At 37.8% G+C, this 72,089-nt stretch overlaps 1 protein-coding gene and 1 long non-coding RNA gene across 3 annotated transcripts; both read left to right on the top strand.

The window, feature by feature from the left end:
• Positions 1–15,303: 15,303 nt before the first annotated feature.
• Positions 15,304–18,763, top strand: LOC149173328 (putative leucine-rich repeat receptor-like serine/threonine-protein kinase At2g24130). The gene is made up of 2 exons (XM_089427914.1): positions 15,304–15,650; positions 18,148–18,763. Exons 1-2 carry the CDS (start codon positions 15,359–15,361, stop codon positions 18,597–18,599), a joined length of 744 nt encoding a protein of 247 aa, XP_089284040.1. The 5' UTR covers positions 15,304–15,358; the 3' UTR covers positions 18,600–18,763.
• A 2,400-nt stretch (positions 18,764–21,163) lies between these two features.
• Positions 21,164–22,070, top strand: LOC149173329 (uncharacterized). Of its 2 annotated transcripts, none has more exons than XR_016259668.1 (2): positions 21,164–21,923; positions 22,011–22,070. It is a non-coding gene; the product is annotated as an uncharacterized LOC149173329 (long non-coding RNA). The 2 variants fall into 2 exon arrangements; XR_016259669.1 differs by having other exon boundaries at positions 22,020–22,070.
• Positions 22,071–72,089: the final 50,019 nt, after the last annotated feature.

Consider the following 72,089-nt stretch of genomic DNA (forward strand, 5'->3'; position numbering starts at 1 on the left):
TAATCAAAATCCCAGAAGCTGACTCACCCCCCTGCAAATATCTATAAATGGATCCCTCATCCCAGAGATCCAAAGGTTGGAATTTGGTAATTTGCAAAGAGGTGCTGCTGGTTTCTCTTTGAAGACATTGTTGGGTGATCTTGCTTTGTATGAGGTGAAGAGGGATTTCAAGCTGGGAGGATGGCGCTGGGTCAGACCAAGTGGTTGTAATCCTCTCTTCTACTACTTTTATCAATAAAGCTATTTGAGTTTTCCTCCGTATTCTTGTGTATCTCTGAACATTGTGTTGATATATGTGTTTGTATGGTCAATATATATCTGATCCTATATTGTTTACACTGATAGATATATATGCTTTGATGGAATTATGCTGCTGTGACTCTACAGGTGCGCTTTGAAGCGGGACAAGTAAGGAAGCAGTGGCAGGATTCTGTCAAAGGGGAAAGGAAACAAGCAAGGAGCCAAGCGAAAGACTGAGGTTGGTACTCTTTGCTTCTTTCTCATCTCTCTCTCGTAAAGGAAAAAACAAGTGACTTTAATCTGTTTGTTTCTAAGATAGCTACCTGTCTTAGTGGGACTAGCAGTTCTGAATAGACACTAGATTTCCTGGTAACACCAGCCCACATGGCTGTCCCTCAAGCGGGCGGCCCCAAATTAATACAAAACCCATAAAAACCGTGCTCATATATATATAACGGTTATGTCAAATGTTACAAAATGGTTCAATAAAATAAACCGTGTGCCAATTTTGGGAGAGGCAAGATTTGATCCCCCGACCTCTCCACCTCCATTCTTCCACCTAACCACCACACCACGGGTGGAAAATTTATAAAGTCCGTCACCCTACCACCATATAAACGTGCCCTCAATGCAACGCCAAAAGGAGGAGCGGATTTGAGAGCAGAGAAGCCAGCGGAAATCGATATATTAATATTTTATTGTAGATCCATGAGCGATGGAACCAGGAGCGGAACCCTGACATGCTTTTCGAGACAATTTTTTAATGAATTGCAGGTGGAACCATGAGCGTGGAACAGAGGCAGGCAAAACCATGATTGAGCCCAACTTTTAGGAGGGCGAAATTTTTCCAGTGTCCAAATTGGACAAACTTTATGTCAATCCTACACTTCTCAGCGACACGAACCTGATGGTGCAGAAAAAATTCTGATCTGAGCAACAGATCTTCAAATGACCCAGAGGAGGGAATCTTTGAGGAATCTAGGAGGAATTCAAAAGATCCCTGTAGCTTCGATTTTCACTTTGTCAGAATTCAAAAATTTGGCAGTCGATTTTACATTATTCGACGCCACGAATTTGATGGTGTAATTAGATTTTCCATTTGATCATTCCATTTTTTGGCCACTTTTCAAAGTGGAATGCAAGTGTCAGCATTCAATGTGCGAGTAGTAATTTCCATGATATTTGATGCCACAAGATTGATGGTACATCCAGACACAGTAGTTTATCATCCTCTTCTTCAGATAACTCCTTGATGTGAGGTATATGCAGTGTGATCATGTACTTCTTTGTCTTTTTTCTTGAGATGCATTGTGTTGTATAGATCCTTGTTTGATGTTTGATGTGGGATCTTGTTTTGTTCTTGATGTGAGATGTACTTATTGTCATGTTTTGATTGAGATCCTTTTGTCGCCATGTTGACGGGATACTCATGTGTCTCCATGTATATTTGAATTGAGATCCTTTGATGCCATGTTGGCGGGATGCTCATTATTATCATACGTGAAATTATGTCATACTGATAGGAGTCCTTTTGTGAATGAGAGTTCCTGCAGTGGAACATCTCGTGGAGCCACAATTGTGTGAGGGAATATTCCTTGCATGATAGAGAAAACATAGTCATGTACATCATCACTCTTTCCAGCACTTAATGCAGCGGCTTACACCATCTTGACACTGGGCCCTGGAGACGTAGTCCCTCCTCGATGAACTCCGTTATCAACGTCTTGTGTTTTATGTTGCTAATTCTTGTCATGTTCCATCTTTTTTACAACATGCATATATGTTCCTTTACGCTCTTTTAAATTCAATTCTAACAACATCACGGAAGTAAAAGATCTTGGTTAAATCCGGGAGTTGAGTCAACTCGGATCTAGTTTGGTATCAGAGCGGTCTTTGCGTGAATGTGAATTGCGAGCATGAACAATGGAACATGCAGCGATGGAGGATGAAAAAGTGATGTACAAGACCATGCTCAGAGTGTCCAAACAGGTGGAAATAATGTATGAAGCTCTATAAGAAGAGACAGAGGAAAAGTAGCATTTGTAGCTTCAGTTGCGAACCACGGAAGAGGCCCTAGAAGAACTGAAGCACAACAACCAGAGTCTCCATGCAGATAATGTTGAATTGAAGATGCTTCTACAAGAAGAGAAAAAGGAGAAACATAGTTTGCTACGACAAGTGCAAGCTAAGGAAGAGGCCTTGGAAAAGTTGTAGCGTGACCTATGTGAGGTAAAAAGTAATTCTTCGTCTTCATGTATGTTTCTTGATGATGATTTCATTGTTTTTGAAAATCATACTACAGGAATTGGCTCCAAACTGTTGAAGAAAATGGGGTATGAAGGAAAAGGCTTGGGCATTAATGGCCAAGGCATTGTCAACCCCATCAAAGTAGAGGAATTACCCTATTGAACAAGACTTGGATATGTCAGAAAGGAAGTTGGGGAATGTGTCAGGACAGACAACGAACCACCGACAACAAATAATGAGAAGCCCTCATCAGTTCTTTCCAACTCAGAAATGGACGTAAAAGATGTTGATTTCCCTTCATTTTCATCTTCACATAGTATAATTTTTGTTGGAAATGTGGAGATACCAATTACAGGGACAAACATGAGGCTCCTTACCAGGATGAGGAACAAGGAGGAAAAACTTGGTGTTAATAGCCAAGGCATAACTTAACCATTGGAGGATGTGCAGAGACCTTGATATGCAAGCTTGGGATGCACCGAAGGAGAATGCTCGAAGGTGTTAGATGCTTTCGAGACATTGTTGAAATCGTAGAAATTGGGCAGAGCAGCAGAGGAGAAATCCAGTGATATATGTAAGTATGTGGATTATGATGAGTATTTATAATAGAGAAAGTTTGGGCAGATGGGAGGAGGTGAAGTGTAATTAATTGTAGATGACGCACTGTCACTTCGTGTCTTGTACGAATGGTGGAGCCCTTAAAAGCCTGATTTCATTTCATATCATAATTGAGAGCATATGAAGTTAATGGCGTAGGGATAATTTTTATGAAGAAGATGTGTAACAACAATACTTAACTTGCATGTTAATTACATTTCAAATTGAGAATGACTCACTCACTTATTTGTACTTTCACAATCACGCAGTCATTTTATTTTTTCTAATTTTTATTTATTGCACTTTTCTAATTTTATGTTTTAGTAGTTGATTGTATAGTGTAGATACTCTTTATTTAAATTTTGATTTTATATTTTTAGTTGATTGTAATATTGTAATTACTCTTTATTTAAATTTAAATTTTCGTTAATATTTAAATTTTGATTTAATTAATTTATAACATATGTATAAAGTTTAGTTTGGTATTAAAAAAGATTAATTTATAACATATGTATAAAGTCTAGTTTGATATTAAAAGAAAGTTAATTTATAACATAGGTATAAAGTCTAGTTTGGTATTAAAAAACAAAAATTTATAACATATGTATAAAGTCTAGTTTGTATAAAAAAAGTCATATTCTTTATTAAAAAAACTTATTTCAAAGTTAATATTCAGGTTAAATAAACCATTTCTTCTATTTCAATTTCCTTACTTATATTTGAGTGCTTATTTTAGTTTCAAAAGATTTACAACTCAATTTTTAAATTAATATTTTATAAAATAATTATTATATTTATTTTTTTCTAATTTTTTATTTTTATTTTTTAAATAATAATGTATTATTAAAAAAAAATTTAAATAATAATGTATTATTAAAAAATAAAAAGTTATATATATTAATATTATATTTTACATTAAGAAAGGTATTTTATAACCAAATATAAGGGTGATTTGTGATTTAATTCATGCTCAAGGTATGATTGATACTGCCTCTTTTAAATAAAATATTTTCTAAATAAAAAGAGAATATAATTAATATATTAGTTAGTTTTAATTAAAAGTATTATAAAACATCTATAATCTCACTCTTATTGTGTTGTCTTTATTATTAATTATTAATATTTCAACCTGGTTAAGAGGAGACATGATAAAGATATTTCTCTCACACTCAACCATAAATAAAATATTTAGATGTCTATAAAAAATAACATAATCTTATATCAACTTTAAAAAGAGATCAAATAATTAAAAGTAAAAAAAGAAAATTATATCTTTACTTTTTAATATGAGAGGAAGATGTACAATTTTAATATTTTTAAAGATACCTTAATACAAGATATAAATTATTTGAATATTCATATTAATTAAAATTATTTGAATACCCATATTAATTAATTTATTTCAATATCAACTTTATATGTGTGTACCACAATAAAATATTTCAATATCTTAGATAAAATAATATTTCAATGTCAACCCCATATATATATATACACACACTAAAAAATTAAATTCTTATTTCTAGTCTTATTATTTTATATTTTGGTTATTTCTCATGTATATATTTCAATGGGTGGTTGGTGGTGTGTGTGTAGAACCAGTATAGATTAATCTCAATCATGGATCTAGCAAGAATTAAGAGGGATATAATCTCTCAATGTGCAAGAAATGGTTTGCACCTCAAAAGATTTGATCCCTCTCGAGACTTGCTAGATTTATGATTGAGATGGATGAAAACTAGTTTATAACAATTTTATATACTCATAAATATTGATTATTATTTTTTTGGTGTTTCCAATTTTCTATTATGAAAGGTGAATATATATATATATATATATATATATATATATCTATATATATATATATATATATATATATATATATATATATATATATGCCTTTCAAAATTAATTAAGTTTTGATGAGCTAAAAGGAACTTAGGAAGGTTAATTTTATGACAATATTTTTAAATTATGATTTATTTTGGGTATATAAAGAACATTTTAAGACAAATTATTTCACATCTTTAATTCTTTTAGTGTCACAAAGATGTCAAATTCTTTTGTGCAAATTGAATCATTGGTGATTTTGGCTAGAATTTGAAGCGGTTTTAGAGGGCTTTGTCATCCATGACATTTATTTTATTCACTTTAGGAACCTAATTATAATTGTTTCTTCAATAGGGTTGAAGACTTATTATACGAGGAGAATAAAATAAGGTGTATTTCTTACAATTTTGAAATTATAAATTATAAAATTATTTTGCATTTGCTTTATCTTTCTCTAAAATTTTATAGTGATACTACGTCCCAAACTTTACCTCCATATAAGGGAATTGAAATGAGTAAAGTTTTAATTTTTCTTAATCCCAAAGCCAAAATTATGCTAATTTACCATTGTTTTCAATCCCATAATAAACTTTCCACACTCTATTTATCCTTTTCCCAATATTATAGTTTCAATTAAACACATAATGAATACATATAAAATTAATAATAATTTTAACCTAACACATAAATATGCATCTAATACTACAAAATAACCAATATATTATTTAAATATTTAATATTTTTTTTAATAATTTTATTTATTTAAATAACCAATATATTATTTAAATATTTAATAATTTTATTTATTTAAAAAATTATAATTTTTAAGGATTAATAATAATAATAAATAAATAAATAAAAATCACCTTTATTTTAATCTTCAATTTAAAATAATTTAAATTTAAAATTATATTTTTCAATCTAAAATTTAAATATAAATATTTAATAAAACTTTATATATAATACAATGCTTTATATAAAAATTTGAAAAATTCTTAAATATTTATTACAAATAGATAATTATAGTTTTTTTTGGTATTTCCAATTTTCTATTTTTCCTGTGTATGTTTATATTAAAATATAACTAACACGTTATTAGTGTTAGAAAAATGTAGAAGAAATATTTGTCGGAAAAATATCTCTAAAACAGGTCTCAACCACTGGTAGCATTAGGGAAAGTAGAGGTGATATCCCCTCGTTTGCTTGTCTTAGTGTTCATTGGATGCTACATGTATGGGTTTTTTTTGAAACGTTAGGTCCTATGAGTGACATCACTTCTTGAAGCTTTGAGCTTTGTTTCTCTACCTATGACTATGTGAGATCCTATGTGATCCTAAGTTATGACTATTCTTCCTGGTTTCCAACTTTGAGTTGGTAACCTTAGTGGTTGTTCCTAGGATTTCTCGTGGGTAACTGTGAAGTGATAATGACACTTAAGGTAAATGCATAATCACCATTACAACTCCCCTAGACGGTGCCTATCTTCGCGAGGTTACTTGCACCTTGGGTGATTGTTATAATGATGTTACCATAATTATCTCTTATTCCTTCGTTATCTACACTTGGCCCTAATTACCAAGCCAAATACCAGGAGGTCTTATTGATAAAATCTTCGCTACCTCAAATTCAGGTCATAACGTCCCTATGATAAGCTTTGAAGGGTAATTAGGATGTTGATTCTTCTTAGGTCTTTTGTAATTGTGTTTTTTCCTATTTATTTAGTTATCATTAGGTTTCCTGAGTCTTTGATCATAAGACTTTCTCATGAAATAGAGAAGGCTTCCTGAGTCTTGCTACTGAGGTTTCCTAATTACTCATGAAATTTACTAAATCACAAGACTTGAAGCTACTCTATCCATCTGTGGAAAGCAAATAACGATTGAGAACACAAATCATTAACATGCATCGAGATTCATCACATATACACAAAGATTGATCTAGGGGAAAGCAACTGCTCAAAAACCCTTACTATCTATATTGCATTAGTCAAAGAATAGAAAAGAAATGCAATGCTTTCTCAAGCCTTCGCAACCCTTGCACTAGTATAATCTATCTCACTGCCTCATAGACTAACTCAAGCCAATACTTAGCAAATTTCTCAACCTGCGAAGGTCCTATTTCCTTGCGATGTTTGATGAGGAATTATACCCCTGTTAATTAAGGAAATTACTCATTGAGAATCGCACAATTCTTTTAGGCCTTTCTTTGACTCCATGCACCACCTATACAACTTGGAAAATTTTACAACTAATAGTACACTACCCTTCAACTCCAATCTCAACTGGGTAACTTGAATTCTCTGCATGCATGAGTTAAGTTAGGCTGATTGATCAATTTAATTGGATGATCACTCAAATTAACTAAAATAGATTGTTACAAATTATCAATCAATCATGTAGCACTGAACTCAAGTGTCTCCAAATCGAATTTACTAAGTTAACTGAGTGACAAGAACCATGTCACCTCATTTAATTACCTCCAAGTATTCTGCTGAAATTGAAATTCGAATGTATCCTAGTTTAATCAAGCAAAATTAAATTAGGATTTTCTTGCTGCATTTTCAACACTCCCTCTCAACAAGAAAGGGATTATCAACCACCCTTATCCTGAACATGTGGAATGTACTGCATGCTACTACTGCAACATTTGCAACTGAGAAGCATCCAAAAAATAAAATGAATAAACTGTGCCTGCAACTGTGTACTAGGAAAACTATGATGTTGTTGACTCTACTACTAAGCCTCCTTCTCTGCTGCCAACACTCCTCTGCACTCCTCAGTATCTAATTGACACTGATCCTCCTTCTACTGAATATTGTGGGCCCCTGTAACAAGGTAATGATCCATGAGACAAACAAACCTCAATTGACCCTTCCCAAATTTCTGCAACTCTTGGACTTAGAATCTACATCACTCCACGTCACTCTTGGAGGTATAGCTGCATGTGCTCTCTTTGCCCACTTGGCTCAAACTCTCCCCCTGTTGCCTTGTTGGGGCCTAACCCAGGTTCAAAGGTGATTTAGCCAAACAAATCCTGGTACTATTGGCCCTTTTGGCAACAGTTCGTAGAGCGCGGACTGAGGTCTCACCCGAAGTAGTATGGGAGGGTGCTAGAACCAAGTTTCCACACCCTGGGGATGTCTGATGGATTCCAAGTGGTTCGTGGTTCGACCCTGCACGCAAGTCACTACGCGCACTTACCTGTACCTCGCAGCCTGGGATGCTGCCTTCGCGCAGCCTTACTCGGGGGCCGAACAATGTTATTACCCAAGTCCTTACTAGTAATCCTATCAGATTTGATTAACTTAGCTTATTTGTATGCTTTTAGTTATACTTAACAATATTCACAATTCATACAAGTGCGCACAGTGAATAAGCAGTATAGTTGCAATTCATATCCAATAGATAATAACCCAAGACAGATACACGTAATTCAAATAAAACTTCTCTTTATTATTCTTTCTCTTTGGTTACAGACTCTATTCTACCCCGCGCACTCAGCTACAGAGCCTCTTCCTACTACTACGACCCAAGACACACATAGACACTTGCTTTATGCTTCACTCTTCCTTTTCCTTTTTCTTCGCTAACTTTTACACTTAGAGCTAGACTCTATTTATACAATCCCATGGTCTGTGGACCATGGGTAGGCCGACATTACATTCAAAACTTAGGGCGAACAACCCTATGACTCTAACATATAATTCGCGCTCTGCACCTGCAATTCGTGGAGTTTTTACAATAATATTACTCAACACTTGGGTTTTGAGCCCCAAAACATGTTGCGGGGGGATTCCATGCCCAACAGGACCCCAACACAAACATTGTGACTCGCCCTCGAGTCACTTGCTCGGTGTGGAGTCCCTCCAACTGCTCTCAAACGGTACTGATGTCAACAACGCACTCAGCTGTTGCTTGCTGAACCTGATGCATCCATTCTTTTGAGACCTCTTTTTCCGGCGTGCTGCCTTATATCTGCGCATGCATCCCCTGAATGTGCATGATCTTCCCTTCAATATTCACCATGATTGTGAAGGCCTCGTCAATCCATGGTTGAACGCGTGATTTAAGAACTGCTTCCTTATGGCGCACCACGTCCACCTTCTTCTTTAGTGCCTTGGCTTGTTGCATTCTTGCAAACTGCTGAGTAAGGACTACTGTCGACGCAGTCCCCCTAATGATGTCGTATTGTTGCTGAAGTTGGCGTGCCTCTGTCTCCAGCCGCTGGATGTTGGGGCACTCTTGTAACATCGTGAGGACCTCAAGCACCTGTTCCAACATGTTGGTATAGTTGCGCACTATACCTCCAATCTCTTCCAACCCTACTGTAATAGCGTTGGCGCGTTGTTCTTTGATTTTCGGAGGAGTGGAAGGCTACGCCTTCAATTGTAGCTCAGCAATCTGAAGATTTAGGTCTAGCTGAACCTTCTTTGTCTCTTCTCTCGCATCGTGGACTCCACTTACCAAACTGTGGATCCGCACTTCTACCGATAGATTTGCTACGATGGCCAACTCCGGAACGTGTTGGCAAGCGTCATCTACTGTCTGCACCAACTGTTGATTCTGCGACACTAATTCATCGCACTGCAAGCTAAGTTGTTCTATGTTAATTTTCTGCTCGCTAAGAACCTGGATCGCGCGGCTCTCCCTGACCCGCAGTTCTATCGTTATCCCATCCTATAATTGGTACATTGTTTCCTAGGGAAGGGCAGCCAGATTAAGGCCAATACCTTTCCTCATGCTAATCGACAATCGATTCATTGCATTTGACGATGGTAGAGCTCCCTCCAGCAACACTATTGTGTTTGCCATCCTTGTGCGCAACATCTGCTCTGCTGCTGAAGTTCCTGCTGCGACATGTGTTGACAAGGTACCTTCCTGAGGGGTCTGTACCTGTAACTCTTGCAGCTGCGCCGTGAGGGCCCCCAACACAGTTTGATGCTCCTGCATGAACTCCTGAAGCACTTCACCTGTGACATCGCGGACCGTCTCGCCGATGTCATGGAGATCACCTTCGGTTAAGGTGATCAAGTCAATGGCCAACCTTGAGGCCTTAACCTTCTTCCTTGGGCCCAATATTTCGGCGATGCATGGGAACTTTAACTGAGTGGACGCGGCCCCCAGGTCCGCGCTCCCTTCTGTTGTTTCTGGTTCCTCTGCCTCCTGTCCTGAGGATGTTGCTTGGCCCTTGTCTGCCTATGCTATTGTTGCCTCTGCTGCCTTCACTGTTGTTGCTACTTCTACGGCTTCCTGCACTGCCTTTTCCTAAGTTGCTGCTTTTTCGTTCTGCCTTTTCTCTGCTAGCTGAGTGACACGCAACTTAGCATCATCTTTTTTCTTCTAGGTTGCCGCCTTCTCGAGTTCTGCTAGCTCCGGAGTGCGCCATTCAGGAGGCCATGTCTCCAAGACAGTAAAAATCGTGTTGTCAGTGGCTACAAATAGTAGCTTCGTCCACTACTTCACTGGAACCTTTCGCGCCATGATATAATGTTGTGCATATCAGCTTTAACTGTGCAAAATTGTTCATACTATTGTACACTGTAGGTGATAAGCGCAACCTCCTATTGATCCACATCCAGATGCTCGCCTCCATGAGCACCCAGAAAATTTTGATGTCGCGAATCCATTTCGCGTCCTTGGTGGCCCAGAGCGAAGCATACTTCGCAACCTCTGGTAACTCTCTATCAATGTGGGGGAACTAACTATCCTCCGGCAATTCTCCCGCTACCAGCAATATGGATAAGAGCAACCACGTGTAGTGGAAGGTCTTACCCTGTTCCTGGGCTTTGCGACCGTTTATAAAAAATTCTTCGCAGAGGAATTCGGCCCAGTTGAACTGAACCCCCTCCATGCACTGCTCGGCCAGTGTGACCACCGACGTCGGTACCTCATCGGTGCGACACTTCCTCATCACTTTGTCGGCCAAGAGTTGGGTTGCTACGTGCACCCCTTTTTCCTTGATGCTGGAGATGACGTATCCCCTCTTCTTCTTCTCTAACTTATATTTCGCCTTCATGGCTTTTGCGAGAGCCAAATCGCTACCTTTTCCGGCTATAGTCATAGGGTCTGTTCCTTTATAGGGAAGCCAAGAAATCTAGTGAATGAGGTCTGCCGTGATGGGAATAGGCTCCTCCAGCCATAAATACCCATCATGCACCAGGCACAATAGCTGCCTGATGATAAAAATGGTGATAGGCGCACGGTAGAAATGCGGTATCCATAACAAGTGCAGCAACCCGACCTTTTCCACACGCACAACCATTTTCACAGCTCTAACGTTATCACCGCCCCCTTGGTGTTCTGCTTCATCAAATTCCTGGTCTCTAGGTGCGGAAACTTCTCGCTGTCAGCGAGGTCCCAGTCTTCAAATTTCATGGTTGGCACACGGCCTAGGTGCGCGCCCTCAAATATAATGCCATTGGGGAGGAGCAGGGTCTGGATCAAGCTTTACATTTCGTCCAGGTTCTTCAGCACCTTGGTTTTCCCTTTCCACAGAGGGACATATGCTGACAGTTTTGTTGCAGAGCGCAATGGTTGGATGTCCTCTTCCACGTCTTCTTCTTCTTTTACAGCGATAATCAGGGCCTGCAAATATTCCTCATCCTCATCTGTTTCAATCATGACTACCTTCCCTTTTTCTTCCATTGATAACTTGTTGTGCCGCGGATTCCTTAGGGACATGCGTACTAGTCCCATTGCCTGCTTATCCTTCTTTGTTCTCAGCCTCCGCAGTGATTTGGGGATTTCTGTTACAACCTCAGCGCCTTAGGGAACATCTTGCACCATGGGGGTCTATGCGGCCTCGCCGACTCTTCCTTCCTCAATTCCCAACCCATCCTTAGTGGTCATCTTCATCTCTACACAGTGTTTTGTCTCTCGCGAACTCAGGGGCTCTATTATCGCTCGGCTCTCAATACTCTGTGCTCTTCTCAATGCTCAAATGACCAAGTGTTGTCCACTGGCTAGCCCTTTGAGTTTTATAGTTCCTTTTGAATTCAAATTCGACCACTCCCCCCATTTCGGGCCATTAATGCTTCCTTGGCAGCAGATTTTCCCAAATCTTGCCCATAACTTTCGCCTTAAATGCCCATCACCCACTCCATTTGGCCTCAAGTCAGACATCTCGTCATGAACAGTGACACCAACGGTCACTTTCCAGCCAACCCACGCGACAGTGTAGCCCTCCGTGCACGGTCGCGAACCCTGTGACGTCCTGCTCCTGCGTGCATTTCTTATATTGTGTAGCCCCCAGGCAGAATATTTTATAGTCCCACGCTCCCTTTCAACTACCTGGAGTGCTAAGACTATCCTTCCTACGACTAGTTAGGTGGGTGCACCACCCATGTGGGGCTTCATCTCGTCCCCCACCATGGTTCGCAAAGAATCCCCATCTTCCCTTGTAGTGATCGACATTGCGCACTCTACGATTTGCATTGCGTTTCCTTGGTCACTATGTTTGGCGAGACGCGGTCTCAGCCATGGTAGCAGACTAACCAATTCACGAAGATAGCTTTCCAATTTGTCAGTATGATTATATGTACCTTGCCTTGCCATCCTCGATTTCTCGACGAGAAATGCTTCCTTTATTTCGTTTTCCAGCTTCTTGACCTCTGCGTCCATTAAACCGCTTTTCTCCCTTAGCCGTACCCGGTCTTTTTCAAGTTCGTGAAGTCTAAAGTTTCCCTGTTGTATTTCTTCCTCAAGTCTTATATGTTCTGTTTCACGCACCTGTGTGATTTCTTCGTTCCGGTTGACATGGACCATCATATCTATGGGTGTTGTTATGCACGGACTCATCTTCGCATGCTCCACAGGGACTACAACGCCTGCTTCATACTTCAGCTTCAGAAGCGCTTGCGTGGTCAGAGTTTTGCACATGGTCCTATAAGCCCATACAAGTGCTGGTACGTGTAGGTCCCAGTTGGTGCATCTCACATGGTGGACCCTATTTAGAGCTTCTCACACCTTGTCAAAGGCTTCCCCGTGTATGATTTTTGGCATGCTAGGTTGTATCATACTTCGCCATTCGCGCACTTGTCCTGCCTGCTTTTGCTTGTTGTTCCTATTTCCTATCATGAGAGCGGTGTGCATTCGTGCAGGTTGTGTACCATATGCCTGTACCCATCTGGGCAGGTGGGCACACAAGATGTTTCGTCCCTCATAACTGGCTCTCATCCATAGCTGAGGTTTTCAAAATCTTATAAGCATCCCCCTTCTCCATTCATGCTAGCTCTCAATATTTCTCTAATGAGTACCCCACCACCTTACGGGTGTCACACGTAGTGCCCATTTCAGAGCATCGAACCGCTGCTCATCTGGCACTGTGCTTTCAAATTTGTTCAAGAATTCATCCACCGTTGTCAACCCGTCATACACAGGTAGATTTCTTAACTATGTTGTCACGCAGCGTAGTGATCTTACCATCATGTTGCAATTGAGTGTGGTTACCTCGTGTAACCGATTCTGCCATCGTTTTGTTTCCTCATTCGAATCTGATGTGCAGGAGCTTTCACGCTCCCACGAAATATGGCCATCCGCTGTAGGATTAACTTCTTAGATACTCAACTTTTCATCTCATAGTCAAATGATGTTAACCATGTTTGTGATCCCTACCTATATAGAAAGAACCTAAAAGTAAACATTCCATCAAGGAATTTTGAATCCATCACTTCCATATATATTCCTAGAAGTGCAAATCAATTTGTAGACAACATTACAAATGAAACTTTAGAAAAACAATTATCACATTAAAACATTATTTTTCACAATTAATCCCATCAGTGTATGCATCTTTTTATTTTATCATCATAATTACATAAATAATGAAAAATAATGCAGATATCACAAATGCATCCATTACATCATCACATGAACATAGTGAATAGTCATACAAAGTTTGTGTGTATGTGTGTGCACGTACAAACAGTTACAAAAATGCATACACCAATATATCCAATTAACCTTCACCATGGCCATACCATCAAAATATGTGTTCTATGCACAAAAAGTATGTGGGCCTCACCCATGTACAATATGCCATATACAAAAATATGTAGGTCATGCCCTTATGCAAAAGACATCATATCTATGTCATGTCCACTATGGTTGATAAATATGTAAATATCTCCTAGTTGGGTTTTCTATAAAATTATAATTGAAAAAAAAATGTTTTTTGAAAATATTTGATAGGAAAAATAATTTTTTCTTCCAAACCCAAGAAAGGAAAATATGTTTTTGGGATAGCATAAAAAAGGGTTAAAAAGTTTGTTGATAAAAAAAAAGGTCCTTTTGATAGTTTCACAACTTTTTGACTCTAAATCAACCCTGGCCGGAAACTGGTATTGTTTCAAGTGACTTTGCTGCTTGAACGGCGTCTTTAGGTAGTAATAAGTTTATGTCTTGAAACAACCCTTGCCTTTGCACCTTATTATTAGGTTATCTATCAACTGTTTATGGAATTTAGGGTAACTGCCTATGCTGCTAGTGGCAGGACCCGTGCTTTCTGCATTACTTGTTGTGCTTTATGCTTAGACACCCTTATACCATTGGAAATGTCTCATTGGGATCTACAACTTTGTATCTATATCTTTCCATGATTTTACATTATTTTCTTTAGAATTTTGGAATTAAAGTATAGTATAGAAATCTTTCATGGTATATTCACAAATACATTTGATTTGATCTCAATTTTTGGAATGTGTTGTATCAGAAAAACATTTATAATTGAACCATAAAGCCCAATGAAAAATTGTAAGACCATTATTTTACACTAAATAAGAAAGAGCATCAATAAACTTATTTTTTATATTAATCCTTATTATTAAGTATTAAGAATTTAAACCTTACCGCATATATGACACCCCACAAAGATACACATTGATTTGAGTTTTTTTCCATTCATATAACTTACCCCTCCTAAAACGTGTCATTTGCATGATTGATAAATATTTAACAACTCCTTATTGAAGCTAATCTACTTTGATGATAAACACAAATTTGTTTTAAAAAGAAAAAAACAAATGAAAATGTTCAAAAGAGTGGTGACCGGAGTCAAAAATAACATAATGAGGAGATTATACTTTTAACATTGAGGAGATTATATTTTATTTTACTATTCAAATGCACCAGAACTCAAGGGAAAACTGTGGATATAGGCATCACAAGCATGAGCATGACGTCAATGGTTGATTGAGTATTCTGGTGAATAACTTTCACTATTATTGAATCGTTCATTTTGTCTATTCACTTCGTTAACATTATTATTAAACTCTCCATCGTTGTCGTTAAACCAAATACAGTATCGATTACATTTTATGTATCAATTACGTGTTTATAACTCTCTTCTATTTAAGTAAACCAATGCATTCATTTTTAGTTGAGAAACGTTCGTTCACTTTTCTTCTTACTGTTATACTTCCTTCACAAACGTTCTCTACCTGTAGGAGATGGAGATCTGTCACGTTCCTTCACTTCTCTTCTTCCTTTATTTCATTCTCTCTCTCACTCCTCACCTATTTTCCGCCGTTCAATTACCTCATCATGGGCATCGTCATCTCAGCAATGCTTCTGATCAACAGGCTCTGCTTGGATTCATGTCTGCTATCACATATGATCCATACCAGTCATTGCCCACTTCTTGGAAACCAAATGTTTCCTTCTGCGAGTGGACCGGCGTCAAATGCAGTCGGCGCAGACAGAGAGTGGTTTCCCTCAATGTTTCAGGCATGGGATTACAAGGTACAATCTCCCCCTTCTCGGCAATCTCTCCTTTCTTAGAATACTCGACCTTAGCAATAACACTTTTCATGGTCTCATTCCCTATCAATTGGGAAATTTGTTTCGCTTAAAGGATCTTTACCTGTCTCAGAATCACCTCTACGGTTCTATTCCGCCCACTCTGAGTAGGTGCCATCGTTTAGAGATCATCTCTATGAAAAGAAACAATCTCACAGGTACAATCCCGGCCTGGCTGGGAAACATATCCTCTTTGCACAAGATATCCTTGTCTACCAATCACCTTCACGGGAGTGTTCCATCCGAATTGGGCATGCTAAGCCAGTTGAGAGTAATAAGTTTGGGCATTAATAATCTCACAGGACCAATTCCATCTCCCTTGGCTAACTGCACCAGTCTTCGAGTATTGAGTATTCCCGATAACCAGTTTACTGGTAACATTCCCGTCGAGCTGTGTACCAAGAGCACCCAGTTGAGGATACTCTTCATGGGCGCTAATCATTTGAGTGGCAGCATTCCTGCTTCCCTCTTCAACTGTACCAACCTTCAATATTTAGACGTATCGTACAACCAGCTCAGCGGAGTAGTGCCCATGGAGTTCGGTAAACTGACGCAGCTCAGAGGGCTTAACTTAGGCGATAATAGATTGGCTAGCGGCAGCACCACCAGCTTGCTCATTCTTACTGCTCTTACTAACTGCTCCTCCTTAGAAATCCTTTATTTATTTCGTAACTATTTAAACGGCCGTTTGCCCTTTTCTATAGGCCATCTCCCAACTAAATTATACTACCTAAACTTGGAATTGAATGAATTAATGGGAGAAATACCTCCGCAGATTGGAAACTTAACTAGTTTAACTGAGCTTATTTTAGACACCAATAATTTTACAGGGCCTGTACCTTTTGCACTTAATACTCTTCAAAACTTGCAAGTGTTAGATATGGCAGTCAACAATTTACAAGGAAACATCCCTTTCAATATTGGGCAACTCAAAAGTTTAGGGGCTCTAGATCTCTCTGAAAATAATTTTGATGGCAGAATCCCTGATTCTATTGCCAACCTCCAACAGTTAAGATATATATATCTTTCTTATAATCAGTTATCAGGTAATATACCTCCAAATCTAGGGAAATGTGTGAACTTATTACTGCTAGACCTATCATTCAACAGGCTCACTGGGAAAATACCTCCAGAAGTTGCAGGGCTTAAAAATTTAGCTTTGTATTTCAACCTTTCAAACAATTTATTTAATGGACCTGTGCCTTTAGGACTAAGCAAGATGACTATGCTTCAAGCTATAGATATTTCTGCAAATCAATTAACTGGCCACATTCCAAGTACACTCCAAAGCTGCAAAGAACTAGAGTACCTCAATCTTTCCATAAATGCACTTGAAGGTCCAATTCCAATTACGCTCAATGAACTTCAAAGTCTTGAGGACATGGATTTATCCTACAACAATCTATCTGGTGGAATACCCTTGTCATTGGAAAAGCTCAAAATGCTCGTTCATTGTAATTTTTCTTTCAACAAGTTGTCAGGAGAAGTCCCTAAAGCAGGAATTTTCAAAAAGCTTGGTGCCATGGCTTTCATGGGAAATCCTGACCTCTGTGGACCTTGGGTAAGTCTGCCACCATGCTATGCTCAGAAACATCAAAATATTTGGCATACAAAAAGAGTTATCATACCTATGGTTATTGCAGCAGTGATCGTTGTATCGTGTTTGTTTTTGGGAATCTTGCGGATTCAAAATCGCAAGAAACATACTGATACAGAGGTCGAGACATCCTTCACTATGGGCCATCGAAGAATTTCATATGGAGAGATCATGACTGCAACAAATCAATTTAGTGATGCCAACTTGCTAGGAGTTGGTAGTTTTGGAAAAGTGTACAAAGGGGTTCTAAATGATGGCACAATTGTTGCTATCAAGCTTCTCAATTTGGAAAATGAGGGGGCCAACAAGAGTTTTGACAAGGAATGCAAAGTTTTGGGTAAAGTTAGGCACCGGAATTTGATTAGAATCATAACATGTTATTCAAACCTTCAAATGAAAGCTTTGATATTTCCATTAATGCAAAATGGAAGCTTAGAGAAGTGGTTATATCCTAATGGCCAAGAAGAAAGTAATTTGAGCTTGTTTCAAAAGTTGAATATAGCAATAGATATTGCACAAGGAATGGCATATCTCCATCACCATTGTTTTGTGCAAGTGCTCCATTGTGATCTAAAACCTAGCAATGTGCTTCTCGATGAAGATATGACAGCGCAGATTTTGGTATTGCTAGTATATGTTTTGCAAATTCGAAGGATGCAGAGATCACTTCAACACATGCACTCAAAGGGTCAATAGGCTACATTCCTCCAGGTATTATGTGAAATAGATATCATGTCAAACAAATTTTAGATATTTTATAGCATACTAAGCAATGTTTGCAATTTCCTATTTTTATTAAAATATGTATATTATAAATCTTCTAATGAGAATGTCTCAATGTAGAATATGGATTGGGTGGTCGTGCAACGACAAAAGGTGATGTTTATAGCTACGGAATAGTGTTATTGGAGATGTTGACTAGAAAGAAGCCCACACACAACATCTTTGTGGAAGGAATGAACTTACATAAATGGGTGGATAGTGGGTTTCTTAATGGAATAAAAGACGTGGTCGATGGGAGTCTATTGAGGAGGACAACCATGAGCACTATAGAAGACAAGGAGCTCAATTGCCTCAACCAACTCATAAAGGTGGGTTTGCTATGCACAACAGAATCTCCTGAAGGACGGCCTGGTATGATGGACATTGTGGGTACATTGCAAAGCATCAAAGAGACTTTTTTGGGAGCTACAAAGATTCCAAAGTTCCAATCAGAAATATCACATTTAATGGGTAGTACAAGTACTACTCATAACAACATTGGTGAAGGCCAAAGTTCTTCTAGTTTATTGTAAGGGAGTAGTGGTTTTATAATTGAATCATGAAATAATTTGATCCAATAGTTGTATAATTGAACCATGAAATAATTTAATCCATTGTTAGTTGTTTCACTAAACCATGATGTAATTTGAATCTTTTGACATTAGTTCCATCTAATTCAAGTCTTATTCTTCTCTTATTCCCTATACAACATATTTGTAGTTGTATTCCCCTTCTCCTCTATGTGGCATGTCTACTGTAACTTGTTGGATGCACCAACGTGAAGAATAAAGTGACATTGAAATATGTCATAAATGGCGCCTTTCAAATGTTTTTACAACTATAAAGTCCCCTATCTTCATTTTAGAAATTTTTTATGTATATCAATCTTATTGTTCAATATTCATTTACATCTATAATAAAATGCAATGCAATTTAGTTTTATTTGTGTTGTTCCGGGTAGATAAATATACCAAGGGCTTTCTATTTGTTTTAAAAAAGCAGCCACAAGCATTCATGAAACATGAACATGTTGACAAAAATGAAGCTTACACTTTTTTTTTAATGTTCCTCCTTTACGCCAGCACTATGAAGCCACAGTTGTATCAGAAGATCAATCTGTAACAGACAAGGTTCTACCTTATTACCAGAACAGTTAGGAATTAGGTTGGACACCTAATTTTCATTAGAGGTAGCTGTAGGGTGAAATCTGTAGCACAATTATTATAAGTAGTTTAAGATTTGGACTTGAATTATGTTTTAGAATATTATTGTGGCATCGGTTTTAAATAGCCTGTTATCTCTGACTGGTCATGAAGGTAACTTTTGTGATTTTCAACAGAAGATATGATCTACAACAAGATACTATGGATTTTAGATGGATTTGGGGGTTCATAGAGAACATTCTGGTCTGTTTGTTTATCAGCACGAACTCTTACAGACATGAACACTGAATAATCCATTTCAGAAATATTCATTTGTTAATATGGAACAAAAGTGCTGAGAATATACACAGGTGAATCAGATTTCTGTTTATATCCATAGATCGGACGCCAGTAATGTGCCCTTCATTAGGAGTATTGTATTTGACAATTGGGAGATATGTCATGACATGAATTTCCAGTATTTCACTAAGGCTAATCTTGTCTCTACTGTGACAAACACTTGGACTCACTAGTCTCCACACAATATCCCTGTACCTAGACAAACATAATTGGAATACTTTTGAGAAGTGATTTTAGCATGATTTGAGAAGTGATTGTCACTCCTGTTGGAAAGTTTGCAGGAAACTTTGATCTTCAGTTTGCAGGAAACTATGCAAATTGTGTGCCGAGCTTGGAGATATTTTCTCATTACATGCACGAGTCCTTCAAAAATTCAAATTTCTACCAGTGTATGATCGAACAAAACATCTACCCTTCCAAGTTGCCATTTTCAACTTGCAGTACTCTGCACCAATATTCACAATCTGACAGTCCTCTCCAATGAATGTTTTTTCTTACTAATTTTATGACAATTCCTGTACAATACCAGCTGGAAAGTGAGTGGAAACAAGAGATTTGAACCGGAGAGGATCGAACGAAATCACTTCGTAGCCACTTGAATTTAAAACCTGCATGGTTGAATTTAAAACCTGCATGGTGAAGTCCATAGTCATAAATCACTTCATGCCCACTTGAGGTAACCACTTGAAATCACTTCGTACACACTTGCATTTAAAACCAGGATGGTGAATGGTGAATGGTGAAGTACTCACTTTTAAATAATGGAGTCTGTAGTCATAAATAATTTACGCAGAATAATTATAATACAAAGACTTTGAAAGGAATATTGATCCTCCATCTACTTTTACAGATAAGAGTAGAGAGTCATTGACGAGGCAACGCCTATTTCCACCCGTATAGATCTATTAAGAGACTCTAAGGACAGTCTTGGAGACGGGTTCTGACATCGGCTTTGGCTGTCAACCCGTGTGCATCATTTTTCCGGCTAACGGATTCCGTTTAACCATGGCTTATGTCGATGGCACATGATCCACTATGTGCATGATACATGATCCACTATGCGCATGATAGATCCCAGGAATTGCGTTGACAGTATGCCATGCGTTTGGAGGTTATGGCATGGAGCATACATGAGGTTGTGCGCGGCGAATAAAATTCAAATTTGAAATGGCGTTGCCAGCGATGGAAGACGTATGGTCGAATGCGCGGATCCAGTTAGAAGGGAGACTCCATCAGATAAACTCACAGAGGTAAGCAAAATTTATTATGCTAGTTTGCTTGGAAAGCTAAGTGGTAGGGGATCGATGAAATAGAGCACAATTTCTTCGGTTAATCCTCTGTTAAGACCAATCCCCTCCCCAAAGGGTGGTCTGATCTGAAAATGTATTGGGGAAATAAGGCCGCAAGTGATGAAATGGATCGGAGAGACGAAGGCTTACGCCAAGAAATTGAACAAGCCCTCTGATGCCGATTGAGCAGAGACTGGTGATATGAGGTTTTGTGGAAAATGGATCGTAGAGATAAGGGCTTCGGCCAAGAAATTGAATAAGCCCTCTGCTGCCGATTGAGCAGCGAGTGCTGATATGAGGGTTATTTTCTTTATAAATTAGTATTGCTCTGTATTTGCCGGGATGAAAACGGGACCAATATTTGGTTAAATACACCAATCGCTTCTGCTTAGTTTTCGAGCAAAGTTCTTTAACTACCTTACTCATCCGATGGGGTCGCAACATCTCTGAAATTTGGGTATAAATTCATTTAAGGAACTTGACAGCCTGTATTTCGTATCGTTGATTTTCTACTGATAGCTAGACCCTCGTCGCTGATTCTGTGCCCGTGTTCATATTATTATTTCTTGTCAATTAAAGCTTTGGGCAGAGGATTTCGGTATCGGTTGCGAGGCAAAACAAATCACGCTCCTGCCGAGAAATTCAATGATCAAGACTTCAGTGACACCATGTTTTGTTTTCCCTCTGCAATTGATACTCACAAGTCCTGCCGAGGAGCACCAGCAAGGATTCATTGGCACGACGCTGAGGCATAGCAGAGCACCGCATCGTGTTTTCTCCATTTTCATTCAATACATTTTATATTTTCCCCGTTTCCATTTTTTTCCTATTTGTTGAGCGATATAGATAGTGTTTTAACTTGTATAGCTGCACAGAGCATGAAAGCCGCACCAAGGTAGGTATTATGGGAGAACGTGAAGGAGAACAACTCTTTCCTTGTAAAGCCGAACAACTACAGGAGCACCAAGATCTTTTCTTGTGCAGCCGAACAGCTACAGGAGCACCAAGATCCAGTTCAGCGAAGACACCTATAATCTCTGCAACTTGCATTCATTCAAGTTTTCAGGTATGGCTTCTCTTTTCCCTTTCTGTTGAAGTTTGTTGGTATATTTTGAACTGCTTATTTGCATATTACGGTCAGTTTTTTTTGAAGTCCCAACAGAGACAAGAAGAAAGCATGTAGATGCATTGAAATGGAGATTACAGACTCCAAGGGAAGAACTGCGTGACTTGGACCTTGATTCTCCATAAGCTTATAAGTTTATTTTCCGTGTAGGAATTTATATTTAGCTGCAAATTTTCAATAAAATGCAAAATTGTGCAAATTTATATTTTGAACTGCATATTTGCATATTACCGTCAGTTTTTTTTGAAGTCCCACCAGAGACAAGAAGAAAGCATGTAGATGCATTGAAATGGAGATTACAGACTCCAAGGGAAGAACTGCGTGCCTTGGACCTTGATTCTCCATAAGCTTATAAGGTTATTTTCCGTGCAGAAATTTATATTTAGCTGCAATTTTTCAATAAAATGCAAAATTCTTGCACTTTTTGTTCATAAAGGTGCTTGTTATGACCTGTAAAGCTGAATACAGGTATAGATAACTCTGGCAATGTTGCGGTTTTCCTCTGCTATATGTGTTTTAGGGATCGATTCCATTAACTCATGATTTGATCTTTGGCTGGCTAACCCTATAACGCTCTTCTTCCTCCTTGTTCTTAGGCAGGCTAGCCATTTGTAAGTTTCTTCCTCCTGTCTGAAAGAAGTACTAGTTCCTAACATGCTATAGGACAAGTAATGGGAAAGTTCCGAAGATGAAAAGCAAGGAACCTTTGAGGTAAATTACCTTTCCTTTAATCCACCTTACATACAAACCAAATGCTTCGTTTGGGGACACTCCAGAGAAGTTGATTGCTTCATTGGGTTTTCTCTGTAACTGGGAACAACTATGACACGTGTTTGTTGAAAGCAATGTGCAAGAGTATGTAGGAAATTCCCAGAGATTTGTGGGAATTACCGTGGTGATTCCTTTGTCTCAAAGTTCAAAATAAATTACTTACGTTGTAACATTTTTGAAAAAACATTTGCATGGTCTCAAAGTTTGAAATAAACTTCTTTCATTATAACATTTCAAAAAAAGCATTTGCTCTGCATCATTCAATGCCATACATATGATATTCAAAGGTTTTATATTCTGGTTTTGCTTTTCACAAATAATCAGTGTTCCACGGGGACTCGCCCCCTAGGGGTCTAGTTTTCTGGCTCCCCGCGCTCCGGGGACTTGGGGACGAGTAGGGGACGTTTCCCCACGCTCCCAAAATGGAGGAAACTCGGGGGGACGTGCTAGGGAAATGTTTCCCTTTCCTGAGGGGACGTTTCCCCACGCTCCCAAAAAAAAGGCCTTGCTTACAGTTTATGATTTAAAGACCTAAAGTGGTACAAAGCTACTCATGTTCTATATGGAGATAACTTCTTGTGCTGTCTTTTGGTTTCAACAAGCGTTAGGGAGATAACTGGAGTGACAGGCAAAGAATATGAGACATTCAGTTTGTGTTTTTAATTTGCATGACATTTGACATACAAACTATGGAAGCAGCACCTATGTCATGTGGGAAATAATTGGGTGGACTATAGACTAACATGCGTTTACTGCAAGCATGACAAAATACTATGGGCAACAAGAAATCTCAGGAACTGTCGTTATATATGAATTTATACAGTTACAAAATTTACACAGAGCACAGTGGCTCAGCTTGAATTCTCAGGTCTGAAAATTATTTTCACCCCTGAAATACACTGCTAGTTTGAAGTTTGAACTGCATGGCATTGCTCTAATAAGGTAGACAAATTATCCATGCCATCGTTGGTCACCCAAATTGGTTTGCAGATGGTCATCCTGCAGTCAATGTCATTTGATAGTAAATTGTCAGAAACTCTTTCATGTGATCTTCTCATCTCTCTTGGAACTAAAACTCTTCTTTCAGCATATGGTGTACTGTCTATATTATATATAATATAACAAACTTTTTCGTTGTTGGATCCAATACAGCTGGACAACCCATTGTAGTTGCCCCTTCTACTGCCAATGCAGTGTTCCTGATCTGTTCATTTACCTTTTCACAGAATTCAGTGGCTACCTTATCAAGTTGAAGCTCTCCCTCTGTCTGACCAAAATCTAAATTAGAATTTGACCAAGCTGAATTAGAATTTTAAATTTATTATTTTATATGATATTATAAATTTGGATAATGTCAAATGATATTCATATCAATGACGATGACCCCCACGCTATGGAGATGTTTGAACGATATTTGTAACGGCTATGCCGTAAAAAATTCTGCTGGCTTCGGCTATATAGATTATAAAAATCTGCGGGCTTCGGCCATATGATGATTTCTCTTTGAAAAAATCAATGATCATGCTTTGCAGCTTTTCAATTCAAACCAAATTGTCACAATGGACTCAATTAATAAATTATATTTTATATTTATAAATTTTTAAGACCCTGACGCTTCCCCATATTTCCTAAAAAATGATAGGAAGCTTTTGCATAGGCCGCTCCTGCGCCCCCTTGTCAGAACGTTGGTAAAACATTGCAAATAATTCTCTTGATTCGTGCCAATGCAGACTCCATAATACACGTAAACATTGCAGACTCCATATACTTTGACTCGTACACAATTTTGCAGAAGCTATATATTATTTGTGGTCATTGCCAATCATAGGCAGTGACCAGATTCTAAAAATGATATATTATTTGTGGTCATTACCAATCATAGGCAGCGACCAGATTCTAAAAATGATTGGAATTATGGCATTCCATTAATTTTATTATAATATGAATCATAAAACCATATTGGTGTTATGGCATTCCATTATTTTTCTGAATCATAAAAACATGTATGCAATCATCTGTACTTGTTCAAATGGTAAGCGGAGCATTAAGCTTCGTTCAGGTTTTTTCAATTAAATTTCAGATGGAAGTTGTGTAACACATTCGTGTTGAGGGGAGAGTCAGCCAATTGTAATTTCATTTATCGTTGATTTATAATGAAATGAACTTGTTAATAAATTAAACAGAGTTATCGTTGATTTATAATGAAATGAACTTGTTAATAAATTAAACAGAAATGAAATGAACTTGTTAATAAATTAAACAGAGTTATCGTTGATTTATAATGAAATGAACTTGTTAATAAATTAAACAGAGTTTTGAATGTGATTTAAGATTTGGAAGCTTTGGATGGTCACCTATAAAGGATGATTGACACTTTATTATTGTTTACCTAAATTAGGATTTATTATTACTTTATGAAAGATATTTTATAAAAGAAATATAAATTTATGGTTGTGTGAAGAAATGAATATGATTTTAAACTTCATCAAAAATATTTTAGGAAGAAAATTTCACTTTGTAATTTAATTTTTTAGGAAAATAGATTAAAATTTAGTTTTTCTATGGTCCCTTAATATGGAAATTCATATAATTGGGTTTGTTTTAAATATTTTTTATTATGGAAATATTTTTAAGCTGCTAGTTGAAGAAATTCATATAAATAATATATATGAAAATATATGCAGACACCTTTTTTTATGGAATAAATAAAAATACCTTATTGATGTGAAATTAATTATATTGTGTATACATAATATATTTGAAAAGATTCAGCTTACTCATTGTGAAATAAATTATATTATGTATAAAGATTTAGTTTACTAATTATGAAATAATTAGTAATAAATTATATTATGTATAAAGATTTAACTTACTAATTGTGAAATAAATTATATTATGTATAGATATTATATGTGAGAAGACTTAATACTAATCAATTAGATTTAGTCTTTAAATTATTGTTCATGGGATTTAGCATTTAAATTATTTTTTAGGAGATTGTAAGTTCTCAATTTTATGTTTTGGTTTGACATGTTTTTTAATGGAAAATAACATCTATTTTTGAAATATTAAATCAATTCAAAATAATAATTTTGAAATATTAAATTAATTGAAAATAGTAATTTTGAAACTTGTATATTTTTATGTTAGTTTAAGATAAATTGATTATTGATTTTGTAAAGTTTTAAGAAATAAGAATTGAAATTCTAGAATATATAAAAATAATGTAGTTTTTTCTAAATAAAATAATAGAGGTTTAATTTTGTATATACTAAATTAAAAATATGAAATGAAATTATATATATATATATATATATATATATATATATATATATATATATAGAAGTGGACTTGAGTTAGGGGCTACCTGATCACAGTGAACTATAATAATACACTGAAGACACAACCACTTGACTATGAAAATACAACATTCAGATGTCGTAGATGCATGCAAACAGGGCATCTCCAAAACACTTGTCCACTGGCCAGGAAGGACCCCAAAGGGAATAAGAAACAACAAAAAAAGGCCAACGGATGGTAGCACACCGACTGGCGGGAAAAAGAGGACATGTAGACAGAACCTACAGGAAACCAATTAGAATCTGACACACAAATGGAACAAAAATACACACAGGAAGAAAATGCCCCAGAGACATTTGGGGCCTGAAAATATGAAACAGCAACAAGAAATTCAGCTAGAGGTAAGCGGCATCAAACGAACTCATGGATCTGAGGATCGGAATCTGATAAGGAACAACTAATAAACACAACGGAAAACCAGCTTGCTATCACTGCACCCACCACTTCCAACTCTGAAGGTTGGCTAAGGGTGGAGAAAAAGAAGGTCAGGAAAGTATAGGCCAGCAGGAAATTATTTTTTTCTATATTGTAATCTCTGTTCGCTTGTGAATACAGTGACAGCCATTTGCATATGCTTAAGCATCTACAAAATGTAATTTTTTCATATGAATAAAATTACGATTTTTTCTACGGGAATATATATATATATATATATAGAAAGAGAGAGAAAGAGAGAGAGAGAGAGAGATAAGTCAATATATGTCTCATCTTGTCTATACATTATACATTAGGCATATGAAATTAAAAATAATACCCTTTTTTTGAGATAGAATAATATATATATCATCTTATCATACAAAATTGGATATATGAAATTAAGTGTTTCAAATGATAATCATGGAGCACATAAAATTTTGATTTTTACTATTTCAAATTCTATAATTTTAAACTAAGGAATCTCGCATGTTAATATGTACAAAGAAGATGACATTGTTTGGTCTTCTTGATAGAGATGCCATAAGGGACTTGAAGATATTTGATGATTGTTTTTTGATTAACCTTTGTAGTGGTTTGGAAATTGAGCATGAATTTGTAGGATTTTCCTTCATAGCGATCTATGAGAGAAAAGCGAGATGGGAAAATGTGAAAATATGGTGTACATGAATGCTTTCTCAATAGCCCTGGAAACAAAAGCTTACTATTAAGCTTCAACTTAACATTATTGATATATCGACATTCTACAAACATTTAGATAAAAACCTATATCATAAAAATACAATGGTTGAAGATATTTTTGAACTAAAATATTGTGATATTTATATCTCATAAAAGAGTTTTGAGATAAGAGTAATTTAAGTCTCATTTTGTCTATACAAAATTGGATTTAAAAATGTGTGTGGATGCAACAAATACATCAAAAGATGGGTAAATTCCATTTGTTGATTTACATCCCCCTATCTACCCTTGGAATGCCCACTATGCCAAATGTTTTGAGTTCTTTTATGTCCAAGCTACTATTCTTGTATGCATGTACATACCAAAAAAACATACAGAATTTGACAACATGAGTAGACTAACATGTTAGGTATCTCAAAGAGGAATGTCATCACCCAACCTTGATTCCCCCTTTTGGGGGAACATTGTTACATCAAGATAAGGTAAATTTTGTGTAGCTATACTAATGTCATCACTGGAGAAAGATGGATTTGAGGTTCACATCTCAATAAGAAACTGAATGCCTTCAATTTGCTAACGGAGATTAGAGAGCTCATCATCATTTATGTGCATTAAGGTTCTATGTTCAACTAATAGGTCCACTGATCCGTACTTAATGAAGAATGCAACAAATTACAATGTAATCATAAACACAGAGACACAGTAGAAAAACACTTCATCTCATTAATAGAAAAATATTTAACTATGCTTAGAAACAGAATGGAAATAAACTAGCTCGGGCGATGGTAGCTTATCTCTAAGAAGAGATGTGGTGGCTACATGCCTCTGAACTGTGTTATAATGAGGCTCAAAGGCCTATTTATTATTAAGAAACAAGATAAAACCCTAAACAACCAAAACCCTAACCCTAGGGATGTAACGCCAAGAGTTTGTGGGCTTCGTTGGGGTTAGTTGGGCAGCCAAATTCTCGCGGTCATAACTTGGTCATATTATATCTGTTTGGCACGTACGATACCTTGTTGGAAAGGTCTCTCTGAGTACTACAAGATTTGCGGTATACATGGGCTCGCAACGGACCTAAAAAAAAAAACACCATTTAGGGCGTCAAAATTGCTCTAGAAGTTCAAGACCCGAAAAATTGCTAAAAATAGTAAATGTTGAAATAAACAAGGAAACAGATGAAATTGGCTGGAGGTCTAGGTGCAATAGGCAGGTGGCCACCAATATCCACCTGGATCATCCACAACAATGGTCACATCGGACACCAATTGATTATGGCGCAACGAGACAATTTCTTCTTGAAGCTGATTAATTTTCTCCATTAACTGTTTAAATTCCACATTGGAGGGTCATGGCATAATGTTGACAACTTTGCACCCATTGGTTTTGAACAAAGGTATATAACTGATCTTTGCCGATAGGAAAATCCCAACAAAATGTTGAGCACTGATGTGAGTTAACTTGCATTGTTGAGTGCTTGAATTTCCAATTAGATTGGAGGCCTTGTCACTCTTGAGGAGATTAAAGAGTTTTTAAAACAATTCGGCAAAGATAAAAGTCATGGCCCTGATGGCTAGACAATTGAACTATTCCTTTCTTTCTTTAATGTTATGGGTCCAATCTTCTCTTAATGGTGGAGGAATCTAGAGAAACAGGGAAAGTCTCAACAACCATCAACGCTACTTATATTTTTCTGATTCCAAAATGTTCAAAGCCAAAAACCTCCTTGACTAATCTGGTGTATAAATTAATTACAAAGATCATTGCTAACTGATCAAGCATCCACTAGTTGAGAAGATGTCTCCAAATCAAATTGGGTTTCTTGCAGATACCCAAATCCATGATGCCATAGGCATTGCACATGAAGCCATTAATTCTATTAAAACAAAAAATCAAAATGCCCTTGTGCTAAAGATGGACCTCAATAAAGCATTTGACATAATTAATTGGTCCTTTCTTATACTCGTTCTTCTCCAAATTGGGTTGGGCTTGGATGTTAGAAACTAGATCATGGATTGTGTGACTTCGGCCAATTTCTCCATTTTAATTAACACCCCCCCCCAAAAAAAAAAAGTTCACTAGCACTAGAGGTCTTAGACATAGATGTCCGCTGTCACCTCTATTATTTTTGCTAGTGCTGGAATGATTAAGTCTATTATTATTGACAGAGAAGTAAACTGGTAGTTTAAAAGCTGTAAAAATAACACATAAGCTTTTCATCACGCACCTTCTATTTGTGGATGACGTTTTGCTTCTAGGAATGGGAACTGTAAAGGAATGACATGCCTTTCATAGAGCCATAAGTATTTTCTGCAGTGCAAATGGAGTGGAAATCAACCTGAACAAATCTTCTTTCCACCAATTCTTTGTCAGCCTGGACACCCTCTCGGATATACATTATTTTTTGCCCCTACATACTTCCTCATTGGAAAATGGTATCAAATATCTTGACTATTTTCTAAAGTCGAATGACTACCATAAAGAGGATTGGAAGTGGATGATAAGAAGAGTGGAGCAACAAATAAACTTATGGTGCCACAATTGGTTGTCCTTGGGAGACAAAAAAATTATGGTCAAATATGTGTTGGAAAATATTCCAGTTTACTGGTTATCGTTAGCAAAGATTCCCATCGCCATCCTTACATCCATTAGACAGTTAATGTTTAGATTTCTGTGGACCGGGAAAAATAGCAAAGAAAATTTTCATTTGGCAAGTTGGACCTCTTTATCAATCTCAAAAAGTCTTGGAGGTTGGGGGTTCAAAAATTTGAACTGGCTTGCAAAAGTCTTAGCACTGAAAAATATGTGGAGAGGCTTATTTGGTGAAGTTCTTTGAAGTTTGGTTTTAAAAGACAAATATTTAAATAGGCAGTGAATGGTTGATTGAAGCAGAAAACAGGCAGGGAAATCTATTAAAAGAGGCTATGTTGTTGGGAAAGCTCTCATGGATTCCTTTCACACTCTCTTCAACTCATTAGCATGGAATGTAGGGGATGGAAAACAAATTGTTCTTAGAAAATATCCCTTCATAGAGGGAGCTGGTGTCTACAAACTATCCCCCAATTTGATTCAAATCTTACACTCCAAAGGGCTTTTCTACCTATCAAATATTAAAAGAGTGCATCCTCACCAGACCTCCTCAAGTTATTGGATGACCTCAATAGAGCTTGGATTGGTGGGTCCTTTAGCTTTGGAATGGAGCTCTTTCATAAATGTGATGAAGCTTAATGGAGTGTGACTTAGTAATACAAAGAAAAAGTTGGTCTAGAGCTTGGATGCCAAATTCAGCAAGGTAAACAGTCAGCTTGCTTATGAAGAAATATCACACACAAAGGTCATTCCAATCTTTAGATGGTGGAACAATCTCATATGGAAGTGGCACATTCCCAACAATTTAAGGTGTTTCACTTAGTTGATCCTCCATAATAAAATTTTAACTTGGGATAGCTTGAAAAAAAGAGGTTTCATGGGGCAAAATGGTTGATGCCTCTGCAAATATAACGAAGAGTCTATAAATAATATTTTTGTGAAATGTATTTTGGTTAGGAAATATGGACTATTGTTATTTGAGTCATGAGCATCAGAGAAAATATGATTGAGAACAGCTTTGCATATATGCTCCATTTATGAGTGAAGAAATATCAATATATTCGAGCACTCCCTATCTTTGTGGCATGGGGCATCTAGCTGCTTAGAAACAGAGTTATCTTTAGAAATAGAAGTGTTACCCATTATTCCACAAGCCTAAAAAATCATATCTCTTTACAAGGATTATTTTCCTCTCCAAAATCCAAATCCCAGAGACTTGTTCCTCTCCCAAATATCTCTCATGCTCATCCTGTATGCTTCTTTGATGAAGCTACTCAATACAATTCATGTGGGGGTGGAGGATTGATGAAGCTGTCAGAAACAAAATCTATTTGCTTCAAAATTGGAATTAGATCCAGGATGAATACCAAAGGTGAACTGATTGTAGTTTGGGCCTTGTTATCCTCTAAACTCAAAAACATTAAAAGCATTAAATTTTTTGGCGATTCTAAATGTGTCATTCACTGGCTAACAAGTCAGGGACAACTGGATGTCCTAAATTTAACGTCTTGGAAAATCAAAATTGTGGAAATGAAAGAACACTTTCACGACATCAGTTTTGGGCACATCTACACAGAATTTAACAGAGAAACAGATAGATTATCAAAGAGTGCCTTAATTATGGAGCCACAATATATATCATATGAAGAATGGGAGGGTAACTTTATCCTAAGAACTCACTCCCTCCATTTATCACACATGTTTTAATCTTCTATCTCCTTATAGGTTTACATTTTAGAACCAAAGAGTATGAAGAAGATATATTTTCAGCACTTCAAGACAATTTTTCTTTGACAATCATATACCCTCAATCTTCCTCCTTTTTATGAGTTATAGGTCATATCTTCTATGATTAGATTTTTTGGCAATTTTGTTGTTTCTATCTCAAAGCTTATAGTTTTATGACAAATATTAGATATATGTCTTATTTGACAATCAATAATGCAGAAATATAACAAAAAGACATGTCGGTAGATGTTCTATGTCAATCAATGTTTTTCTTTGAAGATAAAAAGTTGTTTATAATGTAAAAATTTTGAAAATTAGTCTTAATGTTGCTACAACATACATGTTCTTTTTTTGATTCTACAGAATAAAAAAAAGAAGTATCTTTTTGAATTAAAAAAAACTTGACCTATTGAACCAAAATGATTATCCAAGACCTCTACTCCATGATTCACTACTCTGATTAGAATGGTCTCCTAGAGGCCAAAATCCTCTCCTAGAAATTTTACAATCACTAATCACATTCCTAGCAATTTTACAATCATTATCACACTAAGGGTTGAAAATTCTATTATTCTTTTTATACTCACAGAGGATTAAACACATTCGTCTTAGCAACTATAAGAGACCTCAGTCAGAACAAGTACACTGACTCCCTGCTTGGTGGGATTGTTGCTCCCCTATCCAATGGGCCAGTATGGTTTGATTGTTATCCAAGTTTATCAGTCTATGTCTTTGATGAATGTATTAAAGTCATTCTACAACTACAGATCAAAACTTCTAGATTTGATATGAAGAAATATATAACAAATATTTCAATCCATACAAGGGCTTGTTTTTGACATACAAATACCTCGTATCCTGTTGTGTTACATTCTCCCATCCAAGATTCAAAGTCAAGTGTTGTAGTCATTACAGATGCTCAAAATCAAAAGATTGAAAACAAGGTCATAAAATGGAAAGAATTCAGTTTTCTAGAAAGTTGGGTAGTTGACATGCCCATATCTCCAAAAATAAACAACATCACCTATGCACAAATTCAAGAGAATCCCTCCTCTGCCATTCTATAATTTCCAAGGAGATCCACCATCCCTACTCAAAAAATGGAAAGAGAATGCCACGAATATAAAGCTTCACATCCTATTCCTTCTAAAGCATCTGTGTCACATCATCTATTCGCTTGTACATAATGTTTCCACATTGAGTTATTTGAGCTTGCACAAATTTTAAAATTTTCAGATTTCGTAATCAAGTGTCTTGCCCGTTAGACATTAGTAAATATAAAGTCTCTTGTACATATTACCTCCCATATAAATCATAATCCTATGACAGGAGAAGCTCCATCTACTATGTTAAAATATTCTTGTCCAAATCCAAAATGCAATGACATCTCATTTCCACATGATATTGTCATGATGATACATGAACTTCCATCCCTTGAAAATGAAGATCCAAGGCTAACATAAATGTTTAGCAAAATGAGGCCACCAAGTATGCCTAGATATGGATTAGGGTATTTGGAATAAAAGGACCATCTCATCCCATCAAGCTGATTTCAGAACTTTGTCCCAAGTGATTGCAAAAGGCCATCTAAGCTTGAGATGTTTAAGTTCTTCTCTCTCATGGAAGTGTTGGCATTATGATTCTGGTATGGCTCTATGTTACAGATGTTGTACTTGATGGCAACACCCTCATGTGGCAATGCTCTGATCAGGCCCTCAAAATGTTGAAAATTAAGAAGTACGCAGGAGAACAGTTCAGAAGATGCCTACACGCAGGTACATCGTGAAGGAACTGCAGCCACCTACGCAGGTCACCCGTTCAGAGGGTGTGTACCCCCAGTTTCACTTACTTCAAGGCAGAGAAGCGTGTTCACGTGGGGTTTCCTATGTTTGGCCCATGGTATTTAGCCCGCCGCTCTTGATTCTATGGTTTTGGCCCGTGGTATTGATTTATATTATTATTATTATTATTGAGCCCCATGTTTTTGGGCCCCTGGTATTGGTTATCTATGGTATTGATCCATGATTTTAGGAGGAGCTTGCCTATATAAAGCAAAGGAGATCACTTGGCTAAGTATCTTTTGCAAAATTGAATATCTTAAGATCTGAAATATTGGGTTATTGCTTAAAGCTTGATCTATATGAAAGTGAAGTTGAAAGCGAATCTGAGAAGGGTGATCTCTCGAGCGCATGATCAGATCTGGATATCTGACTAACTGTGGCACACTGGTTAACTGCCAATTCGGCCCTAATCAGAAGTACGCAGGTGATCAACGGTGCAAGTGCGTGGGTACGCAGAGGCGAAACAGGAGAGCTGCGTGGGTACGCAGAGCAGAAGAAGGAGAACTGCGTGGGTATGCAGTGCGACAGAGGTTCAGGTGCGTATGCACAGTAAAGGTACGCGGCGCGATAGTGTCTCTGGGTGCGTACCTGCTGGAGCAGTACGCGGCGCGATAGTGTCTCTGGGTGCGTACCTGCTGGAACAGTACTCAGCGCGATTGAAGAAGCAGTGCGTGGGTACGCGGTGCAGCAGAAGGCTCTCTGCGGGTATACGCAGGGAAGCAGAAGGTGAAGTGCGTAGCGACGCAGGCCTGAGAAAGAAAAACTGCGTATCTGTCTTAAGATCTTCTGTTGACTGAATTTTTCTGTTGATAAGTTTAAAAATTTATGAAAAGAAGTAGGGGGTTGTAGCTCCCTTCCAGGAGAGACTGGAAAACGAGAGAGAGAGTTGTAGCTCTCTGCAAGTTGCAGCCTGCGTACTGGTAAAGGACTGCACCAGTACAAAACCATTGTAAAAGGAGTTTCTAATTTGAAAGAAGATAGAGACATATTGCAGCAGGTGGTTTTCACCCACATTGGGTTTCCACCTTACATCTTGTGTTCTTTCGTGTGACTATCTGTCTTTCTTGTTCATGCTCATTATTTTATGGTACTGATATGCAAAAATAATTCAAAGTATAAATAAGGAAGATTTGTTAAAAGAACTTGATAATACTGATTCACCCCCCCTCTCAGTATTATTTCCAACAATTGGTATCAGAGCGGGTCCTTCGGAGAAGCTTGATCGCTTGAAGGAAGATCATTCATCATGAGCAACTACGAGAGGGAAGCATCAATCAGGCCACCAATTTTTGATGGGACAAACTTCAATTATTGGAAGGTAAGAGTTACTGCCTATCTTCAATCTCTTGGTACAGAGGTTTGGGATATCATAGATACAGGCTACACCTTTCCTTCAGCTACTCCTATAGATGTGGCCGAAAAGAAGAAATATTAAACAAATGCTAAAGCAGTCAATACCTTGCTGGGATGCTCATCTCAAACGGAATTCGTAAAGGTCATGCAATATAAATCCGCAAAAGAAATATGGGACAAGATTGTCTTGAGCTACGAAGGAGATGAACAGGTAAAACGTGCTAAACTTCAAACTCTCAGGATTCAGTATGAGAATCTCAGGATGTATAATGATGAAAGTGTGGCTAACTATTTTCTTCGGGTAGATGAGATTGTTAATTGCATGAAAAACTTGGGTGAAGAAATAAAAGAGGCTATTGTGGTTGAAAAGGTTCTAAGATCATTGTCCCCCAAATTTGAATCTAAAGTGTCTGCAATAGAAGAAAAGGAAAATCTACGAATTCTTACTATGTCTCAGCTACACGGAATTCTAACTGCTTATGAAATGAGAAAGGGAGGTCCATCAGACAGAAGAGAAGCTGCTTTCAAGGCTTCAGGCAAAGGAGATTATCACGTGCCAGAAGAAGAAGAAGAAGAAGAAGAATCAAATTTTGTCAGAAATCTTCAAAGGGGTTCTGGAAGGTTCAGAGGTAAGTTACCTTTTAAATGCTTTGCTTGTGGAAGAGTTGGTCATTATGCTGCAAAATGCCCTTATAAGGATAAAGGAAAGGAACCCGCTAGATGGAACAAGAAACAGAGTGCAAATAAGAAAAGCTACTACACTCATGAAGATAGTGATGGTCTATCAAATAGTGATGAAGATGAACGAGGTAATGATTATAAATTGTTAATGGCATTTGAAGATGATGATTATATGGATGCTATAGATGTGGATAGCCTTTATGAAGAAATTACTAAACTCAAGAGATGTATAGAAGAAAAGAATATGATCATTGATACTCTACAATTTCAAATTGATGAAAAGGAAAAACATCTTGAAAAATTAGAAGGTGAAATTGTTGGTCTTAGAAAAGAGATTGAGAAAACAAAAGCTATTAATCTTAAGTTTGTCAAAGGATCTGAAGCTTTGGATGAGATTATCAATGTACAGCGTTCTCCACTAAACAAGACAGGTCTGGGTTATAATGGAGAAACTTCGCAAGCATCCACCTCAAAAAATTATCTTGATGCAGCAAGGAGGAATGAGCAAAAGCACAATGGAGACCATCAGGTAAAGCAGGAACGAATTGCAAACAGAGACTATCAGGGGCAATCCGTCTTAAGAGTGAACAAAAGCTACAACCAGCCACAGGTAAAATCTTCTCAATTTGGTTCAAGAATGGATGACAATAGAAATTACAATCATTTGGCCGGTAGATTTGATAACCGCAGAAGTTTCTTCAATGGACAATGTTTCTCTTGCCATAACTTTGGTCACAAAGCAGCTCAATGTGTTGCATATAAAACAATCATGACTAGAGAAGCTCAAAAACAAAGAAGTATGACCGGGATTACAAAAATGACCTATAACAACTTTTCGGCTCTTGAAAATGAAGTTGAATGTTCTATTTGCAATAACTTTGGTCATAAAGATTCTGAATGCAGGAGCAGGTTTCAGCAGACAAAAGAGCAAGCCTCAAGCACCAAAACATGTAGAATAAAGGAACCACAAACAGAAAGATGTGGGATAGCATTTTATGCAGAAGGACAGGAAAATCTATGGTACATTGACAGTGGATGTTCGAAGCATATGACAAGTGATAAAGAAAAACTTGAGTCATATTCTGCTCTAGAAAAAGGAAAGAAAGTTTCTTTTAGAAACGATACTCCTGCAACCATAAAAGGAAAAGGCATTGCTCAGTTAAAAGAAAAGGTCAAGGCTGGAATGTTTTGTATGTTGATGGATTGAAGCATAATCTTCTAAGTGTCAGCCAGATGTGTGATCAAAGAACCGAGGTGATATTCAGATCAAATGGATGTCTTGTTCGTGATCTTGATACAGGTAAAACAGTGATCAAAGGTAAAAGAACTCGAAATAATCTATACATATTTAAAGAAGGACAACAACAATGCTATCTGAGCAAGGAGGATGAGCACTGGTTATGGCATCGGAGGTTGGGGCACCTAAGATTTTCACAAATAAGGAAAGCATGCAAATATCAGGCAGTTCGCGATCTCCAGATATCAAAATTCCAGACAACACCATATGCAAATCATGTCAGTGTGGAAAGCAAACCAGAACTAACTTTCCAGAGAAGGAAGGATCAGCTAGCATGCCTCTTGAGCTAGTACATACAGATACATGTGGTCCATTCAGGAAAAGAACACCTCGAGGAGAAGAATACCTGATATTATTCATTGACGATTTCTCCAGGTTTGTCTGGTTAGGACTTATGAAGCACAAAGATGAAGCATTCGAAAAATTCAAATCCTTCAAAGCCTTGGTTGAAAACGAATCAGGACACAAAATTAAGTGCCTCAGATCTGACAGAGGTGGGGAGTTTACCTCAAATGAATTTTTCGATTTCTGTGAAGAACATGGGATAAGAAGAGAATTCTCTACAGCTAGAACTCCTCAGCAAAATGGAGTTGTGGAAAGAATGAACAAAACAGTCCAACAAATGGCTCGTGCTATGCTTGATGAGTTGGGAACTCCCGCAACTTTCTGGGGTGAAGCTGCACATGCTGCAGTTGTTATTCTCAACAAAACAAATGTCCGGGTGAACAGCACTCAAACCCCTCATGAGCTCTGGTGTGGTGAGACTCTTTCGGTAAAGCAGTTCAAAATCTTTGGGAGCAAATGTTATATTAAGAATACTGATGAGAAACTTGGCAAACTTGAACCTAGAGCAGATGAAGGTATTCTTCTTGGTTACTCTCCACATAGAAAAGCATACAAATGCTACAATAAAAGACTTGGCAGAATCGTTGACAACATTGATGTAGTGGTTGATGAGAAAGGATACATTCCTAGGCAAGTACATCATGAAGACATCGAAGAAGATGAAGGCTACCCTCAAAGACAGAATGATGAAGAAGAAGAACCTCAAGAAGAACCAGAGGAGCAGACAAGAATAGAAGAGAAGACTCCATCCAGATATGTTCAGAAGAATCATCCAGAATCTCAGATTGTGGGGCAGAAAGAAGCAGGTGTACAAACAAGAAGAACAGTTGCAGAAGCTTCAAGCTATTTGGCATTACTCTCCTCCACTGAACCACAAAATGTGAAAGAGGCATGCAAAGATGAATGTTGGGTGAAAGCAATGGATGAAGAACTTGAGCAGATCGAAAAGAACAACACTTAGGAGCTGGTTCCTAGACCAAAGGATAAGAATGTTATCGAAACAAAATGGGTCTTCAAAAATAAATTGAATGAAAATGGAGAAGTAATTAGAAACAAGGCCAGACTTGTTTGTAAAGGATATGCGCAGCAAGAAGGAATAGACTTTGAAGAAACTTTTGCTCCTGTTGCAAGACTTGAGGCCATCCAAATGTTCCTTGCTCTCTCAAGCTTTCAAAACTTCAAAGTATTTCAAATGGACGTGAAATCAGCCTTTCTTAATGGAGACTTGGAAGAAGAAGTATACATTGAGCAGCCAGATGGGTTCATTCTTGGAAATGATCCAAATCTTGTATGCAGATTGAAAAAGGCTCTCTATGGTCTCAAACAAGCTCCAAGGGCTTGGTACTATCGTTTGGACAAATATCTTCATCAACAAGGCTTTTCAAAAGGATCAACAGATAACAATCTTTATATAAAAGTTGAAAATGACAAATTGCTAATACTTGTTGTGTATGTAGATGACATTATCTTTGGCAGCAATGAAGAAGCTGTGAGTCAAAACTTTGCCTTGGTGATGCAGAAAGAATTCGAAATGTCCTTGCTGGGAGAACTGACATATTTTCTTGGTTTGCAAATCCAACAAAAAGAAAGAGGGATCTTTTTGTCTCAAACTAAGTATCTCAAACAGATTTTGAAGAAATATGGCATGGAAGATGCAAAACCAGTATGTACACCCATGGTCACAGGGTGTAGCCTCAGTGCAAATGATGAATCTGCAGCAGTGCATCAACCAACCTACAGATCTATGATTGGAAGTTTACTTTATTTGACAGGTACCCGACCGGACATCATGCATGCAGTTGGAATAGTTGGAAGATTTCAGGCAAATCTGAAGGAGACTCATCTTCAGGCAGTGAAGAGAATTTTCAAATATCTTCAAGGGACTCAAAATTTTGGCTTATGGTATCCTAGAGATACAGATCTCACACTTCATGCTTATACAGATGCAGATTGGGCCGGAAGCATGGATGACAGAAAGAGCACAAGTGGTGGTGCATTCTTTATGGGTTCCAGACTAGTATCTTGGTTCAGCAAGAAATAGAGTTCGATTGCCTTGTCTACAGCTGAAGCGGAATATGTTGCTGCTGCATCTTGCTGCACTCAACTCCTTTGGATGATGCAGACCTTGCAGGATTTTCAAATCACTTGCACTCCACCTATTCCCATCTTATGTGATAACACAAGTGAAATCAACATCTCAAAGAACCCAGTCATGCATTCAAAAACCAAGCACATACCAATCAAGTATCATTTTCTCTCGGAACAAGTGCTTGAACAGAAGGTCAAGTTGGAGTATGTTCCTTCTAAGGAAAAAGTTGCTGATATACTCACCAAACCATTGCCCAGGGAGACTTTTGAATACCTCAGGCAAAAGCTGGGGGTTGTTGATGCATCATCTTGTTGAATCCCCTCTAATGGTTACATGTGCTGGAGTGGTTGCAGATCGAATGGCACAGGTTCAGGGGGAGCATATAATGTATTGTTGGCATTATGGAGGATGTACAGAAGGAGATCATGGATGCTGATCTGATTATAGCTGCAATATGTCTCTATCTCTTTCATGGTCATTTATGGTGTTTGGTGGATTATAGTTCTGCTTTGCAGATCTGGTTCATATTCAGGGGGAGCATGTTCTTAGGGGGAGCATAACCCTTTGCCCTTGATGTCAAAGGGGGAGAATGAAGCTGAAGATTTTGAGGTTGCCATCAAGTCCAAAGGGGGAGATTGTTGGCATTATGATTCTGGTATGGCTCTATGTTACAGATGTTGTACTTGATGGCAACACCCTCATGTGGCAATGCTCTGATCAGGCCCTCAAAATGTTGAAAATTAAGAAGTACGCAGGAGAACAGTTCAGAAGATGTGTACACGCAGGTACATCGTGAAGGAACTACGGCCACCTACGCAGGTCACCCGTTCAGAGGGTGCGTACCCCCAGTTTCACTTACTTCAAGGCAGAGAAGCGCGTTCACGTGGGGTTTCCTATGTTTGGCCCGTGGTATTTAGCCCGCCGCTCTTGATTCTATGGTTTTGGCCCGTGGTATTGATTTATATTATTATTATTATTGAGCCCCATGTTTTTGGGCCCCTGGTATTGGTTATCTATGGTATTGATCCATGATTTTAGGAGGAGCTTGCCTATATAAAGCAAAGGAGATCACTTGGCTAAGTATCTTTTGCAAAATTGAATATCTTAAGATCTGAAATATTGGGTTATTGCTTAAAGCTTGATCTATATGAAAGTGAAGTTGAAAGCGAATCTGAGAAGGGTGATCTCTCGAGCGCATGATCAGATCTGGATATCTGACTAACTGTGGTACACTGGTGAACTGCCAATTCGGCCCTAATCAGAAGTACGCAGGTGATCAACGGTGCAAGTGCGTGGGTACGCAGAGGCGAAACAGGAGAGCTGCGTGGGTACGCAGAGCAGAAGAAGGAGAACTGCGTGGGTACGCAGTGCGACAGAGGTTCAGGTGCATATGCACAGTAAAGGTACGCGACGCGATAGTGTCTCTGGGTGCGTACCTACTGGAACAGTACGCAGCGCGATAGTGTCTCTGGGTGCGTACCTGCTGGAACAGTACTCAGCGCGATTGAAGAAGCAGTGCGTGGGTACGCGGTGCAGCAGAAGGCTCTCTGCGGGTATACGCAGGGAAGCAGAAGGTGAAGTGCATAGCGACGCAGGCCTGAGAAAGAAAAATTGCGTATCTGTCTTAAGATCTTCTGTTGACTGAATTTTTCTGTTGATAAGTTTAAAAATTTATGAAAAGAAGTAGGGGGTTGTAGCTCCCTTCCAGGAGAGACTGGAAAACGAGAAAGAGAGTTGTAGCTCTTTGCAGGTTGCAGCCTGCGTACTGGTAAAGGACTGCACCAGTACAAAACCATTGTAAAATGAGTTTCTAATTTGAAAGAAGATAGAGACATATTGCAGCAGGTGGTTTTCACCCACATTGGGTTTCCACCTTACATCTTGTGTTCTTTGGTGTGACTATCTGTCTTTCTTGTTCATGCTCATTATTTTATGGTACTGATATGCAAAAATAATTCAAAGTATAAATAAGGAAGATTTGTTAAAAGAACTTGATAATACTAATTCACCCCCCCTCTTAGTATTATTTCCAACAGGAAGGTTGTCCTAAGTATAATGTAAATTCAAACTGGATGAAAAGAATGATAAATTGGGATTTATTTATTCATCCAGATGCCAAGAAATTCAATTTGACTACATCCCTAGCAGAAAAAACAAATCTTTCATTAAGATAGAAGGAGTATATGGATTATATAGATTCATGGATTTCCTTTTATGAATAGAATAAGCAAGAAGAAAACATAGATTTACAGATGCTATCAGTAGAATCTTCTTCTAAATACTATTGGACAACCTGTGATGGTAGTAAGATAGAATCCACCTCCACTTTTCCTCCATATAAAGGAATAATCCTTTAAGAAACAAGAAAGGTGGTTAAATCAGTACCTTTAGTCCTCAAAGATGACTTGGCCATAGGAATAGAAGGAAAAATACAAAGAGTCAGTGAACACGTAAATTGGACCAATACTGCTTTGAAAGGTTTAGATATGCATGCATCATCATCAAATGCATAAAAAGAACAAGTAGATTCTCTGGTAGTCTCTGTAAATAGTATAAATAAAAGTCTGAATGATTTCTAGGTTTATGTTTCTACAATAGAAGGATCTGTAGGAGAAGGTCATAATGAAGCAAGAATATTTTCTGCGAAAATAGATGGACGATTTGAGGAAATCGAAAATGAAATCCACAAATATTTTGTGTTGACCCATACAAAGATTGAAGATATTTCCTCACAATTGGGAAAATTGTCTTCTACGTCCAAAGATAAAGACATTCCTTCTTCACTATTGTTTAGCCATCTTGTCCATGTACATTCTATCTAGAAATTAGTCGATAGATTTCCCAGTTTTTTTCCTAAAGAAAAATCAGAAACCTCATTTGACTCTCATCTACTACCAGTTTATGATCCATTGCCTAGCCAGTACTCAAGATATCCTGCTCTTGATTTGAGTGGTAAGGGTAAGCTGTCAGAATCTCAAACATTTTTCAATGATGCACATAAAGAATGGAGCATTGACAATCTAAGTTATATATACTAAAGTTTCACATACATGGAGGTTATGTGTATATACGGAAGTTGCACATATACTTGGAAGATATGTGCATATATAAAAGTTTAGCATATACCGAAGATAAGCGCATATCTTTCGTATATGCACTATTTCCTTATATGTAAAATTTTCATATATGGAAGTTGCACATGTACGGTAGATGCACATACATAAAAGACGTACATATATGGAAGATATTCACATATAAGAAAGTTATGCATATAAGGAAAATATGCGAATATCTTATGTATATGCACAATTTTTGTATATGGAAGTTGCGCATATACGGTAGATGCACATATATAAAAGGCGTGCATATACGAAAGATATGCACATATAAGAAATTTACGCATATACGACATATATGCGCATAAACGGAAGTTGCGCATATACGGTAGATGTACATATACAAAAGATGTACATATACGAAAAATATGCGCATATATTGCATATATGCACAATTTCCGTATATGGAATTTACATATATACGGTAGATGCACATACAAATAAGACGTGCATATACAGAAGATATGCACATATAAGAAAGTTATGCATATATAGAAGATATGCACATATCTTCTGTATATACATAATTTTTGTATATGCACAATCTCTGTATATGGAATTTGTGCATATACGAAATTTATGTATATACAGAAGATATGCACATATCTTCCGTATATGTGCAATTTCCGTATATGGAATTTGCGCATATACGACGCAGATACATAAACGACGTGCATATACGGAAGATATGCACATATAAAAAAGTTAGGGATATACCGAAGATATGCGCATATCTTCTGTATATGCACAATTTCCGTATATGCGCAATTTCTGTATATGGAAATTGCGCATATACGGAAATTGTGCATATACGGAAAATATGTGCATATCTTCCATATATACATAACTTTCTTATATGTGCACATTTCTGTATATGTGCAATTTCTGTATATGGAAGTTGCGCATATACTGCAGATTCACATATATAAAATACATGCATATATAGAAGATATACACATATAAGAAAGTTACACATATACGAAAGATATGTGCATATACAAAAGTTGCACATATACAAAAGATGCACATATACAAAAGTTATATATACTAAAGTTTCACATACATGGAGGTTATGTGTATATACAGAAGTTGCACATATACCTGGAAGATATGTGCATATAGAAAAGTTTCACATATACAAAAGATATGCACATATCTTCCATATATGCACAATTTCCGTATATGAAAAATTTCCATATATGGAAGTTGCACATGTACAGTAGATGCACATACATAAAAAATGTACATATATGAAAGATAGGCATATATAAGAAAGTTACGCATATACGAAAGATATGCACATATCTTCTGTATATGCGTAACTTTCTGTATATGCGCAATTTTTGTATATGGAAGTTGCGCATATACAGTAGATGCACATATATAAAAGATGTGCATATACGAAAGATATGCACATATAAGAAATTTACACATATACGGAAGATATGCACATATACGGAAACTGCACATATATAAAAGATGCCCATATACGGAAGATATGCGCATATATTATGTATATGCACAATTTATATATATGTGCAATTTCTGTATATGGAATTTGCACATATACGAAATTTATGTATATATGGAAGATATGCGCATACCTTCCGTACATGCACAATTTTTGTATATGGAATTTACGCATATATGATGCAGATACATAAACGACGTGCATATACAGAAGATATGCACATATAAGAAAGTTACGGATATACCGAAGATATGCGCATATCTTCCATATATGCGCAATTTCTGTATATGGAATTTGCGCATATACGATGTAGATACATAAAATATGTGTATATACGGAAGATATGTACATATAAGAAAGTGACAGATATATAGAAGATATGTGCATATCTTCCATATATGCACAGTTTCCATATATGCACAAAAATGCAGCCTCTATATAGGCGCAACCTCTGTATATATGGAAGTTGCACATGTACGGTAGATGCACATACATAAAAGATATACATTTATGAAAGATAGGCATATATAAGAAAGTTACACATATACGGAATATATGCACAATTTCCGTATATCCTTATGTGGAAGAGTTCAATTCTTTTATCCTCCTGTGGAGAATTTATGTTTGAAGAAGATACATTAGTTTTCGAACTTGACCATTACCCTTTTGATATCAATTATGTAAGTATTCGCAGGCTTTTATAATTTTACATTCCAAAAGTTGTTTAATAAAATATCAATAGGGAGAAAGTCAAGCGTTCTCCATTTTTAATTTCATTGCATATCTCCAATTCATATAATTCTACACTACTTCCCTTGAGAAGTTACTTTCAACCACTCATTCCATCTCGTCTTGGATTCAACCCATCATTTTATCTATTATGTTCAACTTTTGTAGCTTGTTTTCCAAAGTCACAGATTTCTAATAGTCAATTCACAAGTGACCATATCAGCATGCACCCTTCCTTAATTGTAATGTCCAGTAGCCATGGTATGATCTGAGTTTTGCGAGTTAGTACCAACTCTAATAATTTGAGCTACTTACCAATCCATTTTAGATGCATAATTATAAACACACATTTATATTTTGAATTCAAACATGTATTCAAACAATATCTCAATCACACACTTCAACATTCTTGTGAATTACTTGCACCTTTCTCATTATTCATACACGTTCATGAAATGTGAAAAAAACCACCTTATGAGAACTTAGAACCATTTAATGATATGTCTCATAGGAAAAACACATTGTCCCCTTTCATTTAATAGTATTTGGAAAGGAATCATTTATTCCAAGTAAAATCAAATGATCAAGTGACCATTAAAACGACGATGAGCATTGCTAATGCCACCTCTTGATTTACTTTCCATACATGCATTCATATCATTGCTACTATTATTTATTTACTAGGGAAATTCTTACTTGATTTCCTCTCAATATTTTGAACATACCAAAACACATTTTCTTGGTTGTTAGTATTATTGGATGCTACCTAATCAATTGGTATCTTAGGGAGGGTTCTTACACTCCTCTTCACCAAAGTCTTGATTAACAATTGATTATCCCTAGCCTTTTCCCAACAAGACTCTACATAGAATTCTAATCAACTTCTTTGGTCATACCGTCAACCTATTTATGGTTACATTTTTATTAATTCATGGTTATTCACGATAATCATCTTATGACAATAGACTACTTGAGTCGACAAGCATATGACATGTATGTTCCACCATTATTTACATGCACCATGACATAAATGTATGCTTTTAACATCTAACTATCCTTATGGTTGTGAGTGCATATATAATCTGGCAATTCAATATTGTGCCATCTCATCATGTCTATGCTTTTATTTATCATCATATTACAATAATTTCATAATTTAATAAAGCATCAAATTACCAAGAGATAAGTTGAGAGATTCCCCCTCATAATCATGGTTGTATCTCTTAGCCATATGCTTCTATCTTTATCACTTATTGATTTGTTCAAGAGATATCTAGGAAGTATCTGACTATGTCCTCTTTCACAACCTTGGAAACTAGTATTCTAATGATTTATTATTTCATTTCATATTCAACAGTCCTACCTAAATCTCTTAATAGATATTTTCTACTCTTGTGCCAAAGCCCATGTACATATCACATTTTTTTCTTCTATACAACCACTATGTTGTATCCATTGATCCTAGTTCCATGTTGTACACCCTTACGTTTATAATCCTTGCTCTAAATGCTCTACTCTATTAATCTAGAAAATATTCCCTTTTATACTATCTTCTTGGCCCATCCAATTATAGTGTTTAATTGTTGCTTTGACCACTTTGTAGTGGAGTAGTAGTAGATGCCACTATGTAGTAGACTAATACCCCTATAAGCCACATTGATACCACTCTGTAGTAGAGTAGTGTCTTTTGCGATCTGGCCCTAGTGTTTGAACCATGGCTCTTATACCACTTTGTATTAGAGCTCAAATTTCATTTATGTGGTCTATCTCTAACCTATTCAAGTCTAGTTTTTGAACAATATCTTTGATATATCTCTATAACAAACCCCATCCCATAATGTCATATTGAGGCTATAAGGCATAATTAACCCCAAAATTCAAGTTTTATTATGAATATTGGGTTATGAAAAATTCCTCTTTCCTCCATCACCTCAAATAATATTTCTAATAGTTCCATCATCTTCTGCGTGTTGAAATATTTCCATCGATACAAATTTCATCTCATTTTGAGCTATGGGTAAAAATTTATGCCCATTTAAATATTTACCCCTTAAGGGCCACATTAACATTTGTACAAGCCATGTGGCCGATAAATGGCATGCCTTAGCCACTCTTAGATACCACATTGGTCCATTTCCTCATCTTTCCTATCATATTGGAGCTCTACCATATCGTTGTTTTACATAATATGTTCCTTGTCCAAATCCCTAGGGTTTTGGTATTCCAATAAGCTAAGAAATTTGAAACAAGTATATGTTGATACACTGATATGGGTGTAAACCCCTAATATGCAAATATATTGATATGGGTTTAAAACCTTAATATGAAAATTTACTAATATACAACTCAACATGCCATCTCATTATTCAACATTCGATCACCACCTGACATATGGAAGATGTTGATGTGTGCCCTGTAATGTGGAAAATTATGATTTCTTCCATACCATATGGCACTACTGATGTGCACCACATGTTACTCATATTTTCCTAGCTATTAGACCCAAAACTCCAAATCCAAGTGATGCATGTCTTCCACCTATGACTTCTACTTCATAATTTTTAACATCATTGTGACATCATTCTTTAGAAGGATATATTCTTTGATACTCGAGTGTTATTTGTTGACATGCCTGATGATCAACAATTTTTCATTGAGTGAAGTCCATTACATTGAAGTTTTTTCATACCAGAGTTTGACCAAACATTAATTCTTCCATTCTCTTTATGCATTTATCGTCAATGCAAAGGGTTCATTGACCCTCTCATGGTGTTAGGTAATACATAGTTATCTTCTGAATACCATCTGATACACTAGTTCAAATACAACTACACAAAGTGTTGAAACCTCCCATGGAAAAATATTTGAGTAATCCCTCATTTCAGTAATGTGACTTGGTGCTAAGACTAAGGCATCCAAACCAAAAATTCTCATAGAATGTTGCGTAAAGGATTCTGTACCCATATTTATCTTTATCAAAAATTAAGAATCAACCCAAAATTTCCTCTATCCTATATTAGGGACTTCACAATTGGTTATTAGTCCAAACTAGTGCACATTATGGTTTTTTTAAATCTTTATGTTGGCATTATGGTTCAGGAATGGCTATATGTTACAGGTGTTATCCTTGATGGCAACCCATTCAGGGGATAGATCACTGTACTTCAAGTCAGCAGCAGAGGTTGATGATCAGCTATCAATTATTGAAGAAAATAAGGGGTACGCAGGTACAACTTACAGAAAGTGCGTACCCGCAGGTAAACCATGCAGCAACCGCGTCCCGAGACGCAGGCCAACCGTTCAGGAGGTGCGTCCACCCAGTGCACACATTTCAAGGCAGAGAAAAGCACACGTGGGGGTTTCTTGTGTTTTACTCCTGGTATCTAGCCGACGGTATTGTGTTATTATGGTGTCGGCTCATGGTATTGTTCCATGATTTGAGGAGGAGCTTGCCTATATAAAGCAAAGGAGATCACTTGGCTAAGTATCTTTTGCAATTGAATATCTTTAGATCTGAAATTTAGGGTTATGGTCTTAAAAGCTTGATCTATATGAAAAGGAAGTTGAAGGCGAATCTGTGAAGGGTTATCTTCGAGCGCATGATCAGATCTGAGTATCTGTGCCACTCTAGTGAACTGTCTATTCAGCCCTAATCAGAAGGTCGCAGGAGTTTATCAGAAATGCTGCGTGGGGACGCAGCGCAGTAACAGGAGATCTGCGTGGGGACGCAGGGCAGACCAAGTTGAGGTGCGTCTGGGACGCAGTGCAGTAACAAGAGATCTGCGTGGGGACGCAGAGCGACTAAGGTTCAGGTGCGTCCCTGGAGCAAAAAGACGCGGCGCGACAACATTTCTGGGTGCGTCTCTGCAGAAAAGTACGCGACGCGATAGTGTTTCTGAGTGCGTCCCTACAGCAACAAGATGCAGTGCAGTTCAAGGAACAGTGCGTGGGCACGCAGTGCAGCAGAAGGATACCTGCGGGTGGACGCAGGAAAGCCGAAGGTGAATTGCGTCGCGACGCAGGCCACAGAAGGGAAAACTGCGTCTCTGTCTTAAGATGTTCTGTTGATTGAATTTCTCTATTGATAAGGTGTTCTGGGTTAGTTCTGTTATTGCTAATCTGATAACTGTAGTGGACTGTAACTGTTATATACTTGATGATCATTTGATGATTTATGAAAAGAAGTATGGGGTTGGAGCTCCCTTCCAGGAGAAGACTGGAAAAACGAGAGAGAGTTGTAGCTCTCTGCAGGTTGCAGCCTGCGTACTGGTAAAGGACTGCACCAGTACAAAATCATTGTAAAAAGGAGTTTCTAATTTGAAAGAAGATAGAGACATATTGCAGCAGGTGGTTTTCACCCACATTGGGTTTCCACCTTACATCTTGTGTTCTTTGGTGTGACTATCTGTTTTCTTTGTTCATGCTCATTATTTTATGGTTCTGACATGCAAAAATAATGCAAAGATCAAATAAGGAAGATTTATTAATTGCTAGATAATACTGATTCACCCCCCCTCTCAGTATTATTTCCAAAAATTGGTATCAGATCAGGTCCTTCAGAGAAGCTTGATCGCTTGAAGGTAGATCATTCATCATGAGCAACTACGAGAGAGAAGCATCAATCAGGCCACCGGTTTTTGATGGGACAAACTTCAATTATTGGAAGGTAAGAGTTACTGCATATCTTCAATCTCTTGGTACAGAAGTTTGGGACATTGTAGAAACAGGCTACGTTTTTCCTTCAGCTACTCCTACAGATGCAGCTGAGAAGAAGAAGTATGAAACAAATGCGAAAGCAGACAGTACTCTATTAGGATGTATATCTCAAACGGAATTCATGAAGGTAATGCACTACAAATCCGCAAAAGAGATATGGGACAAAATTGTCACGAGCTATGAAGGAGATGAACAGGTAAAGCGTGCTAAACTTCAAACTCTCAGGATTCAGTATGAGACTCTCAAGATGTATAATGATGAAAGTGTGGCTAATTATTTTCTTCGGGTAGATGAGATTGTTAATTGTAGGAAAAATTTGGGTGAAGAAATAAAAGAGGCTATAGTGGTTGAAAAGGTTCTAAGATCATTGTCCCCCAAGTTTGAATCTAAAGTATCTGCAATAGAAGAAAAGGAAAATCTACGAATTCTCACTATGTCTCAGCTACATGGAATTCTAACGGCTTATGAAATGAGAAAGGGAGGTCCATCAGACAGAAGAGAAGCTGCTTTCAAGGCATCAGGTAAAGAAGATTATTATGAAGCAAGCCACGTCCCAGAAGAAGAAGAATCAAATTTTGTCAGAAATCTTGAAAGGGGTTCTGGAAGATTCAGAGGTAAGTTACCTTTTAAATGCTTTGCTTGTGGAAGAGTAGGTCATTATGCTGCAAAATGTCCTTATAAGGATAAAGTAAAGGAACCTGCTAGATGGAACAAGAAACAAAGTGCAAATAAGAAAGGCTACTACACCCATGAAGATAGTGATGGTCTATCGAACAGTGATGAAGATGAACGAGGTAATGAATATAAGTTGTTAATGGCATTTGAAGATGATGATTATATGGATGCTGTAGATGTGGATAACCTTTATGAGGAAATTACTAGACTCAAGAGATGTATAGAAGAAAAGAATGTGATCATTGATACTCTACAATTTCAAATTGATGAAAAAGAAAAACATCTTGAAAAACTAGAAGGTGAAATTGTTGGTCTTAGAAAAGAGATTGAGAAAACAAAAGCTATTAATCTTAAGTTTGTCAAAGGATCTGAAACTTTGGATGAGATTATCAATGTGCAGCGGTCTCCTCTAAACAAGACAGGTCTGGGCTATAATGGAGAAACCTCTCAAGCATCCACCTCAAAGAGTTATCTTGATGCGGCAAGAAGAAAGAACAATGAAGATCATCAGGTAAAGCAGGGACGAATTACAAACAGAAACTATCAGGGGCAATCCATCTTAAGGGTGAACAAAAGCTACAACCAGCCACAGGTAAAATCTTCTCAATTTGGTTCAAGAATAGATGAAAATAGAAATTACAATCAGTTGGCTGGTAGATTCGATAACCGCAGAAGTTTCTTCAATGGACAATGCTTTTCTTGCCATAACTTTGGTCACAAAGCAGCTCAATGTGTTGCATATAAAACGATCATGACTAGGGAAGCTCAAAAACAAAGAAGTATGACAGGGATTACAAAAAGGACCTATAACAAATTTTCGGTTCTTGAAAATGAAGTTGAATGTTCTATTTGCAATAATTTTGGTCATGAAGACTCTGAATGCAGGAGCAGGTTTCAGCAGAAAAAGGAACAAGCCTCAAGCACCAAAACATGGAGAATAAAGGAACCTCAAACAGAAAGATGCGGGATAGCTTTTTATGCAGAAGGACAAGAAAATCTATGGAACATTGACAGTGGATGTTCGAAGCATATGACAGGTGATAAAGAAAAACTTGAATCTTATTCTGCTCTAGAAAAGGGAAAGAAAGTCTCTTTTGGAAATGATACTCCTGCAACTATAAAAGGAAAAGGCATTGCTCAGTTAAAAGAAAAGGTCAAGGCTGGAAATGTTTTGTATGTTGATGGATTGAAGCATAATCTTCTAAGTGTCAGCCAGATGTGTGATCAAAGAACCGAGGTTATATTCAGATCGAATGGATGTCTTGTTCGTGATCTTGATACAGGTAAAACAGTGCTCAAAGGCAAAAGAAATCCAAATAATTTGTACATATTTGAAGAAGGACAACAACAATGCTATCTGAGCAAGGATGAAGAGCATTGGTTATGGCATCGAAGGTTGGGACATCTAAGCTTCTCACAAATAAGGAAAGCATGCAAATATCAGGCAGTTCGCGATCTTCCAGATATCAAAATTCCTGACAACACCATATGCAAATCATGTCAGTTTGGAAAACAAACCAGAACTAACTTTCCAGAGAAAGAAGGATCAGCTAGCATGCCTCTTGAGCTAGTACATACAGATACATGCGGTCCCTTCAGAAAAAGAACACCTCGAGGAGAAGAATACTTGATATTATTCATTGACGATTTCTCCAGGTTTGTCTGGTTAGGACTTATGAAGCACAAAGATGAAGCATTCGAAAAATTCAAATCCTTCAAAGCCTTGGTTGAAAATGAATCAGGTCACAAAATTAAGTGCCTCAGATCCGACAGAGGTGGGGAATTTACTTCAAATGAATTTTTCGATTTCTGTGAAGAACATGGGATAAGAAGAGAATTCTCTACAGCAAGAACTCCCCAGCAAAATGGAGTTGTGGAAAGAATGAACAGAACAATCCAACAAATGGCTCGTGCTATGCTTGATGAATCAGGAACTCCCGCAACCTTCTGGGGTGAAGCTGCACATGCTGCGGTTGTTATTCTCAACAAAACAAATGTCCGGCTGAACAGCACTCAAACTCCTCATGAGCTTTGGAGTGGTAGGACTCCTTCAGTAAAGCACTTCAAAATCTTTGGGAGCAAATGCTATATCAAGAATACTGATGAGCAGCTTGGCAAACTTGAACCTAGAGCAGATGAAGGCATTCTTCTTGGTTACTCTCCATATAGCAAAGCATACAAATGCTACAATAAAAGACTTGGCAGAATTGTTGACAGCATTGATGTAGTGGTTGATGAGAAGGGATACATTCCTAGGCAAGTACATCGTGAAGACATCGAAGAAGATGAAGGCTACCCTCAAAGACAGAATGATGAAGAAGAAGAATCTCAAGAAGAACCTCAAGAAGAACCAGAGGAGCAAACAAGAATAGAAGAAAAGACTCCATCCAGATATGTTCAGAAGAACCATCCAGAATCTCAGATTATGGGACAGAAAGAAGCAGGTGTACAAACTAGAAGAACAGTTGCAGAAGCTTCAAGCTATTTGGCATTACTCTCCTCAACGGAACCACAAAATGTGAAACAGGCATGCAAGGATGAATGTTGGGTGAAAGCAATGGATGAAGAACTTGAGCAGATCGAAAATAACAACACTTGGGAGCTGGTTCCTAGACCAAAAGATAAGAATGTTATCGGGACAAAATGGGTCTTCAAAAACAAATTGAATGAAAATGGAGAAGTAATTAGAAACAAAGCCAGACTTGTTTGTAAAGGGTATGCGCAGCAAGAAGGAATAGACTTCGAAGAAACCTTTGCTCCTGTTGCAAGACTTGAGGCCATCCGAATGTTTCTTGCTCTCTCAAGTTTTCAAAACTTCAAAGTATTTCAAATGGACGTGAAATCAACCTTTCTGAATGGAGACTTGGAAGAAGAAGTATACATTGAACAGCCAGATGGGTTCATTCTTGGAAATGATCCAAACCTTGTATGCAGATTGAAAAAGGCTCTCTATGGTCTCAAACAAGCTCCAAGGGCTTGGTACTACCGCTTGGACAAATATCTTCATCAACAAGGTTTCTCAAAAGGCTCAGCAGATAGCAATCTTTATATAAAAGTTGAAAATGACAAATTGCTAATACTTGTTGTGTATGTAGATGACATTATTTTTGGCAGCAATGAAGAAGCTATGAGTCAAAGCTTTGCCTTGGTCATGCAGAAAGAATTTGAAATGTCCTTACTAGGAGAACTGACATATTTCCTTGGTTTGCAAATCCAACAAAAGGAAGGAGGAATCTTTTTATCTCAAACCAAGTATCTCAAACAGATTTTGAAGAAATATGGCATGGAAGATGCAAAACCAGTATGTACACCCATGGTCACAGGATGTAGCCTTAGTGCAAATGATGAATCTGCAGCAGTACATCAACCAACCTACAGATCTATGATTGGAAGTTTACTTTATTTGACAGGTACCAGACCGGACATCATGCATGCAGTTGGAATAGTTGGAAGATTTCAGGCAAATCCGAAGGAGACTCATCTTCAGGCAGTGAAGAGAATTTTCAAATATCTTTAAGGGACTCAAAATTATGGCTTATGGTATCCTAGAGATACAGATCTTACTCTTCATGCTTATACAGATGCAGATTGGGCCAGAAGCGTGGATGACAGGAAAAGCACAAGTGGTGGTGCGTTCTTTATGGGTTCCAGACTGGTATCTTGGTTCAGCAAGAAACAGAGTTCAATTGCCTTGTCTACAACTGAAGCGGAATATGTTGTTGTTGCATCTTGTTGCACCCAACTCCTTTGGATGATGCAGACTTTGCAGGATTTTCAAATCACTTGTACACCACCAATACCCATCTTATGTGATAACACAAGTGCAATCAGCATCTCCAAGAATCCTGTTATGCATTCAAAAACCAAGCACATACCAATCAAGTACCATTTTCTCCGGGAACAAGTACTTGAACAGAAGGTCAAGTTGGAATATGTTCCTTCTAAAGAACAAGTTGCGGATATTCTCACCAAATCATTGCCCAGGGACACTTTTTAGTACCTCAGGCAAAAGCTGGGGGTTGTTGATGCATCATCTTATTGTTGAACCTTTTCTGATTGATGGTACAGGTTCAGGGGGAGCATATAATGCATTGTTGGCATTATGGAGGATGGTCAGAAGAAGATCTTGGAAATAGCTGCAATATGTCTCTATCTCTTTCATGGTGGATTATGGTTCTTTGTTGCAGATCTGGGGGAGCATGAGCTTAGGGGGAGCATACCCGTTTGCCCTTGAAGTCAAAGGGGGAGAATGAAGCTGAAGTTTGTGAGGTTGCCATCAAGTCCAAAGGGGGAGATTGTTGGCATTATGGTTCAGGAATGGCTATATGTTACAGGTGTTGTCCTTGATGGCAACCCATTCAGGTGATAGATCACTGTACTTCAAGTCAGAAGCAGAGGTTGATGATCAGCTATCAATTATTGAAGAAAATAAGGGGTACGCAGGTACAACTTACAGAAAGTGCATACCCGCAGGTAAACCATGCAGCAACCGCGTCCCGAGATGCAGGCCAGCCGTTTAGGAGGTGCGTCCACCCAGTGCACACATTTCAAGGCAGAGAAAAGCACACGTGGGGGTTTCTTGTGTTTTACTCCTGGTATCTAGCCGACGGTATTGTGTTATTATGGTGTCGGCTCGTGGTATTGTTCCATGATTTGAGGAGGAGCTTGCCTATATAAAGCAAAGGAGATCACTTGGCTAAGTATCTTTTGCAATTGAATATCTTTAGATCTGAAATTTTGGGTTATGGGCTTAAAAGCTTGATCTATATGAAAAGGAAGTTGAAGGCGAATCTGTGAAGGGTGATCTTCGAGCGCATGATCAGATCTAAGTATCTGTGCCACTCTAGTGAACTGTCTATTTAGCCCTAATCAGAAGGTCGCAGGAGTTTATCAGAAATGCTGCGTGGGGACGCAGCGCAGTAACAGGAGATCTGCGTGGGGACGCAGCGCAGTAACAGGAGATTTACGTGGGGACGCAGGGCAGACCAAGTTCAGGTGCGTCTGGGACGCAGTGCAGTAACAAGAGATCTTCGTGGGGATGCAGAGCGACTAAGGTTCAGGTGCGTCCCTGGAGCAAAAAGACGCGGCGCGACAACATTTCTGGGTGCGTCTCTGCAGCAAAGTACGCGGCGTGATAGTGTTTCTGAGTGCGTCCCTGCAGCAACAGGACGCAGTGCAGTTCAAGGAACAGTGCGTGGGCACGCAGTGCAGCAGAAGGATACCTGCGGGTGGACGCAGGAAAGCCGAAGGTGAATTGCGTCGCGACGCAGGCCACAGAAGGGAAAACTGCGTCTCTGTCTTAAGATGTTCTGTTGATTGAATTTCTCTGTTGATAAGGTGTTCTGGGTTAGTTCTGTTATTGCTAATCTGATAACTATAGTGGACTGTAACTGTTATATACTTGATGATCATTTGATGCTTTATGAAAAGAAGTAGGGGGTTGGAGCTCCCTTCCAGGAGAAGACTGGAAAAACGAGAGAGAGTTGTAGCTCTCTGCAGGTTGCAGCCTGCGTACTGGTAAAGGACTGCACCAGTACAAAATCATTGTAAAAAGGAGTTTCTAATTTGAAAGAAGATAGAGACATATTGCAGCAGGTGGTTTTCACCCACATTGGGTTTCCACCTTACATCTTGTGTTCTTTGGTGTGACTATCTGTTTTTTTTTGTTCATGCTCATTATTTTATGGTTCTGACATGCAAAAATAATTCAAAGATCAAATAAGGAAGATTTATTAATTGCTAGATAACACTGATTCACCCCCCCTCTCAGTATTATTTCCAACACTTTAGCTAGTCTGCAAAAACTCTAGAGTCCTTTAGGGAGCTCTTTGATATTTTCCATAAGATGTTTTGAGAATACTTCTTCTATTCTTTTGACAACACGACTTATGTTCATGCAAGTGACTTCCACATCATACACAAGATCCTCTAATTACTCCAGTTCACCTAGATATTTTCCAATCTAACTAATGTAAGACCATGGAAGCTAGTCATGACTAGGAATAGATGTCCTTCAATCACATGCTTAATGTGTCATTTTTGTCCTATCCATAACATAAAGGGTATGAAGCATAAGTATGTTAAATATTGATTATGGGGCATATGAGTCTTATACATCCATTTTAGCCTGATCTATGACTTCACATCATAAATATACATTATATAGACCATACCTCCTACTAAGAAAACAAGCACAAAAAAATACATTTTAGAAATGACCATTTATTTCTTATTAACATGGTTCACATTACAAATATGAAGTCCATGAGGGTACTTATATGATTAATATCCTATGTTTTTTGAAACTTATGAAATGTGACCCATATTTCACCCAACTATAGGCTCTACTTCACTCCAAGATTTCTTTTAGTCAACCACCCTCAACCACACGAAGAAGCCATGAAGGATTTTCTACTCTCCAGAAGTCCATTCTCCTTCATAATATTAACTCATTAGTTCCTTTCATATCACTATCACCAAGCCCATAGTTTTTCCTATTTTCTATGGGTGGTTTCACATTTGTTCTACACAACAAGAAACATCTCCCTTGCTACTAGTGGTGTAAGCATGAAGGCCACTCTCCTTCCGTCATGCTCAAGAAACATGAATGCTACCTCTCAAGAACTGAACCTAGGATCATGACACAACAAAATATTCCCATTGAAGGAATGCATAGCATAAGAAAACGCCTTCATTGCTTCCTAGAATACCTTGATGAATCTCCTTCTCTCCATTTCTTTGCACACATAATACAACCAAACAATTGATTTCCTCTTGGTCTAATTGACTAATTTTGATGGATCACTACCTAGTTTCCACCACTAACATATTTTAAACATGGACTCCCTCATAGGCTTGTCACGACCTAAGGGATTGTTTTTCTCCCTTTGTTCAGGTCACTCTTCCACAAGTCGTGTAGTTTAGTATTCAAACACCAAACTACTATTTGTGGGTTCACAAGTCATTATCGCTCTATAGCATGTGATGGTTCATAATTCACACACAATGTATCTCTAGTGAACATTTTCCCTTCTTTTTTCATGACCATTTTCTTTGCATGAGAGCTCCAAGGTCCCTCCTTAGACTGTGGAGTCAAACAAGACCTGCTACAGGGTACACAACCCATGCTTAGGGTAGCATGGTACCTCCTTCCCTATCCTTTTCGTAACTTTGTTGGATGTTGGGTAGTTGAACTAAAACATCATGGGTTATAAAATTAATTTCAAGAAGGATAGGAAAGTTACCTATCCTCTTTTTTTTTGCTACCCTCCTCCTCATGAATTCTCATGGTCTATATCATAGCAGTCCTTCACTGCTTCATTATCTAGTTTTTAAACTATAATTACAATTATTTTGATTATTTTTCCCATTTACATTTAGGTGTTCTTAAAAGGATCAATAACCTAATTAATTACAATTAGAATTTCAATGGGGTTAAGTGTCGGGGATGTTAAAAAGTCGATGAGGTTATAGAGAGAGAGGCTTAATTCAACTGAGTCTTAACTGCCCCCCAAACCTTATTAGGGCCTTGAGTCTGATACCTAACGATAAAAGAATTGTGAGGGAACTATCATCTTTCATAGGAGCCAAAGATACTCTCTAGAGGCAACATGTGGTGCTTTCATTCATTATCCATGGTTCTAGATGCATAGAAACAAAGGGAGCTAGTCTTTAAGCAAATATAGTGGCCTAAGCATTGATCGAAATAGGGTCTAAGTAGAGACTAGAGTGAAGGGGTAGAGGGGATTGAATTTTGAGGGGATGGTGGGTCATGAGGGGGTGGTGTGACAGGGAAAAAGGGGAAGAGGTGGGAAGATATGAATGGTGGAGGGTTAGGGAAGGTGCAATGGTAGGCATGAATGAAAGGAGGATGAGTTAAGGAGGAGGAATAAGTGAGAAAGAGACATAAAAGAGGACATAGGTGAGACTAGGGGATAATGGCATGAGGGGATGGGATGAGAGGGGAAAATGGGGAGGTGGTGGTACAAGTTTAAGGCTTGAAAATGGGGAGGTGGTGATATAAGGTGAAGGCTAGCTAAAATATAGGAGGGAGGAGAAAAGGGGTAGGTCATATAAAACTAAAGAGGGAGGAGGTGAGGGAGGAAAAGAGGGGAAGGGGGGATGTGGTGGGATAAGGAGGTGAGAATAGGTGAAGCAATGATTGATAAGATATGGGGAATGGTTGGAAAGAAAGGAAAGGGGGAAAACTCATCATAGATTTTGGATTTGGGGCTATAAGAGAAGGAATATGCATGGGCATTGTAGGTAGAGGATGTCGGGGGAGAAAAAATGGAGATAGATGAGACTAGGGGAGGTGGGCATGAAGGGTTGTGGTAAGAGGGGAAAAGGAGGAGGAGGTGAGAAAATGGTAAGGGTAGATAGTTAGGAGAGGGGAGTAGTGAGCATGAAAAATAGGAGGAAGGGGCTAAGGGGGAGGGTAAAGATGGATAAAGGAGATGATAGAGGAGATCGGAGGAAAATGTGACTTAGAGGGGAAGGGAAAATGTAGTGGAATAAGGGAGAGTGGAGATGAGGGGTAGAGGGGATGGAGTTCTTAAATGGGTTGGGAGCAGAGGAGAGTGGATATGAAGGTTAATGGATATGGATGGGAAAGGATTGAGGGGCATAGAGAGTGGTATATAGTTGAAACAAGGAGAGGTGGGCATGAGTTGGTGCTATAAGAGAGTAAAAGGGTGGATGGGTCGGGAAGGGAGATAAGTGACACCATGAAATAGATAGGACAAGAGTGGGAGATAGGTTAGACTAAGAGAGTTGGGAATGATGGTTGGGGTTAAACAATCAAATGGGGAGGAGATGAGAAGAGGTCGATCATTCTATAATTTCCTCATGTCCCACATTAAGGGCCATTACCAAAAACTTATACTCTAACACCAAATTTCAAGTATCCATTACCAAAAAAAAAGTGAAAAAATTTGGTTCCCACTAAAAGAAATGCATCTATGAAGCATAAAAGAAATTCTTGTGCAACTAACTAAAAAAATTAACTCATAGATGCACATTATTTAAGCTTACACATCATTCATGAATTCACCAAATATAGATTAAAAGCGTAGCATTAAAGCATAAGAATTATACATGGCATTAAGTTTGTAGATAAAAAAATAATCATAACACTTACATGATGTAGGAATTGCTTCCAGCGAGTTACATACAAGGGTTGTTCCTCCCAAGCATAGGATTTTTATTCCATTTCTATAAATAACAAGGCACCGTTGAGTTGGGTCTATGATTCCACGGTGAGGACTTGCTATTTTGGCTATCCATTATCCACAATAAGCAACATAATGTCCATATTTTTTACTCAAACAAAAATTCCAATCTAGCAATTATTGTTCCCTATAACCTACACATCCTAAGCAATGGTATTCTCTTCTTTTCCATGTGGTCCCTTAGGATATCACACCACCCTTTACAGATATGGTGTATTGTCCACTAGAAAATATATTAGTTGGGGACTCCAAGAATTTAGAGTTGCCATATAAGTGCTCACAATAGCCTTCTCAATATTCTTGAGTAATTTCATCAACAATAAATTTATTTACAAGAAAAAAAATATGATTCTAAACCTATACTCATCCAAATAGAGCTAATTTTTCCATTCCTTGGATATCTAGTTCTCTTTGTAATCACCAACCTCTCCTCGTGCTCTCCTCTCCAAGATGAAAAAACTGTCCCTTTTTCCTACTAAAACTTTCTTTTCTTTCATGCATTCGTTGACTCTCACATTTCCCAAAATGTGGCTACAATTAGCCCATTTTATCACAAATTAGTAATATGTATTATCTCACCAACCTTCAACATGTACCAAAAAACTATTTTGATAACTCAAAGTAGGTAAACATTAATAAAAAAGGCTTGAATTATTAGGAATGTGGAATTATTCCCATGGGCCCCACTTTAGACCCTTGTCTTATTGGATCATAGCCCCCGAATATAACTATCCATCTTGTATCATAACCAATGATTTGTGTTTATAAATAAATTCAACGTACAATTTACATGCCAAGTTTGGGCCTCAACCATATCAATAAAGGCATGCTCTCCAACCCACAACAAACTATCTCACCAACCTAAACAAAATTTGCACAATAGCAATACAATTTATGGGAATTAAAATAGGGACGTTATAGTTTCCAAGGCCTTGGGACATATCCTTTCTCAAAACCACCTAATAGTGTAGTAACATCGATAATAATAGGATAATGATACTTTCAAGAGGTGATGTGTGGTTGTTTGAGACATTTGTATTGGCCCTAGATGGGTAGAAGATTCCTTTAGTGCCTAGCATTCTTCTTTCCACCCACAACCATGTATAAGGCATGAAGACCCATACCTACTGCTAAAAATGGTTATAAATACCTATATACCCAATTAGAGGAAAATAATTCCCTTAATAAGTCATTTTTGGGGAGGAGGTGAGGGAGGGAAAGAGGGAGGTGAGATGTAATGGATTAAGGACTTGAGAAGAGGTAAAGGATTGATGGGTAAGGGCTCGCTGAATTGGTGGGAATGGAGGAAACGAGGGAAAATACGTAAAAGGGTGAGGATAGGAGGTGATAACAAAAGAAATGTCAATGGGAATGTTGGGTCCCTATAATACTAGTGATTACCCCATTACTATTGTAGTTATACCCCCTATTTATATTGTTGTGCCCCTATTACCCCCATATTGCTATTTCTGTGCCCCTTAGAATCCCTCTATTGTTATTTTTGTGGCTTTATATTATTATTGTTAGGTCGGCTGGATTATATTGTGACTCCTTAGACTCCTATATATAGAAAGGAGGTTTTGTCATTTGTATCATCCAAGAATTGTTCATTTATGTAATGTAAAGGAGGTTGCCCCCTCGAAGAGGCTGAATTCTAAGGCGTGAATCTCTCTTTTCTATCTTTTTGTGAGCTGGTTTCATAACATTTGGTATCGGAGCTTTGGATTCTAGGGTTTCGCTGCTCCAAACAGGTCATCGTGGCATTTTCGCTATAAATTTTTTTTCTGTGACGTTTCAGAAGTCGCAAAAAAAACCCATTTGAGAAGAAATCGCGCTGAACCTTGGGTCCGAATTTCAGAGCTTTTCGCGCGATATTTGCGGAGATATGATCTGAGGAAGTTGGTCTTTTTGCAGACTCCTGAATTATATTCAAAACAGGTGACCTGAGGAAAATCGTCATAACTTTCTCTCTGAGGATCGGATTGAAATTTTGTAAGAAGGTACAGAAATAGGACGGACTGTAGTTTCTTGTATGTGTGTTTCAGATTCAAAGGTTAAAACAGGGACTCGTGGCACGTCGTACAACTTCGCTCTACTGAACCGGTCTAAAAGCAAGTCACTGTGGGAGATTTCACATAACTCTTCCTTGGAGAATCCAATTTGGCTCAGACCTGTGGCATTGGAAAGAGGACGCGGAAGGCTACTACAGGTAGCAATTTCAGAATTGGATGATTTGAAATTACAGAGATACACCAGATTCAATATCAGGCTTCTATAAAGTAAAAAAAAGGTGTGTAGTTTGTTTTTTAATTTTTGTGTAAGCTTGGTTTAACGGAATTCAAAGGGCATAGTAAATCATTATTATCGGTAACTGATGCCCTGAGGAAAGAAAATGCAAACACCTAGTAAGGAACCTGAAAGCTCTAGCATGACTCATGAAGAAGAGGAAGAAATGCTACATGATATATCAAAATTACAAGAACAAGTGCAACAAATGTCACGCTCACAAAAGCTAACAGAAGCTAAGATAAGTGGCGTGGAATCTAAGGTAAATGGCGTGGAATCTAAGATAAAGGGAATGGAAGCTAAGATGGAGGATTCGATGGCAAATTTGAAGATAGATTTGAATACAAACATGGAAGAATTGAAGAAGTTGCTACAAGAAAGGGTCACTAATGGTGAAAAGGTAGTAAAGGAAACTCATGATGAGAACAAAAGAAATGTTAATCATGATTCCATAGACTCTAATGTTGGATCAAAGACTCACCATGTTCCAAAAATCGATATGAGGAAGTTTGATGGCAAGGATCCCGCCACATGGATATTACAGATGGAGCAATTCTTTGATCTCAATAATGTGCAAAACACACAAAAGGTACGTATGGAAACTTTATATTTGGAACCAAATCAGTTTGTATGGTATCAATGGCTTTGTTCTCGTAAACATTTATCACTTGGGCAATTTTTACGGAAGAATTAGTAGCACATTATGAGGATACAAAAAGCAACACTTTTTTTAGCCAATTGATAAGTCTCAAACAAAAGGGTTCAATAATGGAGCACATTGAGGAGTTCCAAAAATTGAACATAAGGGTAAAAGATATTCCAGAGGAGCATAGGATTGATGTGTTCATAGGGTCTTTAAAGGATAATATCCAACATGATGTGCGCATTTGGGAACCTGATTCATTAGAGAAGGCATTCAGGTTAGCAAGAAAAATGGAAAGCAAAATTATGGCAACTAGGAAGCATACCATTCACAACTATAAAGACGGAAGTGTTGTTGCCCATAGTCTTCCACAACCTACAAGGTTGACACCACAACAATTGGAAGAAAAAAGAGCAAAAGGGCTTTGTTACAATTGTGATAGCAAATACACAAAAGGTCATAAATGTGCTGAGAAGAAATTATTCTACATAGATTGTGAAGAGGAAGAAGAAAAGAGCAAGAAAGGTCAAAAGAAGAGGCTATATTCCAGGAACAAAGCCTAGATGAAGAACAAATAAATCCGACCATATCTTGTAATGCATTGGAAGGAATTACCACTCCTCAAACCATCAAGATAGAAGGACAAATCAAGAAGAAAAAGGTAATAGTGTTGATTGATTCAGGAAGCACCCACAATTTTATTCATTGTAGGGTAGCAAAAGAATTGAATTGCTTCCTATATCCAGCTCCAGAGTGTCAAGTGATGATTGCAAATGGAGGAACAATACATTGTTCTGGAAAGTGCCATAATATCAAGCTATCCATGGGAGAATATGTATTGACTAGCCCAATGCTTTCCATTCCAATGGGAGGTGCTGATGTTGTACTAGGAGTCCAATGGCTACAATCCTTGGGTACAATAGCTTTTAATTTTCAAGAAATTTTCATGAAATTTTCTCTGGAAGGAAAGGAAGTTGAATTAAGGGGTATTGCAGGGAAACCAGGAAAGATAATCAGCTCTAATGGAATGACAAAGCTTCTAAAAAAGGAGCAAAGAGGTGTAATTGCACAATTATGTTCACTAGATGTTTCCACATTGGAATCATCTATTTCTCCAGATCTCCAAAAAGTCCTGGACAATCATTCCAAGGTATTTGATACTCCCAAAGGTCTCCCACCTATGCGTGATCATGATCATGCTATTCATCTGATTCCAGGAAGTGTTCCTCCAAACATCAGGCCGTACAAATATCCATATGTCCAAAAAAGTGAAATTGAACGCATGGTTGCAGAAATGTTAGAGGCTGGTATAATTCAACCGAGTCAAATTTCTTTCTCAGCTCCAGTAGTATTGGTGCACAAGAAGGATGGATCATGGCGCATGTGTCCAGATTATAGGGAGCTCAACAAGCTCACTATTAAAGATAAGTTCCCCATTCCTGTTATTGATGAATTACTGGATGAATTGCATGGATCAATTTACTTCACCAAGTTGGATCTTCGTTCGGGATATCATCAGATTAGAATGAAGGTTGAAGACATTCCGAAAACAGCATTTAGAACTCATGAGGGTCATTATGAATTTCTGGTCATGCCTTTTGGCCTTACCAATGCACCTTCAACATTTCAAGGTTTGATGAATTCAATTTTCAAACCATTCCTTAGAAAATTTGTGTTAGTATTTTTTGATGATATACTAATCTACAGCAAGTCTTGGAAGGATCATGTTGAACATGTTGACAGGGTCTTACAACTATTGGAGGAGAAACAATTATATGCAAAAAGATCCAAATGTTTCTTTGGAGTCCAGGAGGTGGAATATTTGGGTCATATTGTATCTCATGAAGGAGTTAAGGTAGACCCTAGCAAAATTAAAGCCATTAAGGAATGGAAAATCCCCACATCCATAAAGCATCTGCGAGGATTTCTTGGGTTGACAGGGTATTATCGCAAGTTTGTTAAGAATTATGGGAGAATAGCTACACCTCTAACAACATTATTGAAGAAAGATTCATTTTCATGGACTTCGAAAGCAACAAAGGCCTTTGAACATCTTAAAGAGGCAATGTGCCAAGCACCGGTCTTAGCTACGCCGGACTTCACAAAAACCTTTATTGTGGAATGTGATGCTTCAGGAAATGGAATTGGTGCTGTTCTAATGCAAGATGAAAGACCCATTGCTTTTGAAAGTCGTCCAATCAAGGGAAAGTTTTTAAGCAAAGCTATTTATGAGAAGGAAATGTTGGCAATACTCCATGCACTTAAGAAATGGCGACCCTACCTAATGGGAAGACACTTCAAGGTAAAAACGGATCATGATAGCCTTAAATACTTTTTAGAACAAAGATTATCCTCTGAAGAGCAACAAAAGTGGGTCACAAAGATGTTGGGTTATGACTTTGAAATCATCTACAAAAAAGGGAAGCAAAATGTGGTGGCAGATGCACTCTCAAGAAAGGATGAGGATGTGGAAGCATTTTTGTGTGCCATTTCTATTATCCAACCAGATTGGATAAACGAAGCAAGGGAGGAATGGAAGAATGACGAAGAAGTGTGGGCACTTATTCAAAAGCTACAACAAGATTCCAGTACTTCTGATACATTTAGCTGGCAAAATGATTCGTTATGGTACAAAGATCGCTTATACCTCTGTAAGAATTCCCAGCTAAAACAAAAGATTCTTATGGAATTGCACACTTCTCCCTTAGGAGGGCACTCAGGATTTTTAAAAACTTACCACAGGGTTAAGAAGGAATTTTTTTGGGATGGCCTTAAATCAGATATTCAAAAGTTTGTGGCGGAATGTTTGGTTTGCCAGCAAAATAAAGTTGAAACAATTAAGACACCGGGTCTATTACAACCTTTATCCATTCCAAGCCAACGTTGGGAGGAGGTTTCAATGGATTTTATCACAGGTTTACCCAAGTCTGAGGGAAAGAGTGTCATCATGGTGGTAGTTGACAGACTTACCAAGTATGCACACTTTTGTGCATTATCACATCCATTTAAAGCCAGTACAGTTTCTACTGCATTTATGGAAACAGTTCAAAAGCTACATGGAAACCCAAAGATTATTGTAAGTGACAGAGATCCCATTTTCACTGGAAATTTTTGGACAGAATTATTTTCTTGTCTTGGTACTCAGTTAGCTCATAGCTCATCTTATCATCCTCAATCTGATGGGCAAACTGAGATAGTAAACAAATGTTTGGAAGGATATCTTCGTTGCTTTGTATCTGATAAACAGACACAATGGGTCAAATGGTTGCCTCTGGCTGAATGGTGGTATAACACTTCCTTCCATACAGCAACAAAAATGACCCCATTTATGGCACTTTATGGGTATCAACCACCATCCATCACATCATATTTAAGAGAAAATTCTAAGGTTCATCCAGTGGAACATCACATCGAACATCAACAACAAGTCCTCCAACTCTTAAAGGATAACCTCGTGTTGGCACAAAATAGAATGAAACAACAGGCAGATCAACATCGCAGTGAAAGAAGTTTTAATGTAGGTGATTGGGTATTCCTACGGCTACAACCATATAAGCAAATGTCCCTAAAGCAAGCTAAGAAGGATAATAAATTATCACCAAAGTATTATGGTTCGTACAAGGTGTTGGAAAAGATTGGTACTATGGCATACAAATTGGAGCTTCCTGCAGCTTCTCGATTGCACCCAGTTTTCCATGTTTCATGTTTAAAGAAGGTTATAGGTGACAAGCTCCCAATTCAAACAATATTGCCAGAACTTGACGAGGAAGGAAAAATTATATTGGAACCGGAAGCAATCACAGAAACAAGAACTCGACAGCTACGAAATCGATCAATTTCAGAGTATCTTATCAAGTGGAAGAACTTATCCGCTGAAGATTCCACATGGGAGGATGAGAATTTTATGCAGAAGTATCCAGAACTGCTCAAGCGTTGAGGACAACACTTTTTTGAAGGAGGGGGCATGTTGGGTCCCTATAATACTAGTGATTACCCCATTACTATTGTAGTTATACCCCCTATTTATATTGTTGTGCCCCTATTACCCCATATTGTTATTTCTGTGCCCCATAGAATCCCTCTATTGTTATTTTTGTGGCTTTATATTATTATTGTTAGGTCGGCTGGATTATATTGTGACTCCTTAGACTCCTATATATAGAAAGGAGGTTTTGTCATTTGTATCATCCAAGAATTGTTCATTTATGTAATGTAAAGGAGGTTGCCCCCTCGAAGAGGCTGAATTCTAAGGCGTGATCTCTCTTTTCTATCTTTTTTGAGCTGGTTTCATAACATTTGGTATCAGAGCTTTGGATTCTAGGGTTTCGCTGCTCCAAACAGGTCATCGTGGCATTTTCGCTATAAATTTTTTTCTGTGACGTTTCAGAAGTCGCAAAAAAAACCCATTTGAGAAGAAATCGCGCTGAACCTTGGGTCCGAATTTCAGAGCTTTTCGCGCGATATTTGCGGAGATATGATCTGAGGAAGTTGGTCTTTTTTGCAGACTCCTGAATTACATTCAAAACAGGTGACCTGGGAAAATCGTCATAACTTTCTCTCTGAGGATCGGATTGAAATTTTGTAAGAAGGTACAGAAAGAGGACGGACTGTAGTTTCTTGTATGTGTGTTTCAGATTCAAAGGTTGAAACAGGGACTCGTGGCACGTCGTACAAGTTCGCTCTACTGAACCGGTCTAAAAGCAAGTCACTGTGGGAGATTTCACATAACTCTTCCTTGGAGAATCCAATTTGGCTCAGACTGTGGCATTGGAAAGAGGACGCGGAAGGCTACTACAGGTAGCAATTTCAGAATTGGATGATTTGAAATTACAGAGATACATCAGATTCAATATCAGGCTTCTATAAAGTAAAAAAAGGTGTGTAGTTTTTTTTAATTTTTGTGTAAGCTTGGTTTAACGGAATTCAAAGGGCATAGTAAAGCATTATTATCGGTAACTGATGCCCCGAGGAAAGAAAATGCAAACACCTAGTAAGGAACCTGAAAGCTCTAGCATGACTCATGAAGAAGAGGAAGAAATGCTACATGATATATCAAAATTACAAGAACAAGTGCAACAAATGTCACGCTCACAAAAGCTAACAGAAGCTAAGATAAGTGGCGTGGAATCTAAGGTAAATGGCGTGGAATCTAAGATAAAGGGAATGGAAGCTAAGATGGAGGATTCGATGGCAAATTTGAAGATAGATTTGAATACAAACATGGAAGAATTGAAGAAGTTGCTACAAGAAAGGGTCACTAATGGTGAAAAGGTAGTAAAGGAAACTCATGATGAGAACAAAAGAAATGTTAATCATGATTCCATAGACTCTAATGTTGGATCAAAGACTCACCATGTTCCAAAAATCGATATGAGGAAGTTTGATGGCAAGGATCCCGCCACATGGATATTACAGATGGAGCAATTCTTCGATCTCAATAATGTGCAAAACACACAAAAGGTACGTATGGAAACTTTATATTTGGAACCAAATCAGTTTGTATGGTATCAATGGCTTTGTTCTCGTAAACAATTTATCACTTGGGCAATTTTTACGGAAGAATTATAGCACATTATGAGGATACAAAAAGCAACACTTTTTTTAGCCAATTGATAAGTCTCAAACAAAAGGGTTCAATAATGGAGCACATTGAGGAGTTCCAAAAATTGAACATAAGGGTAAAAGATATTCCAGAGGAGCATAGGATTGATGTGTTCATAGGGTCTTTAAAGGATAATATCCAACATGATGTGCGCCTTTGGGAACCTGATTCATTAGAGAAGGCATTCAGGTTAGCAAGAAAAATGGAAAGCAAAATTATGGCAACTAGGAAGCATACCATTCACAACTATAAAGACGGAAGTGTTGTTGCCCATAGTCTTCCACAACCTACAAGGTTGACACCACAACAATTGGAAGAAAAAAGAGCAAAAGGGCTTTGTTACAATTGTGATAGCAAATACACAAAAGGTCATAAATGTGCTGAGAAGAAATTATTCTACATAGATTGTGAAGAGGAAGAAGAAAAGGAGCAAGAAAGGTCAAAAGAAGAGGCTATATTCCAGGAACAAAGCCTAGATGAAGAACAAATAAATCCGACCATATCTTGTAATGCATTGGAAGGAATTACCACTCCTCAAACCATCAAGATAGAAGGACAAATCAAGAAGAAAAAGGTAATAGTGTTGATTGATTCAGGAAGCACCCACAATTTTATTCATTGTAGGGTAGCAAAAGAATTGAATTGCTTCCTATATCCAGCACCAGAGTGTCAAGTGATGATTGCAAATGGAGGAACAATAAATTGTTCTGGAAAGTGCCATAATATCAAGCTATCCATGGGAGAATATGTATTGACTAGCCCAATGCTTTCCATTCCAATGGGAGGTGCTGATGTTGTACTAGGAGTCCAATGGCTACAATCCTTGGGTACAATAGCTTTTAATTTTCAAGAACTTTTCATGAAATTTTCTGTGGAAGGAAAGGAAGTTGAATTAAGGGGTATTGCAGGGAAACCAGGAAAGATAATCAGCTCTAATGGCATGACAAAGCTTCTAAAAAAGGAGCAAAGAGGTGTAATTGCACAATTATGTTCGCTAGATGTTTCCACATTGGAATCATCTATTTCTCCAGATCTCCAAAAAGTCCTGGACAATCATTCCAAGGTATTTGAGACTCCCAAAGGTCTCCCACCTATGCGTGATCATGATCATGCTATTCATCTGATTCCAGGAAGTGTTCCTCCAAACATCAGGCCGTACAGATATCCATATGTCCAAAAAGTGAAATTGAACGTATGGTTGCAGAAATGCTAGAGGCTGGTATAATTCAACCGAGTCAAAGTTCTTTCTCAGCTCCAGTAGTATTGGTGCACAAGAAGGATGGATCATGGCGCATGTGTCCAGATTATAGGGAGCTCAACAAGCTCACTATTAAAGATAAGTTCCCCATTCCTGTTATTGATGAATTACTGGATGAATTGCATGGATCAATTTACTTCACCAAGTTGGATCTTCGTTCGGGATATCATCAAATCAGAATGAAGATTGAAGACATTCCGAAAACAGCATTTAGAACTCATGAGGGTCATTATGAATTTTTGGTCATGCCTTTTGGCCTTACCAATGCACCTTCAACATTTCAAGGTTTGATGAATTCAATTTTCAAACCATTCCTTAGAAAATTTGTGTTAGTATTTTTTGATGATATACTAATCTACAGCAAGTCTTGGAAGGATCATGTTGAACATGTTGACAGGGTGCTACAACTATTGGAGGAGAAACAATTATATGCAAAAAGATCCAAATGTTTCTTTGGAGTCCAGGAGGTGGAATATTTGGGTCATATTGTATCTCATGAAGGAGTTAAGGTAGACCCTAGCAAAATTAAAGCCATTAAGGAATGGAAAATCCCCACATCCATAAAGCATCTGCGAGGATTTCTTGGGTTGACAGGGTATTATCGCAAGTTTGTTAAGAATTATGGGAGAATAGCAGCACCTCTAACAACATTATTGAAGAAAGATTCATTTTCATGGACTTCGAAAGCAACAAAGGCCTTTGAACATCTTAAAGAGGCAATGTGCCAAGCACCGGTCTTAGCTACACCGGACTTCACAAAAACCTTTATTGTGGAATGTGATGCTTCAGGAAATGGAATTGGTGCTGTTCTAATGCAAGATGAAAGACCCATTGCTTTTGAAAGTCGTCCAATCAAGGGAAAGTTTTTAAGCAAAGCTATTTATGAGAAGGAAATGTTGGCAATACTCCATGCACTTAAGAAATGGCGACCCTACCTAATGGGAAGACACTTCAAGGTAAAAACGGATCATGATAGCCTTAAATACTTTTTAGAACAAAGATTATCCTCTGAAGAGCAACAAAAGTGGGTCACAAAGATGTTGGGTTATGACTTTGAAATCATCTACAAAAAAGGGAAGCAAAATGTGGTGGCAGATGCACTCTCAAGAAAGGATGAGGATGTGGAAGCATTTTTGTGTGCCATTTCTATTATCCAACCAGATTGGATAAACGAAGCAAGGGAGGAATGGAAGAATGACGAAGAAGTGTGGGCACTTATTCAAAAGCTACAACAAGATTCCAGTACTTCTGATACATTTAGCTGGCAAAATGATTCGTTATGGTACAAAGATCGCTTATACCTCTGTAAGAATTCCCAGCTAAAACAAAAGATTCTTATGGAATTGCACACTTCTCCCTTAGGAGGGCACTCAGGATTTTTAAAAACTTACCACAGGGTTAAGAAGGAATTTTTTTGGGATGGCCTTAAATCAGATATTCAAAAGTTTGTGGCGGAATGTTTGGTTTGCCAGCAAAATAAAGTTGAAACAATTAAGACACCGGGTCTATTACAACCTTTATCCATTCCAAGCCAACGTTGGGAGGAGGTTTCAATGGATTTTATCACAGGTTTACCCAAGTCTGAGGGAAAGAGTGTCATCATGGTGGTAGTTGACAGACTTACCAAGTATGCACACTTTTGTGCATTATCACATCCATTTAAAGCCAGTACAGTTTCTACTGCATTTATGGAAACAGTTCAAAAGCTACATGGAAACCCAAAGATTATTGTAAGTGACAGAGATCCCATTTTCACTGGAAATTTTTGGACAGAATTATTTTCTTGTCTTGGTACTCAGTTAGCTCATAGCTCATCTTATCATCCTCAATCTGATGGGCAAACTGAGATAGTAAACAAATGTTTGGAAGGATATCTTCGTTGCTTTGTATCTGATAAACAGACACAATGGGTCAAATGGTTGCCTCTGGCTGAATGGTGGTATAACACTTCCTTCCATACAGCAACAAAAATGACCCCATTTATGGCACTTTATGGGTATCAACCACCATCCATCACATCATATTTAAGAGAAAATTCTAAGGTTCAGGCAGTGGAACATCACATCGAACATCAACAACAAGTCCTCCAACTCTTAAAGGATAACCTCGTGTTGGCACAAAATAGAATGAAACAACAGGCAGATCAACATCGCAGTGAAAGAAGTTTTGATGTAGGTGATTGGGTATTCCTACGGCTACAACCATATAAGCAAATGTCCCTAAAGCAAGCTAAGAAGGATAATAAATTATCACCAAAGTATTATGGTCCGTACAAGGTGTTGGAAAAGATTGGTACTATGGCATACAAATTGGAGCTTCCTGCAGCTTCTCGATTGCACCCAGTTTTCCATGTTTCATGTTTAAAGAAGGTTATAGGTGACAAGCTCCCAATTCAAACAATATTGCCAGAACTTGATGAGGAAGGAAAAATTATATTGGAACCGGAAGCAGTCACAGAAACAAGAACTCGACAGCTACGAAATCGATCAATTTCAGAGTATCTTATCAAGTGGAAGAACTTATCCGCTGAAGATTCCACATGGGAGGATGAGAATTTTATGCAGAAGTATCCAGAACTGCTCAAGCGTTGAGGACAACACTTTTTTGAAGGAGAGGGGCATGTTGGGTCCCTATAATACTAGTGATTACCCCATTACTATTGTAGTTATACCCCCTATTTATATTGTTGTGCCCCTATTACCCCCATATTGTTATTTCTGTGCCCCATAGAATCCCTCTATTGTTATTTTTGTGGCTTTATATTATTATTGTTAGGTCGGCTGGATTATATTGTGACTCCTTAGACTCCTATATATAGAAAGGAGGTTTTGTCATTTGTATCATCCAAGAATTGTTCATTTATGTAATGTAAAGGAGGTTGCCCCCTCGAAGAGGCTGAATTCTAAGGCGTGAATCTCTCTTTTCTATCTTTTTGTGAGCTGGTTTCATAACAGGGAATGAGATGCAAAGCATGATGGGGGAGAGAAGAGAGGTAGATAGGCGAGACTAGGCTACAACAACATCATGAGGTGCAGTGAGAGGGAAAAGGGGAAGGAGATGAAAATAGGTGAAGGATAGGTGGGTAGGGGAGGGGGGGTGGTGTGGATGAAGGAAGGAGGGAGGAGCCAATGTGAATGGAGAGATAGGATGAATTGGAAGTTGGAGGAGAGGTGAGGAGGTAAGGGTAAGAAAGAGGGGAATGAAAAATGT

Source organism: Pinus tabuliformis, chromosome 4_2 (genome assembly GCF_031772625.1).
Source record: "Pinus tabuliformis cultivar Carrire ecotype Pingquan chromosome 4_2, CPIR1, whole genome shotgun sequence".
In the NCBI taxonomy this organism is placed as follows: Eukaryota; Viridiplantae; Streptophyta; class Pinopsida; order Pinales; family Pinaceae; genus Pinus; species Pinus tabuliformis.

What these genes read in the sequence shown, in the direction of transcription:
- LOC149173328 (XM_089427914.1), top strand. Translation starts at nt 15,359, where the DNA reads ATGGAGATCTGTCACGTTCCTTCACTTCTCTTCTTCCTTTATTTCATT. An exon ending in TTCAGGCATGGGATTACAAG is followed by an intron (nt 15,651 to 18,147) that starts GTACAATCTCCC and finishes GTCTCAATGTAG; the next exon opens with AATATGGATTGGGTGGTCGT.